The sequence below is a fragment of the Entelurus aequoreus genome, linkage group LG08, assembly GCF_033978785.1.
Source record: "Entelurus aequoreus isolate RoL-2023_Sb linkage group LG08, RoL_Eaeq_v1.1, whole genome shotgun sequence".
In the NCBI taxonomy this organism is placed as follows: domain Eukaryota; kingdom Metazoa; phylum Chordata; class Actinopteri; order Syngnathiformes; family Syngnathidae; genus Entelurus; species Entelurus aequoreus.
The window spans coordinates 9,167,657-9,235,156 of NC_084738.1; the positions used below are offsets into that span (position 1 = coordinate 9,167,657).

At 36.8% G+C, this 67,500-nt stretch overlaps 4 protein-coding genes across 8 annotated transcripts in view; 1 reads left to right on the plus strand and 3 right to left on the minus strand.

Moving 5' to 3' along the window:
- The window catches only part of scd (stearoyl-CoA desaturase (delta-9-desaturase)), a 40,022-nt gene extending 37,340 nt beyond the window's left edge, over positions 1 to 2,682 (plus strand). The window contains exon 6 of the mRNA XM_062054835.1: positions 2,161 to 2,682. Coding sequence (XP_061910819.1) covers positions 2,161 to 2,360 — 200 coding nt within the window. The 3' untranslated portion in view covers positions 2,361 to 2,682. The remainder of the gene's footprint in view (positions 1 to 2,160) is intronic.
- A 15,604-nt stretch (positions 2,683 to 18,286) lies between these two features.
- sec31b (SEC31 homolog B, COPII coat complex component) lies at positions 18,287 to 48,958 on the minus strand. 5 transcript variants are annotated; one of them, XM_062055476.1, is made up of 27 exons: positions 48,823 to 48,958; positions 45,582 to 45,691; positions 45,366 to 45,489; positions 42,272 to 42,467; positions 42,096 to 42,191; positions 41,890 to 42,030; positions 37,939 to 38,081; positions 37,768 to 37,867; positions 34,514 to 34,675; positions 34,282 to 34,434; positions 33,966 to 34,196; positions 33,811 to 33,885; positions 31,986 to 32,078; positions 31,794 to 31,905; positions 31,528 to 31,706; positions 31,343 to 31,469; positions 31,123 to 31,268; positions 27,642 to 27,815; positions 27,442 to 27,570; positions 26,746 to 26,941; positions 26,288 to 26,680; positions 26,146 to 26,184; positions 24,476 to 24,534; positions 24,276 to 24,401; positions 24,074 to 24,193; positions 23,931 to 24,002; positions 18,287 to 19,068 (listed from the first exon to the last, which is right to left on the minus strand). In XM_062055476.1, exons 2-27 carry the CDS (start codon positions 45,658 to 45,660, stop codon positions 18,889 to 18,891), a joined length of 3,645 nt encoding a protein of 1,214 aa, XP_061911460.1. In that variant the 5' UTR covers positions 45,661 to 45,691; positions 48,823 to 48,958; the 3' UTR covers positions 18,287 to 18,888. The 5 variants fall into 5 exon arrangements, with proteins under 5 accessions (XP_061911460.1, XP_061911458.1, XP_061911459.1 ...); XM_062055474.1 differs by having other exon boundaries at positions 24,276 to 24,404; XM_062055475.1 differs by having other exon boundaries at positions 24,276 to 24,404; positions 45,582 to 45,668; positions 48,823 to 48,957.
- A 2,598-nt stretch (positions 48,959 to 51,556) lies between these two features.
- On the minus strand, positions 51,557 to 60,931 carry ndufb8 (NADH:ubiquinone oxidoreductase subunit B8). The gene is given in 7 exon segments (XM_062054837.1): positions 51,557 to 51,710; positions 54,231 to 54,299; positions 54,301 to 54,330; positions 54,332 to 54,388; positions 59,050 to 59,149; positions 60,429 to 60,555; positions 60,789 to 60,931. Coding segments are annotated over 7 exon segments (600 nt in total). The 5' UTR covers positions 60,913 to 60,931; the 3' UTR covers positions 51,557 to 51,617.
- A 3,187-nt stretch (positions 60,932 to 64,118) lies between these two features.
- LOC133654964 (glutathione peroxidase 2-like) overlaps positions 64,119 to 67,500 on the minus strand; it is a 3,587-nt gene continuing 205 nt past the window's right edge. Inside the window, exons 2-5 of the mRNA XM_062054838.1 lie at positions 67,388 to 67,481; positions 64,664 to 64,794; positions 64,474 to 64,604; positions 64,119 to 64,410 (exon numbers count right to left, since the gene is read on the minus strand). Of these exons, the coding sequence (XP_061910822.1) occupies positions 64,353 to 64,410; positions 64,474 to 64,604; positions 64,664 to 64,794; positions 67,388 to 67,481 (414 nt within the window). The 3' untranslated portion in view covers positions 64,119 to 64,352. The remainder of the gene's footprint in view (positions 64,411 to 64,473; positions 64,605 to 64,663; positions 64,795 to 67,387; positions 67,482 to 67,500) is intronic.

A 67,500-nucleotide genomic window follows, 5' to 3' on the forward strand; every position in this document is an offset into this window, starting at 1 on the left:
GTAATTTTAATCATATTTCTTTGTCCTAATTTACATAAGTCTTTATAGCATTTTAAGTCTTATATTAGTTATAATGGCCTTCTTTATAACAATAAAATTAGTGCTTACATTTTTTGTTAAGTGGGTTTTATAATATATTTGCTTACTTTATTGTTTAAAAAAAAATGACAGCACTAAGTCTAACATTAAAAAATAGTGTAAAAAGTGTAAAATATTTATTATATATCAAGTAATTTTAATCATATTTCTTTGTCCTAATTTAAATAAATCTTTATAGCATTTTAAGTCTTATTTTAGCTATAGTTGCCTACTTTTTTGTTTGAAAAAATTGACAGCACTAATTTTAAATAAATAAAAAAAATCCTTATTTCAAGAAATCTTTATAGCATTTTAAGCCTTATATTAGTTATAATTGCCTTTTTTATAACAATGAAATTAGTGCTTACATTTTTTTTAAGTGGGCTTTAAAATATACTTGTCTACTTTTTTGTTTAAAAAAAAATGACAGCACTAAGTGTAAGATTAAAAAATAGTGTAAAAAGTGTAAAATATTTATTATGTATCAAGTCATTTTAATCATATTTCTGTTTGTACTAATTTAAATAAATCTTTATAGCATTTTAAGTCTTATGTTAGCTATAGTTGCCTACTTTTTTGTTTTAAAAAATCGACAGTACTCTTTTTTTTTTTCAATAATCCTAATTTAAAGAAATCTTTATAACATTTTAAATCTTATATTAGTTACAATTGCCTTTTTTATAACAATACAATTAGTGCTTAATTATTTTTAAGTAGGCTTTATAATAGATTTGCTTACTTTTTTGTTAAAAAAAAAAATTACAGCACTAAGTCTAAGATTAAAAAATAGTGTAAAATGTGTAAAATATTTAATATATATCAAGTCATTTTAATCCTATTTCTTTGTCCTAAATTAAATAAATCTTTATAGCATTTTAAGTCTTATGTTAGCTATAGTTGCCTACTTTTTTGTTTTAAAAAATCGACAGTACTCATTTTTTTGTTTTAAATAATCCTAATTTAAAGAAATCTTTATAACATTTTAAATCTTATATTAGTTATAATTGCCTTTTTTATAACAATACAATTAGTGCTTAATTTTTTTTAAGTAGGCTTTATAATAGATTTGCTTACTTTTTTGTTAAAAAATTTTTTTACAGCACTTAGTCTAAGATTAAAAAATTGTGTAAAATGTGTAAAATTTTTATTATATATCAAATCATTTTAATCATATTTCTTTGTCCTAAATTAAATAAATCTTTATAGCATTTTAAGTCTTATGTTAGCTATAGTTGCCTACTTTTTTGTTTTAAAAAATCGACAGTACTCATTTTTTTGTTTTAAATAATCCTAATTTAAAGAAATCTTTATAACATTTTAAATCTTATATTAATTATAATTGCCTTTTTTATAACAATACAATTAGTGCTTAATTTTTTTTAAGTAGGCTTTATAATAGATTTGCTTACTTTTTTGTTAAAAAAAAAAATTACAGCACTAAGTCTAAGATTAAAAAATAGTGTAAAATGTGTAAAATATTTATTATATATCAAGTCATTTAAATCATATTTCTTTGTCCTAAATTAAATAAATCTTTATAGCATTTTAAGTCTTATGTTAGCTATAGTTGCCTACTTTTTTGTGTGAAAAAATTGACAGTACTCATTTAAAAAAAGATTATCCTAATTTAAAGAAATCTTTTTGCATTTTAAGTCTTATATTAGTTATAATTGCCTACGTTATAACAATAAAATTAGTGCTTTTTTTAAGTCGTTTTATAATATATATATATATATATATATATATATATATATATATATATATATATATATACATACACACACACACACGTATATTCACTAGTCTAAATTGTTATTGTAGACATTATCAGAAACGCATTCTTTATCACAAATGGTTTGTCCATAATATATCGTTATATTGACTTGTTTACTGTCAGGAAAGTATAAATGCTACCTTAATAAGAATGTTATGACTGTGACAATTTTTAAAGTAGGATTATTCTGATTTCCGCAAACTGGAACATCTCCACATTTGATGATGAAACCAGTACAGTACTTGTGCAGCCCTTTGAGACACTCGTGATTAAGGGCTTTATGAATAAACTTTGATATCTTTCCGCAGGCGAAGGCTTTCACAACTACCACCACACGTTCCCCTACGACTACGCCACCAGCGAGTTCGGCTGCAAGCTGAACATCACCACCTGCTTCATCGACTTGATGTGCCTCCTGGGTCTGGCCAAGGACCGCAAGAGAGTGTCCCACGAGGTGGTGGAGGCCCGGATACAGCGCACGGGCGAAGGCAGCTACCGCAGTGGCTAGTCGATGTCGCTCAACCCCCTCAACCCCCGCGTCAGCCATTTGTGGGCGCATTCGGAAACCTCCACGAGTCCTTTTTTTGACGGCCGTTCCATCTGGAAGACTCCACGAGGCCCCTCGGCCACATTTTCTGCTTGTTTTTTTGTGGTTTTTGTAGCTTGTAAACTAAATTTGTGAAGCCGGTTCATTACGACAAAAAAAACCCCCCAACCGAGCACGTTAATACGGAGCTCCTAAAGGGACATGGGAGAAATTATTTTTGTAAATAATTTTTTAAAATTTTTTTAGACATGTACGAGAAACTTTTTATAAAGTTATAAAAAAAAAATTACAATTTTTTATTTTTTTAATTTTTTTTGAGACATGTATCTCGTGCGCACGAGAAACTATCTCGACATGTCTATAAAAAAAATATATATATATTTTTATTTATTTTTTTATAACTTTATAAAAAGTTTCTCGTGCACACGAGAAAGTTTCTCGTACGCACAAGAAACTTTTTATACAGTTATTATAAAAAAATAAAATAAAAAATAAAAATTGTTTTTTTTTATAGACATGTCGAGAGTTTCTCGTGCGCACGAGATACATGTCTCAAAAAAAAAAAAATCAATTTTTTTCAATTTTTTTTATAACTATAAAAAGTTTCTCGTGCGCACGAGAAACTTTTTATAAAGTTATTATAATTTATTTTTTTGTATAGGCATGTCGAGAGTTTCTCGTGCGCACGAGATACATGTCTCAAAAAAAAATTTTTTTTTTTTTATAACTTTATAAAAAGTTTCTCGTGCGCACGAGAAAGTTTCTCGTATGCACAAGAAACTTTTTGTAAAGTTAATATAAAAAAATATAAAAAATGTTTTTTTTTATAGACATGTCGAGAGTTTCTCGTGCGCACGAGATACATGTCTCAAAAATTATTATTATTTTTTTTATAACTTTATAAAAAGTTTCTCATGCGCACAAGAAAGTTTCTCGTATGCACAAAAAACTTTTTATAAAGTTATTATAAAAAAAATAAATAAATTAAAAAAATATTTTTTTATATACATGTCGCGAGTTTCTCGTGCGCACGAGATACATGTCTCAAAAAAAAATTTTTTTTTTTTTTTTTCAATTTTTTTAAATAACTTTACAAAAAGTTTCTCGTGCGCACGAGAAACTTTTTTAAAGTTATTATAAAAAATTTTTTTTTTTAAATGTGTTTTTTTTATAGGCATGTCGAGTTTCTCGTGCGCACGAGATACATGTCTCAAAAAATTTTTTTTTTTTTTTTTATAACTTTATAAAAAGTTTCTCGTGCGCACGAGAAAGTTTCTCGACATGTCTAAAAAAAATTTAAAAAAATACAATAATTATGAAAAAAAAAAATTCCCCCATGTCCCTTTAGGGGCTCCATGCGTTAATAAGCTCTAAGCCTTTCTAAAAAGTCAGGCTTGGGTCTTGCGAAAGTGTTTAGGGTTTAGAGTGAATTCATAAAAAAAAAAAAAAAAGTCATTCTTTGCGAAAGTCAGCCATGTTGTTTCGTATTCTTCGCCGGTTATTTATCCCGAACGACATAACTGCTAAGTCGGGAAGACCTGCTTTCACTTTCTCGTCTCTTGATTGGAATTTAACCAACCAAACCAAAAAAAAAATAAAAAAAATATGGAAACATTTGTGTTTATAATTTGTCGTGAAATAACTCATTCCGTTAATCTCGTGCCAACTTTTTTTTTAATTTTTTTGGTCACCTTGTCATTTTTACACGGCCGATAGTTACCGCTTTGTGGACGTTTTTTGGAATATTATCGTGGCATAAGTGGCTTCGCTTCCTCTCGAGAATTTTTATGCAACATCTCGCCGGTCGATGTAGCAGCCGGGGTCACGTGACCGAGCCATCCATGCATGATGATAGACGATGTACGGTGTTGTGGGTGAGCGGGGTGCGGCGGTAGCGACGTAACCATCTATACGAGCGTCGGGGTGTGCGCAACGCTTCTACGGTCTTATTTATATGTATTTATTATCGTTACTCTTAGCGGCTAAACGAGTGAGCGTCGCTGTGATCGGAACCGCTGGCCTTGGAAAAAGAAAAAAAAACCTTTTTCGTAATTTCTAGCTCAAATTTTTTTCCCCTCTCAACAAGAGTCAGGAATCTACCGAATGCCTTATGACTTGCAGCCATTCCCACACCCGACTATACAAAATATCTTTAAAAAAAAACCAAGCGTGTTTACAAGGTGAGGCATCGACATAGTTTGTATTTATTTCAATTGAAGTGGTCAAACCACAACAAAGAGGTTGGTTACATCCTCCTGAGACCAATCGTCCACTTCAGAGGACGCTCGTTCTCAGGTTATATAACTGATGAGTAAATACTGCCCGACCAACTCTCGGGGCCAACTTGTTAGCCGTGTAAGCAGCTTCCCCCCCCACCCCGAAATGTATTGTTCGAATAGCGACAAAAGATCTGAAAAGGTTGTAAATGGTTGAATTGTTTTGTCAACTGCTCAGTTCACAAAATAAAAGTTCACAATATTTTCAAAAACACTTGGTCAGTCTTTTTATTATATATATATATATATATATATATATATATATATATATATATATATATATATATATATATATATATATATATATATATATAAAAATTAGTGTAAGTACGTGTGTGTGTGTATATATGTATGTATGTGTATGTATATATATATACATATATATGTGTTTAAAAATTAGTGTAAGTACGTGTGTGTGTGTATATATGTATGTATGTGTATGTATATATATATATATATACATATATATGTGTTTAAAAATTAGTGTAAGTACGTGTGTATATGTATATGTATGTATATAAAAATTAGTGTAAGTACGTGTGTATATATATATATGTATGTATTTAAAAATTAGTGTAAGTATGTGTGTATATATATGTATGTATATAAAAATTAGTGTAAGTACGTGTGTATATATATGTATGTATGTATATAAAAATTAGTGTAAGTACGTGTGTATATATATATGTATGTATGTATATAAAAATTAGTGTAAGTACGTGTGTATATATATATGTATGTATATAAAAATTAGTATAAGTATGTGTGTATATATATGTATGTATTTAAAAATTAGTGTAAGTACGTGTGTATATATATATATATATATATATGTATATAAAAATTAGTGTAAGTATGTGTGTATATATATATGTATGTATTTAAAAATTAGTGTAAGTACGTGTGTATATATATATATATATATATATATATATATATATATATATATATATATATATATATATATATGTATGTATATAAAAATTTGTAAGTACGTGTGTGTATATATATATATGTAAGTATGTACATTTATATATTAGGGCTACAACAACTAATCGATTACATCGATTATAAAAATAGTTGGCGATTATTTTAGTCATCGATTCGTTGGATCTATGTTATGCGCATGCGCAGAGGCTACTTTTTATTTATTTAAACTTTTTTTTTTAATAAACCTTTATAAACTGCAACATTTACACACAGTTGAGAAACAATAATCAAAATAAGTATGGTGCCAGTATGCTGTTTTTTTCCCAATAAAATACTGGAAAGGATAGAAATGTAGTTTGTCTCTTTTATCTGATTATTAATCGAAGCAATCGACAGATTAATCGATTAGCAAATTAGTTGTTAGTTGCAGCCCTAGTATATATATATATGTATGTGTGTATATATACAGTATATATGTGTATACAAATGTATATATATATGTATATATATATATATGTGTATAAATATACAGTATAAGTATGTATATATGTATATAAATATGTATATATATGTGTATATAAGTATGTATATATACATATGTATATAAGTATGTATATATACACATATATATGTATATATACACATATGTATATATACACATATATATATATATATATATATATATATATAATATATATATATATATAATATATATATATATTAGGGCTGCAACAACTAATCGATTAAAATCGATTATAAAATAAGTTGCCGATTAATTTAGTCATCGATTCGTTGGATCTATGCTATGCGCATGCGCAGAGGCTTTTAAAAAAAAAAAAAAATTATTATTATTATTATTTTTTTTAAAATAAACCTTTATTTATAAACTGCAACATGTACAAACAGCTGAGAAACAATAATCAAAATAAGTATGGTGCCAGTATGCTGTTTTTTTCAATAAAATACTGGAAAGGATAGAAATGTAGTTTGTCTATTTTATCCGATTATTAATCGATTAATCGAATTAATAATCAACAGATTAATCGATTATAAAATTAATCGTTAGTTGCAGCCCTAATATATATATATATATATATATATATATATATATATATATATATATATATATATATATATATATATATATATATATATATATATATATATATATATATATATATATATATATATATATATATATATATATATATATATATATACGTACGTGTATGTATGTGTGTGTATATACACTATATTGCAGCTGTTACAGCTTCAGCTCTTCTGGGAAGGCTGTCCACAAGGTTGCGGAGTGTGTTTGTAGGAATTTTCCACCATTCTTCCAAAAGTGCATTGGTGAGGTCACACACTGATGTTGGTGGAGAAGGCCTGGCTCTCAGTCTCCGTTCTAGTTCATCCCAAAGGTGTTCTATCGGGTTCAGGTCAGGACTCTGTGCAAACCAGTCAAGTTCATCCACGCCAGACTCTGTCATCCATGTCTTTATGGACCTTGCTTTGTGCACTGGTGCACAGTCATGTTGGAAGAGGAAGGGGGGCCGCTCCAAACTGTTCCCACAAGGTTGGGAGCATGGAATTGTCCAAAATGTTTTGCTATCCTGGAGCATTCAAAGTTCCTTTCACTGGAACTAAGAGGCCAAGCCCAACTCCTGAAAGACCACCCCTCACCATAATTCCTCCTCCACCAAATTTCACACTCGGCACAATGCAGTCCGAAATGTAGCGTTCTCCTGGCAACCTCCAAACCCAGACTGGTCCAGTGGTGACGTGCTTTACACCACTGCATCACACGCTTTGCATTGGACTTGGTGATGTATGGCTTAGATGCAGCTGCTCGGCCATGGAAACCCATTCCATGAAGCTCTCTGCGTACTGTACGTGGGCTAATTGGAAGGGCACAAGAAGTTTGAAGCTCTGTAGCAACTGAGAGCGGCCCATTCTTTCACAAATGTTTGTAGAAACAGTCTCCATGCCTAAAGTGCTTGATTTTACACACCTGTGGCCGGGCCAAGTGATTAGGACACCTGATTCTCATCATTTGGATGGGTGGCTAAATACTTTTGGCAATATAGTGTATATATACATATATATATATATACATATATATGTGTGTGTGTGTGTTATTAAATATAAAGTCATTATTGAATGGCGGTGTGTTATTGGCGCCGCCCTGCCAGGCGAGGAAGAACTCTAAAAATGGCTTTGCCGGTTTACACAGGACCGAGAGGAATGTGAGGGGAGGCAGTCGTGCGTGCAGGAACACACACTTCTACTACACTCGCCTTACAAAGATGGAAAACATGTCTAAAATTGAACACAATGGCCTGCAATAATAACACACAATGGGAGCCCCTTTCTTACAAAATTGTATTCACAGCTAGTTAGTTATTAAATTACAGCTAGTTAGCTAGATAGTAAAAACTAGAGATGTCCGATATTATCGGCCGATATATGCGTTAAAATGTAATATCGGAAATTATCTGTATCGTTTTTTTTAATTATCGGTATCGTTTTTTAAATTTTTTTTATTAAATCAACATAAAAAACACAAGATACACTTATAATTAGTGCACCAACCCAAAAAACCTCCCTCCCCCCATTTCTTTCTGTTATTAATATTCTGGTTCCTACATTATATATCAATATATATCAATACAGTCTGCAAGGGATACAGTCCGTAAGCACACATGATTGTGCGTGCTGCTGGTCCACTAATAGTACTAACCTTTAACAGTTAATTTGACTCATTTTCATTCATTACTAGTTTCTATGTAACTGTTTTTATATTGTTGTACTTTCTTTTTTATTCAAGAAAATGTTTTTAATTTATTTATCTTATTTTACTAATTTTTTTAAAAAGTACCTTATCTTCACCATACCTGGTTGTCCAAATTAGGCATAATAATGTGTTAATTCCACGACTGCATATATCGGTTGATATCGGTATCGGTAATTAAAGAGTTGGACAATATCGGAATATCGGATATCGGCAAAAAGCCATTATCGGACATCCCTAGTAAAAACTGAACCACCACAAAACTTGCTAATTGTATCTTTTGATTCGCGTTTCAGAATTGGAAGTAGAATGAACAGAAGGTACACGGACCTTGGTGCCATGTTTGTTGTCTGCTTTTTTTATTATTATTTTTTTTGACAAAATGAAACAACTGAATGAACATGCGTTCGTATACCTTCCGTTCATTCTATTTCAAATTCTTAATTGCAAATCAAAAAAACAAATTTCGGACCATTTTTTTCTATTTTCATTTTTGAAACAAAAGTTGGACAACTATTTAATGACACTTTTTTAAAACGACAATAAGACGCCTGCTAAACAAAGGTGTTACCGTTATGCTGAAAATATGCTAAACGCAAAGAAACAGCTAAAATGTTGCTTCCGGTTCAATTTGTGTCTGTGTACCTTTCGTTGATTCTATTTCGAATTCTTAACTGCAAATCCAAAAAAGTAATTTCGGACCATTTTTTCTATTTTCATTTCTGGAACAAAAGTTGGACAACTATTTAATGACACTTTTTTAAAACGACAATAGGACGCCTGCTGAACAAAGGTGTTAGCGTTATGCTAAAAACATGCTAAACGCAAAGTGAAAGCTAAAATACTGCTTCCGGTTCAATTTGTCATCACACAGATAAACACAAATTTTTGCACTTTGGATGAATTTTTTTTCTCGATGTTTATGTTTTTCTGGAAATATTTTAATCCATAAAAGGAAAACAGCACAAAATCCAATTTTATGGCGATATTTGAATGAAAATCAACCCTTTTTTTGTTTGTTTTCAAATCTGCCATATATAATAAAAATCGAAAAAACAGCCCTAATTTTATTTTTTGATTTGCGTTTCAGAATTGGAAATATAATAAACGGAAGGTACACGGACCGACAATAAGACGCCTGCTAAATAAAGATGTTACTGTTATGCTAAAAACATGCTAAACGCAAAGGAAAGAAAATACTGCTTCCGGTTTAATTTGGGTCCGTGTAACTCTACCTCATTCTATTTCGAATTCTTAACTGCAAATCCAAAAAAGTAATTTCGGACCATTTTTTCAATTTTCATTTCTGGAACAAGAGTTGGACAACTATTTAATGACACTTTTTTAAAACGACACTATGAGGCATGCTGAACAAAGATGTTAGCGTTATGCTAAACGCAAAGTAAAAGCTAAAATACTGCTTGCGGTTCAATTTGTCATCACACAGATAAACACGCATTTTTGCATTTTGGATGAACATTTTTTTTTCTATGTTTGTGTTTTTCTGGAAATATTGTAATCCATAAAAGGAAAACAGCACAAAATCCAATTTAATGGCAATATTTTTATGAAAACCAACCCTTTCTTGTTTTCAAATCTGCCATATCTAATAAAAATCCAAAAAACGGCCCTAATTGTATTTTTTGATTTGTTGTCTGCTTTTTTTATTTTATTTTATTTTATTGACAAAATGAAACAACTGAATGAACATGGGTCCATGTACCTTCCGTTCATTCTATTTCAAATTCTTAAATGCAAATCAAAAAACCAAATTTCGGACCATTTTTTCTATTTTCATTTTTGAAACAAATGAACTATTTCATGACACTTTTTTTTAAAACGACAATAAGACGCCTGCTGAACAAAGATGTTAGCGTTATGCTAAAAACATGCAGTAATTTCCAGGAGTTATCTCACCTTCTGAGTAGCCTCTGATTTACTCATGTTTTCTAATGTTGTAAAAATGGGTAGAATAAATATCAAATTTCCACATTTCTGTCAACGAAGATTTGCTACAGCCTATGACACATAGTCATTTTGATAGTAGGCTATTATAACTAATATAGACACTTATGTCATGTGTTGCCTTCATTATAAGACTTTTCATTTTTTGTCGCTCCAGACAGATTAGTTTTTTGTATTTTTGGTCCGATATGATTCTTTCAACGTTTTGGGTTGCCAACCCAAAGTTGGACAACTATTTAATGTCACTTTTTTAAAACGACACTAGGACGCCTGCTGCTTCCGGTTACATTTTTCTATTTTTATTTCTGGAACAAAAGTTGGACGACTATTTAATGTCACTTTTTTAAAACGACACTAGGACGCCTGCTGCTTCCGGTTCAATTTTTCTATTTTTATTTCTGGAACAAAAGTTGGACAACTATTTAATGACACTTTTTTAAAACGACAATAGGACGCCTGCTGAACAAAGGTGTTAGCGTTATGCTAAAAACATGCTAAACGCAAAGTAAAAGCTAAAATACTGCCTCCGGTTCAATTTGTCATCACACAGATAAACACGCATTTTTGCATTTTGGATGAATTTTTTTTCCCGATGTTTGTGTTTTTCTGGAAAAATTTAAATCCATAAAAGGAAAACAGCACAAAATCCAATTTCATGGCAATATATGAATGAAAATCAACCATTTTTTGTTTGTTTTAAAATCTGCCATATATAATAAAAATGGAAAAAAACGTCCCTAATTTTATTTTTTGATTTGCGTTTCAGAATTGGAAATAGAATAAACGGAAGTTACATGGACCAACAATAAGACGCCTGCTGAACAAAGATGTTACCGTTATGCTAAAAACATGCTAAACGCAAAGGAAAAGCTCAAATACCGCTTCCGGTTCAATTTGGGTCCGTGTAACTTGTTCATTCTATTTTGAATTCTTAACTGCAAATCAAAAAACAAATTTCGGATCATTTTTTCTATTTCCATTTCTGGAACAAAAGTTGGACAACTATTTAATGACACTTTTTTAAAACGACAATAAGACGCCTGCTGAACAAACCAGCTCTTCCTCCCAGGGAATCTAAATTACTGGTCAATCCCAAATTCTTTCGATGACATACACTACCGTTCAAAAGTTTGGGGTCACATTGAAATGTCCTTATTTTTGAAGGAAAAGCACTGTACTTTTCAATGAAGATAACTTTAAACTAGTCTTAACTTTAAAGAAATACACTCTATACATTGCTAATGTGGTAAATGACTATTCTAGATGCAAATGTCTGGTTTTTGGTGCAATATCTACATAGGTGTATAGAGGCCCATTTCCAGCAACTATCACTCCAGTGTTCTAATGGTACAATGTGTTTGCTCATTGGCTCAGAAGGCTAATTGATGATTAGAAAACCCTTGTGCAATCATGTTCACACATCTGAAAACAGTTTAGCTCGTTACAGAAGCTACAAAACTGACCTTCCTTTGGGCAGATTGAGTTTCTGGAGCATCACATTGGTGGGGTCAATTAAACGCTCAAAATGGCCAGAAAAAGAGAACTTTCATCTGAAACTCGACAGTCTATTCTTGTTCTTAGAAATGAAGGCTATTCCACAAAATTGTTTGGGTGACCCCAAACTTTTGAACGGTATTGTATATGCTGAGTAAGAAGGACCATCAAGACAGAATTGGAATATTTTCAAGTTTATACCAAAGCTTTAGAGATCAGCTTAACTAATACATTCATATCGGCTGCTCGAGTTGATCTGGCATTACCGTTATGCTAAAAACATGCTAAACGCAAAGTAAAAGCTAAAATACTGCTTCCGGTTCGATTTGCCATCACACAGATAACCACGCATTTTTGCATTTTGGATGAACATTTTTTTGGAAACATTTAAATCCATAAAAGGAAAACAGAAACAACATCCAATTTTATGGCAATATTCTAATGAAAATCAACCCTTTCTTGTTTGTTTTCAAATCTGCCATATATAATAAAAATCGGTCCTAATTTAATTTTTTGATTTGTGTTTCACAATTTGGAAATAGAATGAACGGAAGGTACATGGACCTTGGTGCCATGTTTGTTGTCTGCTTTTCTTTCTTTTTTTTACAAAATTAAACAACTGAGTGAACATCCTCCAAGTTTGTGCATACACACACAAGAGTGCATATTGTCATTATGAATGCATTTTCCTCGCTAATTCACAAGAGCACCTTTTTGCACTCAACTTGTACTTTGCTGTGTTTTTTTCATTGGTTTGACCCCTTCACGGTTCAGTGCGGTGGAGCAGGCAAATCATGACTCAGTCTGCTGAGGTGTGTGGCGTGATCTTTGGGAACATTATTACCATCTCCCCCAGACGACTGCGTGACCGGAGGTTACAGCAGTTCACCCTCCCCCAAAACACACACACACACACACACACACACACATCATGTGACATCACACAGCGGCTGACAGCGAGCAACCAATCAGAGACAAAGTGCTGACTTGTGATCCCCCTGGCACCAATGGCAACAGGGAAGGGCGCGTTAACCACCTGTGTGCTAACACAGTGAATGGGACATGTTTGGGTGGTGCGTTTAAGGGCCGTCCGAGAAGTGGGGCATGGGGAGTATGAGCTGCTGCAATAAAAAGTGATGCAGCAAAAAAGGCACGTAGTCAAAAAATAAAAGGATATATATCACTTTTCATCGGACGAACACCAAAATGTACTACACACGGTGTCGGGACAACACGTTAATGTATCAAAAGAGACAAAAATTTAAAAAAAAGGTTGATAATGTGCTTACATTTTTAAAAATCAAAAATACAAACTACAAAGCTGCCCTTCTATGATTGTTTAAAACACATTTCCAGTATATTCTACCGATTTTTAATCATATTTATCATTTTAAGACATGTGGAGCCTTTTAATTGAATTTGTAAAACGTATCTTTACTTAAAATACATTGTAATTTTATTATACTTAATTATGATGATGTATAGCACAGGGGTGTCAAAGTTAAGGGCCGCGGGGATGAATTATCTATGGATGATATTTGATTAGTGTTAGAACCGGCCCGCAGGCCACAGCCACCTGCTGCTGTTTTGCACGCACCAATACTCCGTCAGTGTTGGTGCTAGGAATTTTCAAAATAGGGTCCCCAGTGACCCCCTTCAAGTCATAAAAATGGGGTCCCACAGTAAATGTTTGGGGTCCCACTTTTTTGTAAGCGTTTTCTTTCTTTCTTTCTTTTAGTTTATTTCGAACATGAACACATTTACATCATAATACATCACACAATTTCATATCATTTCATTTACATCATGCCCGAAAAGGAGTAGGAAGAAGCAAAGCTTATTTAATCCTACCCCTTTCCCACTTCAAAGCATTTACAATTATATAAAATCATTTACTGACCTTTTTATATAATAAAATAACATCTATGAATTAGTATATACAACAGTTTGTAATATGTAATTAATTAATTCAGTCATTATTAACATACTGAGATGAAGAATATTTTCAATAAGGTTGGAAGTTTTTCTCATAATTCTTCTTCTTTGTACTTTGTAAGCACTATTCATTTAAACAACCTCTTCAACTGGATCATGTCAGTACAATTTTTAACTTCTTTACTTAATCCATTCCATAATTTAATTCCACATACTGTTATGCTAAAAGTTTTAAGTGTTGTACGTGCATATAAATGTTTTAAATTATTTTTTCCTCTAAGGGTATATTTCTCCTCTTTAGTTGAGAAGAAATGTTGTACATTCTTTGCTAGCAGGTTATAGTTTGCTTTGTACATCATTTTAGCTGTTTGCAATTTTACCAAATCACCAAACTTTAATATTTTTGACTTAATAAATAAAGTGTTTGTATGTTCTCTATATCCAACATTATGTATTATTCTAACTGATCTTTTTTGTAACATGGTAAACGAATGTAGCGCACATTTGTAGTTATTTCCCCATATTTCTGCACAATAACTCAGATATGGTAACACTAGTGAGCAGTAGAGAATATGAAGTGATTTTTGGCCCAGGACGTGTTTTGTGTTATTCATTATTGAAATGTTTTTTGCTACCTTATGTTGTATGTTTTGTATATGAGATTTCCAGTTCATTTTATCATCTATTAATACTCACAAAAATCTGGTTTCTTTTACCCTTTCGATGTCTACTCCGTCTATTTGTATTTGCGTATGATGCTCTTTCCTACTATTACCAAATAGCATTATTTTAGTTTTACTGAGATTCAAAGATAGTCTGTTTTTGTCAAACCATCTTTTTAATTTGTTCATTTCTTCTGTTATTATTTGTATTATCTTCTGTGTGTTCTCTCCTGAACAGAAAGCAGTTGTATCATCTGCAAATAAAACTAACTTTAAGTCCTTTGTAACTTTACAAATGTCGTTTATATAAAGATTAAACAATTTTGGTCCCAGTATTGATCCCTGCGGCACACCACAGGATATATCTAGCCGTGTTGACATATTTTCACCCATCTTCACATATTGCTTCCTGTTGGTTAAATAGCTTCTTACCCAGTTCAATACCAAACCTCTGATGCCATATCGTTCTAATTTTTGTATTAAAATATCATGATTAATTGTATCAAATGCTTTTGTTAAGTCCATGAATACTGCTGCCGCACATTCTTTACCATCTTTTGCATTGGTAATGTTTTGAAAACAAATGATAAATATATGAATTATCCTGTTATATCTCACATTCTATATTGTGTTTTGGAAAAAGGTTGTCAAACGTTAATTCATTAAAAAAATAATACAAAAGAAAATTTTTTTAATGCATATATGTAAATGTATTCAGTTATAAACATTCATTCACTTTCTTCTTTCCTTCATGGATCTAAACTTTACCGCTGCCGAGTATTTTCTTCTATATTTTTATTGTAATATTTTCAGAATGTGTTTGTTCTATTTTTGGCTAAAGTAAGACAAGGAAAACAATCTGAAGTTGTCTTTATTTTTTAGTTTTAATGCCAGGATTTTAATAGTCCTCCATGCTAAAATTAGTTTGACATGGCACTATATATTTTATTATATACCTTATTACAGACTTTAATCAACTATAACTCTTCTCCAGTGATTATTTCATTTTCAACCTTATTTACACTCATTTTTGTAACCAAATATGGTTCCTACCTGATGCAAATAAATATGTTGCCGTTCAGAAGCACCGCAATGCAGCCATTTCATACAGAATCAAAAATAATCTATACTCTTTACTTACAATATAGTATTTATTAATGATAAAAAAAATATTTTTCATTGCAATTTTGTGGATTTTTTCGAATTCTAAATTTGTATTTAAAATGTACATGTTCTGCTACACATACAATACAGGCCAAAAGTTTGGACACACCTTCTCCTAATTCAATGTGGGTTGTTTTTTTCATGACTATTTACATTGTAGATTGTCCCTGAAGGCATCAAAACTATGAATGAACACATGTGGAGTTATGTACTTAACTTTTTCTTTTTTGCAAATAATCATTAACTTTAGAATTTGATGCCAGCAACACGTGACAAAGAAGTTGGGAAAGGTGGCAAAAAAGACTGATAAAGTTGAGGAATGCTCATCAAACACTTATTTGGAACATCCCACAGGTGAACAGGCAAATTGGGAACAGGTGGGTGCCATGATTGGGTATAAAAGTAGATTCCGTGAAATGCTCGGTCATTCACAAACAAGGATGGGGCGAGGGTCACCACTTTGTCAACAAATGCGTGAGCAAATTGTTGAACAGTTTAAGAAAAACCTTTCTCAACCAGCTATTGCAAGGAATTTAGGGATTTCACCATCTACGCTCCGTAATATCATCAAAGGGTTCAGAGAATCTGGAGAAATCACTGCACGTAAGCAGCTAAGCCCGTGACCTTCCATCCCTCAGGCTGTACTGCATCAACAGGCGACATCAGTGTGTAAAGGATATCACCACATGGGCTCAGGAACACTTCAGAAACCCACTGTCAGTAACTACAGTTAGTCGCTACATTTGTAAGTGCAAGTTAAAACTCTCCTATGCAAGGCGAAAACCGTTTATCAACAACACCCACAAACGTCGTCGGCTTCGCTGGGCCTGAGCTCATCTAAGATGGACTGATACAAAGTGAAAAAGTGTTCTGTGGTCTGACGAGTCCACATTTCAAATTGTTTTTGGAAACTGTGGACGTCGTGTCCTCCGGACCAAAGATGAAAAGAACCATCCGGATTGTTATAGGCGCAAAATTGAAAAGCCAGCATGTGTGATGGTATGGGGGTGTATTAGTGCCCAAGACATGGGTAACTTACACATCTGTGAAGGCGCCATTAATGCGGAAAGGTACATACAGGTTTTGGAGCAACATATGTTGCCATCCAAGCAAAGTTACCATGGACGCCCCTGCTTATTTCAGCAAGACAATGCCAAGCCACGTGTTACATCAACGTGGCTTCATAGTAAAAGAGTGCGGGTACTAGACTGGCCTGCCTGTAGTCCAGACCTGTCTCCCATTGAAAATGTGTGGCGCATTATGAAGCCTAAAATAGCACAAGGGAGACCCCCGGACTGTGGAACAACTTAAGCTGTACATCAAGCAAGAATGGGAAAGAATTCCACCTGAGAAGCTTCAAAAATGTGTCTCCTCAGTTCCCAAACGTTTACTGAGTGTTGTTAAAAGGAAAGGCCATGTAACACGGTGGTGAACATGCCCTTTCCCAACTACTTTGGCACGTGTTGCAGCCATGAAAACTTTAAGTTAATTATTATTTGCAAAAAAAAATAAAGTTTATGAGTTTGAACATCAAATATGTTGTCTTTGTAGTGCATTCAACTGAATATGGGTTGAAAAGGATTTGCAAATCATTGTATTCCGTTTATATTTACATCTAACACAATTTCCCAACTAATTTGGAAACGGGGTTTGTACATAACTCCACATGTGTCATACTTGCCAACCCTCCTGTTTTTACCGGGAGACTCCCGGTATTCAGCGCCTCTCCCGATAACCTCCCGGCAGAAATTTTCTCCCGACAAACTCCCGGTATTCAGCCGGAGCTGGAGGCCACGCCCCCTCCAGCTCAATGCGGACCTGAGTGAGGACAGCCTGTTCGCACGTCCGCTTTCCCCACAATATTAACAGCTTGCCTGCCCAATGACATCATAACTGTAGAATGATCGTGGGCGAGTTCTTGGTTTCTTATGTGGGTTTATTGTTAGGCAGTTTCATTAACGTCCTCCCAGCGCGGTAACAACACACAACAACAGCAGTCACGTTTAGTCTACCGTAAAGCAGTTCGTCTGCCGTAAACAGCAATGTTGTGACACTCTTAACAGGACAATACTGCCATCTACTGGATAGCCTCCAGAACACTGAAATTCAAGTATTTCTTTTATTTATATGTATAATATAATAAAATAAATATATATATATATATATATATATATATATATATATATATATATATATATGGCTAGAATTAACTGAAAGTCAAGTATTTCATACATATATATATATGTGAAATACTTGAGTTGGTGAATTCTAGCTTAAATATATTCCCCTCTTAACCACGCCCCCGCCCCACCCCGACCACGCCCCTCACCCCACGGTATCGGAGGTCTCAAGGTTGGCAAGTATGACATGTGTTCATTCATAGTTTTGATGCCTTCAGTGACAATCTACAATGTAAATAGTCATGAAAATAAAGAGAACGCATTGAATGAGGAGAAAGTGTGTCCAAACTTTTGGCTTGTACTGTATTTAAATGCATATTTCAGTTAAGATTGTTTATTTATTTATTTTTTAAATACACCTTTCGTTCACCAGCGATTAGTGGAACAAAATGGCCCCGTTTACACCGACTTGTTTTAAATAATGAAGCAAATAAATATTCAGCTGCACAAACCTGTTTCATGCAAAAATTGACAATAACAAGATCAAGACTTGAAGAAGGTACATTTTATTTGAAAAAAAAAAAAAAAAAAAAAAGTTAAATAAGCAACATGGATTGTATTATATAAACATTTGTGCAACCAAAAAAGAAAGAAGAGCACACACGGAGGCACTTTACTGCCTTGATATGCCAAACTCACCTGCAACAAAATATACAATTTGATGTTTTATGGAGGTGGGGGGCTACTGTAAGGATGGTTTAAAAAGATAAAGACGTCGAATGAATGTTTGCACCAAAAGAGTCGTCATGCAATCATTCGTACGAGCCACTAGTGGGAAATGGCGAGGGGGGGCGGGAGGAGACAAGCAGGACTCCATGATGGCACGGTTGACTGAACATGATCACAGCAGGTGAGCAGTCAGTCAGTATTTTTATCATGAAATGATTCACTGCATCTCTCGCGTCGGTTACAGGCCGTGACTCACCCGATTATAAAAGCGTCAACATCCAATGATGGGCACCACTAAAACGCGCACACACACATGTTTTGTACATCACATCGCAGCGACGTTCAAAGTACATTCATCTGACCGTCAACATGACTCCTCTCTTAGAAAAATGGATGAAGGGAAAGGAGATCAATACAAAAAAGTTATACGCCCAGCTTGTTGGCGATGGTCATGACCACTTTGAGGATGGGCATGAAGGCGGAGATCTCGCTGAAGTTGCTGCTGCTCACCACCTGGGTGTGCACCTCCAGGCCGCGCTGGTAGTTGTGGCTCGCCACGCAGCGGCCGATCTCGTGTAGGCCGTTCAGGATGTTGTGGGAGAGCTGGGGGGAGGCGGTGAGGGACACGTTCAAGAAGGTTCCGTTCGGGGATAGGTGGCGCGGGTTGACGGGGGAATAACGCGGAGCAAAGCCGATCCTTCCCGGTGAAGTGTGGGAAATTCTCCAGTCAACTCCAAGTAACCTTCAACTGCCTCACTATGACGACTAGGCTGGAGGCACTTTGACACTTACAGTTGACATGCCTTTCTCCAGTGGAACCGTTTAAGTCGACGTCCCTCGGGCTGGCTGACTCACATCGACCTAAGCTGTTGTCATCACTGAATATCAATCAATTTAGCTTATATAACAAATTATTGCCGCCTAATCCACACCGTTTTTTTATAAGATGAGTGCAGGTTCATAACTTGAGAGGCTTTGGATATTTCTTATTGCCGAGAGCTCAAACCACTCGTAAACGTTTTTGTGTGTCTGTATGCGGAGCAAAACTATGGAACAAACTGGACTTACAACACATGCAATGCCAAACTATTAATCGATTCAAACTATTATACAAACATGGGGTCTGGTTCAAATATAGAGATGAGGGTCTTTAATTTGACCTGCTGTTGTACTCTGTCTCAAAGTGTTAACATGTGCTCAATGTTTCCTTACCATTATTGCTATGTTGTCTATTAACATTGTTGGTATATTCATTATTCCTACATTGTTGATACAAATTATTGTTACAGTGTAATAATTATTGTTACCTGCGGTAATGCCATTATGATACGACATCTGTATTATAATCCTTGAACAAAGCAAGAGTGAAACTCATGTGAATAATCACTGAATGGAGAACTGGGGGTGGGATTAAATAACTTCTCTTCTTCCCACTCCCTTTCAGGCAAAACTGGACAATCATGCATTACCTTTTGCACTATATTAATTTATATTATTATGTGTTGTCAACTTTGTACTTTTTTATGTCATTGCCTGAAATAAATAAATAAATGAAAAAAAATTAATGAATGTTTATTTATATAGCCCTAAATCACGAGCGTCTCAAAGGGCTGCACAAGCCACAACAATGGACAACGAATATAGCAACTATAACCTTAAACTATAAGCAGCTACTTTTTCCTACGCTTTGCACCCTGCGGCTTATAAAACGGTGCGGTTCATTTACGGATTTTTCACAGATGACTGCCATAATGCAAATAGGTTAAACTGACACTGATGAGGTGTGTTATTGTTTGTGCAATGGGGTCATCTTTTGGACGAGTCAGCTAACTGCAGGTGCTGCAGTGCTCTTCTTTTTTAGAGCTTTCCACTGGAAGTGCCTACCGTCTGCTAGTCGTCCATAGCGTTTCTACTCGTATGGATTCTTCATTCATCACTCCAAACAATGTAAGTTTTACCATATAAATAAAACGGTTTGTACTTACTAAGCGTCTTATGTGTGATGTCTGTAAGAGTGTTGTAATCAATGTAATCAAGCGACCTATTACGCTACCATGTGTCTATGTTAGTATCATTAACTTACAGCGGCATTCTTTTTGTGTTGTTTCAGTTTTACAAATTCCTCAGTACACTCACCAAGACGTCACCGTAGAGTTATTGAGTCCATTTAGCTGATTAAAGAGCTAGCTTCCGCAGCTTGTGGGTCCATGACAATGACTTCTGTTTTGTTTGATCAGCCGTTTTACTGCAGTGTGACAGGCACCGTTGGAAACAACTAAGGTGTGTATATAAACAATTACAAAATAATTCTGTGTAAATAACTCATTTTGCATGGTATATACATGCGACTTCTAGTCCGGTGCAGATAATACATCGAAAAATATTATTTTCCCCTAAAATTTAGTGGGTGCATCTTATATATCGGTTGGAATGGTCCGGAAAATACAGTACCGTATTTTTCGGACTATAAATCGCAGTTTTTTTCATAGTTGGGCCGGGGGTGCGACTTATACTCAGGAGCGACTTATGTGTGAAATTATTAACACATTACCGTAAAATATCAAATAATATTATTTAGCTCATTCACGTAAGAGACTAGACGTATAAGATTTCATCGGATTTAGCGATTAGGAGTGACAGATTGTTTGGTAAACGTATAGCATGTTCTAAATGTTATAGTTATTTGAATGACTCTTACCATAATATGTTACGTTAACATACCAGGCACCTTCTCAGTTGGTTATTTATGCGTCGTATAACGTACACTTATTCAGCCTGTTGTTCGGTATTTTTATTTATTTTAAATTGCCTTTCAAATGTCTATTCTTGGTGTTGGTTTTTATCAAATAAATTTCCCCCAAAAGTGCGACTTATAATATAGTGCGACTTATATATGTTTTTTTCCTTCTTTATTATGCATTTTCAGCCGGTGCGACTTATACTCCGGAGCGACTTATACTCCGAAAAATACAGTACGTGCGACTTCTAGTCCGGTGCAGATAATAAATCGAAAAATATTATTTTTCCCTAAAATTTAGTGGGTGCATCTTATATATCGGTTGGAATGGTCCGGAAAATGCAGTACTTGTGACTTTGTGCAAAAACATAATAATAAAGTTTGAACTTTTGGCAGTTTTCTTCCAATTGTGCAAATGTTTGTGTTATGTTAGTTATGTAAAGGGGATGAAAGAGCAGCGCCTGTAAAGTCTCCAGCCAAAAGGAAAATAAACTTTGGTCCTAATGAGGAAACTTTGAAGATAAGAGGAAGTTCTTTTTCTGTTGCCCCTTGTAGCTTTATTTGTTGCTTTTTGTTTACTCTTTAGTTTTTGTTGATTTTGATAGAACATATCTGCTTTTGCACAAAATATGGTGGCAATACTAACGTTGAAATAAACAGAACGATCTTTAACTTCAACTTTATGCAGACAAACGTAGTCGACCAAATACAGGCAAAGCCAGCCTGGGAAGACATGTCCACACACGTGGAAGGCATAGTCGCGCTAACTTCCCCAGTCTGGGAGACGTCACTCCAACCGCATCTTTCACGGTGTTGTAATATATAATTAAACATTAGTCATGTTTAGCTATTTGTAGTGGTTTGTTCAACCCACACCAACTTTGTTATGACATATTCACTTTTACTTTTTATTTGTCTGGCTGCCAAGGAAAACAGTCCATCGCGCCCCCTGCTGGTTGCTATCTAGCAGTACAATCTAATACAGTAGGTCTCTGCATAGTCATCAATTTCTTTTCTCTGCTATATACTATAAATAAGTGTTTTATATAGAGGCACAATATTTTTTTTTCAAGCTGATACAGATAACTTCCTGCTTCTCAAGACCAATATCAAGTTATTTATAGCCAATAGTTTTTTAATTTAGATTTAACTGTAGTTTATGCACACCTTTCTTTGCGAAAAGCTTTTTTAACAGCGCAGGCATCTTCGTTGGATGCTAATACACGGTCCTAACGATGCTGGTGTTTCAGGTTTGATGTGTTGACCCTCGATGTTTGGTACATATAGCACGCAAAATGCCTTCCTGTGTAAAACAGTGAAAAAGTCCCACACGATTGACGACATTTTTGTTTCCAATGTGCTCATGGGAAATTTTACGACCGCTTACAGCACGCCTCAGGAAAGGAAAAGAAGCGCTTGATTCGGTCTCGCTTGCCCACCTACAGCAAAGTATGGCTAATCTCGCCTCTTCGGAGCGTTTTTTAAAATAAGGGCTTTTTTTTTTTTTTTTAAATGCTATAATTCCTCCCTTTTCTGTCTGATATTTATCGTGCATTCCTAGTTTTTTTATTGTTACTACTAGAGATGTCCGATAACATCGGGCTGCCGATATCATCGGCCGATAAATGCTTAAAAATGTAATATCGGAAATTTTTGATATCAGTTCGGAAATTATCGGTATCGGTTTCAAAAACTAAAATTTATGACTTTTTAAAACGCCGCTGTACGGAGAAGTACAGAGCGCCAATAAACCTTAAAGGCACTGCCCTTGCGTGCCGATCCAATCACGTAATATCTACGGCTTTTCACACACACACAAGTGAATGCTATGCGTACTTGGTCAACAGCCATACAGGTCACACTGAGGGTGATCGTATAAACAACTTTAACACTGTTACAAATATGCGCCACACTGTGAACCCACACCAAACAAGAATGACAAACACATTTCGGGAGAACATCCGCACCGTAACACAACAGAACAAATACCCAGAACCCCTTGCAGCACTAACTCTTCCGGGACGCTACTATATACACACCCCGCTACCTCTTATCCTCCCCTCCCAACCCCGCCCACCTCAACCTCCTCATGCTCTCTCAGGGAGAGCATGTCCCAAATTCCAAGCTGCTGTTTTAAGGCATGTTAAAATAAAAAAAAATGCACTTTGTGACTTCAATAATAAATACGGCAGTGCCATGTTGGCATTTTTTTCCATAACTTGAGTTGATTTATTTTGGAAAACCTTGTTACATTGTTTAATGCATCCAGCGGGGCATCACAACAAAATTAGGCATAATAATGTGTTAATTCCACGACTGTATATATCGGTATCGGTTGATATCGGAATCGGTAATCAAGACTTGGACAATATCGGAATATCGGCAAAAAAGCCATTATCGGACATCTGTAGTTAATACAATATAAAGTGGTTTGAGGCAGAGGACGCGCTCTAAAAAGCCAACTCACTCAACATTTTTCAGTCAAAAGATGCTTTGACAAGGCGCCATGTTTTTAAGACTCTGTACGTTCAATACCTGTCATTGTGGAGTGATAACTGTGAGAGGTATAATATTGGGTTTAGATTATCGAAAATTGACATTTTTTATGGGAGACTAAAAGGAAAGCTTGTATTTTTTTAATATAAATGATCAGTAATTTAGCGCAGTAGCTAACTCGCAACTATTCTAATGTGAAAACATTTTGCAACACCATTGGACATTTTCTTACCGAGTGCTCCCTCAGCTTGTCGTACAGGCATCCCAAACGCTTGGCAGCATCATCGAGCTTCCTTTTGGTTTGCTGCCAATAAAATGTGTTCAGAAACACCACATAAAATATATCTTCTACAATATAACAGTTCAAGACCTTACCGGGTCCCCTGCTGCGAGCTGGCACCGTTGCACCAGGCTGTCGAAAGTCGATTTGAGCACCATGTGTTCGGCGGGGATCTCCTTTTGCTCCACCCTCTCTGCTGGCAGCTGCTGAAGGAGCTGAGGAGGAGGCGTCGGCAGGTGAGGGGCACATACGTTTGGTGTAACCTGCTCGCATAATAGCGCCTCGTCAAACACCCACCTGCACGCTGGGTTCCTGAGGGGCTCCGGGGGGCACCTGGGCGTGGTTGTGTGGTTGAGGGGCCTCCACTGGGAATCCCATGACAGGGGCGGTGATGGGGGCGGGTGGGGTGTAATTGTCAGGAATCTGCTTTTGCACATTAAAAAGATAAAAATGAATTTGCTTTGAAATGAGACGAGTTTTATCAAATGTCAACTTACCTTCTTCTTCCTGGGTCCCCCTCGTACCGCTGGGGGGTCATTCCAGCCGTCTTGGGCTGCTAAACAAGAACACGGGAGGGCACAATGAGTATTGCATGCGGATTTATATTTTTTTTTTAGTCTAATTCACCACACCCAAGCAATCAGAGGTTCTATATGAGAGCATCTCTGTTAGTAACAAGCAATAAAAAAAAGTGCTTTAAAATATCTAAATTCAAGCCTAAATTACTTTGATTGTCATTCATATTTTTAGAATCAGCTAAAGCAAAAACAAATACAAGGTCTGCAAAATAAGAGATTTTCACCCAGTGCGACAAATCAAGAAATCAACAAATTGCAAGGATTGTGTTAACTTGCACGACAAGAACTGGTGTGTTGTATTATTCTATATCAGGGGTCACCAACCTTTTTGAAAGCAAGAGCTACTTCTTGGGTACTGATTAATGCGAAGGGCTACCAGTTTGATACACACTTAAATAAATTGCCAGAAATAGCCAATTTGCTCAATTTACCTTTAACTCTATGTTATTATTAATAATTAATGATATTTACATTTAATTGAACGGTTTAAAAGAGGAGAAAACACGAAAAAAATGACAATTCAATTTTGAAACATAGTTTATCTTCAATTTCGACTCTTTAAAATTCAACCGAAAAAAAAAAGAGAAAAACTTAAAAAAAGAATTTATGGAACATCGTTAGTAATTTTTCCTGATTAAGATTAATTTTAGAATTTTGATGACATGTTTTAAATAGGTTAAAATCCAATCTACACTTTGTTAGAATATATAACAAATTGGACCAAGCTATATTTCTAACAAAGACAAATCATTATTTCTTCTAGATTTTCCAGAACAAAAATTTAAAAAGAAATTCAAAAGACTTTGAAATAAGATTTAAATTTGATTCTACAAATTTTCTAGATTTGCCAGAATATTTTTTTTGAATTTTAATCATAATAAGTTTGAAGAAATATTTCACAAATATTCTTCGTCGAAAAAACAGAAGCTAAAATGAAGAATTAAATTAAAATGTATTTATTATTCTTTACAATAAAAAAAATACATTTACTTGAACATTGATTTAAATTGTCAGGAAAGAAGAGGAAGGAATTTAAAAGGTAAAAAGGTATATGTGTTTAAAAATCCTAAAATCATTTTTAAGGTTGTATTTTTTCTCTAAAATTGTCTTTCTGAAAGTTATAAGGAGCAAAGTAAAAACATTAATGAATTTATTTAAACAAGTGAAGACCAAGTCTTTAAAATATTTTCTTGGATTTTCAAATTCTATTTGAGTTTTGTCTCTCTTAGAATTAAAAATGTCGGGCAAAGAGAGACCAGCTTGCTAGTAAATAAATACAATTAAAATAATAGAGGCAGCTCACTGGTAAGTGCTGCTATTTGAGCTATTTTTAGAACAGGCCGGCGGGCTACTCATCTGGTCCTTACGGGCTACCTGGTGCCCGCGGGCACCGCGTTGGTGACCCCTGTTCTATATGCAATCCTAATTTTTGAAGCAGCTAAAGCAAAAACAAATGCAAGGTCAGCAAAATAAGAGATTTCCAGCCAGTGCGACAAATCAAGAAATCAACAAATTGCAAGGATTGTGTTAACTTGCACGACAAGAACTGGTGTGTTGTATTATTCTATATGCAATCCTAACACTGTCACCTTGGTCGTCAAACTGAGAATTCAGCCAAGGAAAGAAGCCTGCAAGTCACACGAGGAGGTAATGATGCGTACATAGGGAATGATGTCAGCTCGCTAGAGAGAAGAGTTGATCATTATATAAAGTGAGTAACATGACACCAACCCGCAGGAGGAGGAGCCACAGCAGAGCCCGCAAAAGGCTTTGCAGCAGGAGCTCCGGGCCCCCCTTGTGGGTAACATGATCCAAGAGGGGCGTAGGGACCGGTTGCCATGTGGGGCATCGGCCCCTGGTTTTGAAGAGCCCCGGTGTACATGGGGACCGGGGCTCCGGGTTGGGAGCTGGATGGCATGGGGCCTGGTGGCAAGGAGGTAGAAGGCATGAAGCTTGTTGGAGGAACCCCCGGGCTGGGCATAGGGGGCAGCCCCCCTGGAGCCGAGGACGAAGGCCGTAACGGAGGTCCTGATAAGTTGGCAGCTGGCATACAGGGGCCAGGAGGAGGGAAAATTGAGGGCCCGCCCATGGGTGGAGGCTGGAATTGTTGATGAGGAACATAACCTTGCAGAAGGACACAAATTCTGTAAATACACATATACTTGTGAAGGAGGAACTACTGGTCACACCTGGGACTTGAGACAGGTGTTGGGCGTATGGGGGGCTCATGGCTGGGCGGCTGGCACTTGGAGGCAGCACGTGGGAAAAGGGTGGCAGGCCCGGCCCGGAGCTGCTTGGAGGAACTTGAGGTTTGAACACCGCTGATGCCGGCACGGGAGGCTGCTGCTGCGGATGATGATGAGGAGGGAGGGGCTGATACTGATTCTGGAGTTTTGGGGCAAGAACAAAACCATAATGTCACTCACATAATGTCTCACCCCCAAATCCTCCACACGACACCTCCGCTAAGGACAGGCTAACCTCCTACAACCTCCGAGGACAAAGCTACGAACAATGGGAGATCGGGCTTTCTGCTCCGCCGCTCCCAGTCTGTGGAACGCTTTCCCTGACCACCTGAGGGCACCACAGACTGTGGATGCTTTTAAAAAAGGCTTAAAAACCCTTTTTTTTTTTTTTTTTTAAAAAGCCTTTTTTAAGATATATGCATACTAGTTTTAGCTATTTGGCTGTTCTAGATTTAATTTTTTTTAATTATCTTTTTATTTTTTTTAATACATTGTAGCACTTTGAGGTTGTTTACTCAATGTAAAGTGCTTTTTTTACAAATAAAATCTATTATTATTATTATGTTAGTTAGTTTATTACTTTGACCCATTCCATGAGAAATCAACTTTAATCCTGTAGGTGGCAGTAAGCAAGCTTACCATCATTTGTGCTTTCTGTGCAGGCGCATGAGAAGCAGCGTTGAGCTTGGCTGTGTTTGGAGGCTGCGGTTTGCCTGCAGCCTCTCCCTGAGCGTGGAACAGTCTGTTTCGCAGCATGGTGATCCCAGCCTGGGAAGATGAAGACACAAATGTTAGGACAAAAAGGTGTGGAAATGAGGACGGGTCACTTGAAACCTCACTTGATCAGAGTTCTCAGGCAGGTAGGCCATGGCCGTGGCCAGGCTGCCCTCTGCTGCCAAGATGCCGGCGTAGCAAGTCAGCTTCTCGGCCAGGAAGGGGCTCTGGACCCCCACCTCGCTGTTGCGAAGGCGCTCGATGGACTTACGCAACATCATGACTTTTTCCACTAGGTCCTGAACAAAAGAGAGGTCCCATCATAATGACAACAATAACTATTTTCTAAGTAATAACTGATTGGATTTACATAGCTTATTTCTCTTTACAGTGAAACATATCATTAATTCACGCCACAGTTTCTAAGCAATTCAAAATTGTAATTATTAGGTTTGGGCCAATAACACAAATTATTGTCAGCATTATTTTGAGACCAAATTAAGCACTAACATTTATAACATATTATTATTAAAGCAATTAACTTTTTTGGTTGCCATCCCTTTTCAACAAACTCAGGAAACTGGCTAGTTGATGGGATCATGTTGCTCACTCAGTTTGAAGCCGAAATATTCCCACATTGAGACATTTGGCTTTGCAATCATACTTTATCCTCCTGATTTTTGTGACTTTGCCGCGCTCCTCACTAGCGAGTCGCGACTAGCGAGGCTCTCTGACCATGCATCTTGTGTGCGTAAGATAGCGGTCCCACCTCCGCCAATCGGGAAAGTTAGTATCATTAACTTACAGCGGCATTCTTTTTGTTTTGTTTCAGTTTCACAAAATCCTCACTAAATTCACCAAGACATCACTATGGAGTTATTGAGTCTGTTTAGCTGATTAAAGAGCTAGCTTCCGCAGCTAGTGGGTCCATGACAGTGACTTCTGTTTTGTTTGATCAACCGTTTTACTGCCGTGTGACAAAGAATCAGAATCAGAATCAGAATCAGAATCAGAATAGTTTTATTGCCATTGTTTGAGAACGTGTTCACAAACTAGGAATTTTTCTTGGTGCAATCGTGCAACATAAAACACATAACACAGAATAGGTAATAAAATGGGCTGTAACTGTAACTGTAACAGGCACCATTTGAAATGCCAAACTAAGGTGTGTATATAAACATTTACAAAATCTTTCGGTGTAAATAACTATTTTGCATGGTGACTTCTAGTCCGGTGCAGATAATACATAGAAACATATTATTTCCCCCTAAAATTTAGTGGGTGCAGCTTATATATTGCATTTTATGGTCCGGAAAATACAGTACTTGAGACATTGTGCAAAAACATAATCATAAAGGATGTTTGAACTTTTGGCAGTTTTCCTCCATTTGTGCAAATGTTTGTGTTATGTTAGTTACGCAAAGGGGATGAAAGAGCAGTAGCTGTAAAGTCTCCAGCCAAAAAGAAAGAAACTTTGTTCCTGATGAGGAAGCTTTGAAGATAAGAGGAAGTTCTTTTTCGGTTGCCCCTTGTAGCTTTATTTAGTTTTTAAAGATTTTGATAGAACATATCTGCTTTTGCACAAAATAAGGTAACAATACTAATGTTCAACTAAACTGAACAATCTTTAATCAAAATGGTCTCCAACATTATGCAGACAAACGTGGTCGACCAAATACAGGCAACGCGAGCCTGGGAAAACATGTCCACACACCTATGGAAGGCATAGTCACGCTAACTTCACCAGTCTGGGAGACGTCACTCCAACCACATCTTTCACGGTATTGCAATATAATTAAATATTAGTCATGTACAGTTATTTGTAGTAGTTTGTTCAAAACACACCCACTCTGTTATGGCATATTCACTTTTACTTTTTATTCGTCACTCCCACCTCCGCCAATCGAGAAAGATTGTAGATGAGTGTGTTAATTTAATTGTGATATTGAATAAACACGCTCAGGTGCTGAGAGCAATGCACAGAGTGAAAGCATCAGACAAAGAAAACAAACACACACAGACACATATATGGTAATTTAACGATGACGGCAAACTAGGGATGTAAGGATAAACAGTAATCAGTGTTTCCCATAAACTGCCAAGATACCTGTGGCGGTGGGGGCGTGGCTATGGGCGTGGTCACCATGCCATCATCGAGTAATTTGCATAATTTACTACAATGATATGATTTTTTCTAGAAAGGCTCAAAAAATGTATACTTACTAATTAATAATAACAGTTTTGTTTTAAACGTCCATCCATCCATCCATATTACAATATAATTACAACACTTTATGTACATATTTATATACAGATTTGAACAATAAGTTATTCACTGAAATATATTTATTAATTGTGGTTCTTACAAAAAATATATCTTATAAAATATAAAAGCTAAAATGTCTCTTAAAGCTCTGCCCCTTTAATTAGTGCATACTAAATAATTTAACTTTAGCCTACTACTACAACCATATTATTTACCAGCAACATAAAGTGAAACAGAGGCAGAGGTGTCCTGCCACAGTCAGTAACAAACAGAAAACAGTAGTGGTCAAATACAAATAAGGCAACAAGAGAAGCATCCTACACTTCTCTTTTGTAAAGTAAATCTGAACAGCCTATATGGGCATCTACATCAACTATATGATTTTCCTGAGAAGCTGGACAGGACCACAAAAAAAAAAAAAAATTAAATTAAATTAAAAAAACAAAAAAAAATTTTTTTTAATTTGTGGCGGACGTAATTCTTTCATGGCGGGCCGCCACAAATAAATGAATGTGTGGGAAACACTGGTAATAATGATAACCACGGTAAAACTCCCGACGGTTAATATTACCTTTTTAAAATAAAATTATCGAAAAATCGGGATTGATAGCCCCACTTTAATAAACTCATGGACTGACTGGCGCCAGCTTGCTAGCTTAAATGCTGACATGAAAACAAGAGACATTATTGTCTTTCCCAATTGACATACCCCAATCTAAACTTATACCACACATTGCTATCAGAGCAACTAAACTGAGAGAGAGAGAGAGAGAGAGTGAGAGAGAGAGAGACAGAGACAGAGAGAGAGTGTGTGTGTGTGTTTGTGTGATTATTCTATACTCAGAGGAATACAAGACTGAAGTGTTTTTACGGTGTTTTCAAGGACCCCACAAGAAATAATAATAGATTTTATTTGTTACGCACTTGTAATTTCAATAAATGTTATAGTGCTACAGTACAAAGTAATGTTTAAAACAATAAAATCTTAGCCATTAATACTGATAAAATACTAAGACTAAAACAGTATCAGTGAAGCATAAGAAATACAAAACATGCTAAATAGTGGCTTGCCTAACAGTGTATCTATTTGTTTTTGTTATTTAAAAGAAAATAGGTTCATCAAAAAATGTCAGTGTGTGTAAATGTACACCTTCAACAATACCATGATGATAATGACAACCAAGATAATTTTGGTCATAATAATTGTGATATGAAATGTGCATATTGTTACATCCCTACGGCAGATTATTAAATTAATTTTCCTCTATCGTTAGATTAATTGATAGATCGACCCAGGCCGAGTAATTATAATTAAACTTGTTGTAAAGTTGTGTATTTACCTCTAAACCGAGAGGAGAGGAGCAGTCCCTGTGCAAGGCCCAGCACTCCACCAGCCTTTCAAGGTTTCCAGAGCAGATGTAGCACAGACAGGCCTGCAGGCAGTGTTTCTCTGTCCCCTCTCGCTCCAAACGGCCTCCCAGAGTATCTATCAAGACATACAAGGTGCTATAAAGTCACAGACGTGCTGCCGTTCTCTTCGTAAAAGGTGCGGCAACTAACCGCACAGATGTGCAAATTCTTCCGGGTGAGCGTAGGTGAGGAGCGCGGCGAGAGCCTCCTTCCAGTTGTCCAGCTCGCAGCTTTGCACAATGTCTTTCCAGTTCTGGGTCACCACTGACGATATCAGCTGCAAAACAAAGTAATTAATACCATTCTGCGGGGAAACAAGCACATTCTATTCTCACCATGGAGACACTGTTTTTTTGCTTGCTCAGGTATTTCTGCTGCGTCTTCTTGAGCAGCTCCTCTCCGCCGCTGATGGACAAAAGGATGGCTTCGGCGTAGCGGCCGTCGCTCAGACACAAATCCACGGCTCCCTCAAAGTTGCCGACAAGCAGCGCTTGGCTTATCAAACCGTTGGTGTCTATTGTAAAAGCACATCCTTCGTTAAGACACGCTGGTCATTTTCTGCCATCACAATGCGTTTTTAAAAGGCGATTGACTTATTTACCACAGGAAATTGGGATTTGGAAATTTGCTTTGGGGTTCTGGCTGAAAAAGTCTGCGGGTGAAGCACAGCCTGACGTCCTGTCATCAGCTACTGCATCTGCTTCTTCAGATCTCTGGAAACATAAGGACTACAACTTAGAGGGCGTAACTAATAGCAAGTACTAAACGACCAGTACGAGTATTAGCTGCAGACCTCAGAGGACAGCTGCAACATCTTTTTAGCCAAGTCCTCCGCATCCACGGCGTGTCCATTGGGTTGAAAATTCTTCCCCAAGCATTTGGAAATCTGGATTCAGAGATACATATTGGTATCATTCCCAGAAAAATGGGACTAAAACATTTATATTAGGGGTGCACGATAATTATCGGGCAGTTATGAGAAATTATGACATAACATCGATAAATCTGATTACATTAAAAAACAGCTCAGATCCCAAAAATACTTCTCCGTACTGTGCTGAAGGTGGGTTATGGTGAGCAAATCAAATGCTCCTGCTGTTAACAGCCTGTCGTAAATTTCCCCTGAGCTCATTGAAAATGGTGTGGGACTTCTTCACTGTTTCAAAGAAAGACATTTCGCCTGCTACACTGCAAAAACTGAAATCAAAGTAAGATTAAATATCTCAAATAAGGGTGATATTTGCTTATTTTCTGTCTGATAAGATAATTCTTCTCACTAAGCAGATTTTATGTTAGAGTGTTTTACTTGTTTTAAGGGTTTTGGTCCTAAATTAACTCAGTAAGATATTACAGCTTGTAGCTGAGATTTTATGACCTATATTGAGTAAAACATGCTTGAAACTAGAATATCAACTGTTGCAAAGCTGTGTCATCAACACTCAGGAATATGAAACTACTTTTTTTAAAGTAATAATTTCTTATTTCAAGCATGAACAAAAAAAATCATGACTTAGACACAATTTTGTGTCATAATTAAAACAGATGACAGCCAAATGGACTTTGCTGTTTTATTTTCAATGGAACAATAGAAAATACGTACTCATATAGTAGTACAGTTGGCACAGTACAGTAAATGGACAGTTAATATTTAAACATTTAACATGTGACATTTCAAACTATTTTGAAAAGAAATAGTTCATGCACATTCAGATGAATTCTTCAAAATTACAATAAAAAACTGTTTGGCCGGGGGCCGGGCTGTATATATGCGCGCTAATTGACTGAAAGAGCACGCACTTGGTGCGATGATGTCATGTTATCGATGGGAAAATGCATTTTTAGACCATATGATTTGCCTGAGCGGCTAGTAGACCCTGAGAGTAACAAGCGGTTGCCTTGTTGCCTTTCCATTAAGAACAATAAATTAGTTTTTAGTATAAGTTTGCTGGTTTCACTGGCATTTACTTAATTTAAGAATATTTTTCAACACATTGAGCAAAAAGGTCTCTTTTTTTTTTTTGCTACCAAGAAAAGTGCACTTGTTATTAGTGAGAATATTTTAAAGGTATTTTTTGGGTTCATTGAAGTTAGCTAATTTTACTTGTTTTGGAAAGTCTTGACAAGCCAAATTTTCTTGTTCTTTTGGCAGATAATTTTGCTTAGTTCAAATAAAACACCCCTAATTTTTGTATTTTTTTTTCTTGTTTTTGAACACTGACTTTTTGCAGTTTATGTGTGGCAAAATATTTGCAAGGAAAAGAAAAAAAACATTGAGCTTCAACACATCAAACCTTATCAGCCACCTGAAACACCCAGCATCACTACGATGGTGTTTTGAAAGACTATGAAGATGCCTGTTTCTAAAGCAACTGCATCAGAAGGCAAACAAAGAAAAGGTGTGCACAAACTAAGGTTAACTATAATTAAAACAAAAATGGAAAGAGTTATTGGTTGTTTGACTTGAAGAAAGAAGTTATCTGTATCGGCTTGGGGAAAAAAATTGTGCATCCCTTATTTATAATTGTGTAGTTTAATGTTATTAGGAAAGTGCATTTGTACAATTACTCCTAATAGACGCCTGGTACTTAGTGTAGTTGTGTAAATACACCCCAGAATACCTTTTTTTCCAGTTCCTCCTTACTGAAACCCAAAAGTCTGAGGAATTTAACGCGAGCTTCATCTTCGAAATTCACCTGTAAAAGAACCCAAAAAGGAAGTCAATTATCTGATGTTTCGAGTTGTGTGTCCACATTTTGGGGACACGCGTGCCTACCAGGAGGAACTTCCATATGTCCTGCTCGGCCTCCGACTTCGCACTGTGGATCTTGGCCTGGCAGTAGTTGTTGAAGGAGCCTGACTGCAGAGCCACCTGGAGCTCCCTGGAGCGCTGCAGGAACTCTGTTTCCGTGGTAACCTGGCTGACAAACACCTGTCTGGGGACGGGCTGGGGGCTTTGCACCGCGGGTGCCTTGGGATTCTCAAACGTTATCAGCTTACCGCCAAACTGAAGCACAAACAAATACCGTATCAGTTGTGCCTTAGCATGGAATAAACAACACTTTTTTTCCCCCCCACTGCCTTCCGCTTACAGCAAAGGTGGCCCCCACCGGCCTGCGCACCCACTTGGGGGGCTTCTTTAGAGGGGGGACGATGGTGTCCTGCACCGTAGGCTGAGGAACCTGCAGGGGAGGAAGCACCTGGCCTGTTCCAAAGGGATCCATCGTATCAAAGGATGAAGAGATCTGTCAAAAACATGTTAAAATGCGATTACTAATCAACAGCACCCCCTAGTGGATAAAACAAATTAACTGTGCTTGCTACCTTATCTGCGGCGTTTTGCTGCTGCGCCTTCAAGCTCCCTCCCATTACAGAGTAGACGGTGATTTTGCCGTCAAACGAGGCTGCCGAGAGCAGAGCGGGATTCCTGGGACACCATTGGACATCGAAACACCACTGGTTGGTTGTGGGAAGCTCGTAGATAACCTGCAGGAAAAACATGGTGTCTTAATACAGTGGAACTAGGGCTTTAACGATATCAAAATCTCACAGTACGATATTATCAAGGCATTGAGGCCACAGTATGATATTATTGTGGAATTGTCCGAAAAAAAAGACTTGGTAAAAATGCCCTAGTGAATTTTTAAGATAAACACACTTAATGTGATTGAACACAAACATAATGCTCAAATGTTCTAATCATATTTATTACTACAAACATGCATTTTTTAAGTGCAAATAATTGTGCGGAAACATTCACTGTTTCAAGAAAATATAAAACAAACTTACAGCTGAGTGTCTCTAAAGTGACAATGTAAACATCCAGTGTAACAAGTGTAAAACAATAATGTTCAACTTTTACTTTCTAAGTAGCCGTGTCCTCTGCGGTGAAAATGTTTTTCTATATTGGAAAATGCTGTTCCTCTGAAAAGTTAACTGACAATTTAACTTTTAATAATGCAAAGACCTCAAAAATTGATGTTGAGCTTCAAATATCTTTTCCGGATGATGGTTTATCAAGTAGCTTCTCATATTTCCCGCGTTGTGCAGCGTCCGCGCTCTCCCTGTGTGCTTTCCCTCCGCGACGGTGCACCTGTGTCGCCTTGGAAACACTCGAGACAGAGGTAGCGCTTTAGTACGCAGACCCCTGCCAAAGAGGTTATGTTTTCACCAGTGTTTGTCTGTTTGCTAGCAACATAACTCAAAAAGTTAAGGATGGATTTTGTTGAAATATTCAGGAAATGTCTATAAAAAACAATTCCTTGTATCTACTACGGACACACTTCTCCCGCATGCTACCTCCTTTTCTCCCTTTTACGGCGTTTGACGCCCCCACCTTACTCGTCTCGCACAGCATACAGCAGGGGTGTCAAACTCATTTTAGCTCAGGGTCCGCATGGAGGAAAATCTGTGCACACGCGGGCCGGACTATTAAAATCATGGCATTAAAATTAACACATAAAGACAACTTCAGATTGTTTTCTTTGTCTTACTTTGGTCAAAAATAGAACAAACACATTCTGAAAATATTACAATAAAAATATAGAAAAAAGTACCGAATGAAGAAAGTGAATGAATGTTTATAACTGAATAAATGTACATAGGCATAAAAAATGTTTTTTCTTTTGTATTATTTTTTTAATGAATTAAGTAACGTTTATGACAACCTCTTTCCAAAACACAATATAGAATGTGAGATATAACAGGATAATGCATACATTTATCATTTGTTTTCAAAACAGTTACAAAATAGTGGGACCCCATTTTTATAGATAGATAGATAGTACTTTATTGATTCCTTCAGGAGAGTTCCCTCAGGAAAATTAAAATTCCTTGATGGGGGGGTCCCTGGGACCTCATTATGAAAATTCCTAGCGCCAACACTGATGGAGTATTTGTGCGTGCAAAACAGCAGCAGGCGGCTGTGGCCTGCAGGCCGTTTCTAATACTAATCAAATATCATATTCTCAGATAATTCATTCCGGCCTGCGGACCTTGACACATAGGGCGTAGAGGATGGTGGGAAATGTAGTGCATTATCAGACTGGCCAATGCAAAAAAAGCCCCAAAAAACTCCACTCACCACGTTTTTGTTTGACAATGTCACTCATCACGACATTATTGTGAGGACTTTGAAATCGCAATAACGTGGTATCTATAATACTGTTACATCGCTAAGTGGAGCCCTTCACAGGACGTCATTGTGCGCATTTAATGCTGTCTAGACACAATGTACAGTATGTTGTTGTCAGCGATTGACAATATTACCTCAAATGTCGACGTAACATGCTAGTCAGGTTACTTTTAGACCTCCACCACAGATCCCACCTCACTCCTACCCACTTCTCTAAAGTGGGCTGGCTCAAGGTGGAGGACAGAGTAAAACAACTTGCACTGAGCCTAGTCCATAAAATCCGCTACACCTCCCTGATACCGAAGTACATGTCAAACTACTTCCTTAACGTAAATGACCGCCATAACCATAACAACAGAGGGAGCTCCACTAACCACGTTAAACCCAGATTCCGATCCAACAAAGATCTTAACTCATTCTCTTTCTATGCCACATCAATGTGGAATGCGCTCCCAACAGGTGTAAAAGAAAGGGCATCTCTATCCTCCTTCAAAACCGCACTAAAACAACACCTCCAGGCAACTTCAACCCTAAACTAACTTTCTCTGATGATGCAATTGTTGATGACTGAAGTGTTGATACCAACCAATCATAACCCCCCCCCCCCCCCCTCCATATCCCACACCCCGGATTGTAAATAATGTAAATAATTCATTGTATATACACTACCGTTCAAAAGTTTGGGGTCACCCAAACAATTTTGTGGAATAGCCTTCATTTCTAAGAACAAGAATAGACTGTCGAGTTTCAGATGAAAGTTCTCTTTTTCTGGCCATTTTGAGCGTTTAATTGACCCCACAAATGTGATGCTCCAGAAACTCAATCTGCTCAAAGGAAGGTCAGTTTTGTAGCTTCTGTAACGAGCTAAACTGTTTTCAGATGTGTAAACATGATTGCACAAGGGTTTTCTAATCATCAATTAGCCTTCTGAGCCAATGAGCAAACACATTGTACCATTAGAACACTGGAGTGATAGTTGCTGGAAATGGGCCTCTATACACCTATGTAGATATTGCACCAAAAAGTCATTTACCACATTAGCAATGTATAGAGTGTATTTCTTTAAAGTTAAGACTAGTTTAAAGTTATCTTCATTGAAAAGTACAGTGCTTTTCCTTCAAAAATAAGGACATTTCAATGTGACCTCAAACTTTTGAACGGTAGTGTACTCTGATGATTATCTTGTGTGATGACTGTATTATGAAAATAGAATATATCTGTATCATGAATCAATTTAAGTGGACCCCGACTTAAACAAGTTGAAAAACTCATTCGGGTGTTACCATTTAGTGGTCAATTGTACGGAATATGTACTTCACTGTGCAATCTACTAATAAAAGTTTCAATCAATCAAAAAAAAAAACTGGACACATTTTTTATAAAAATGACCTTATTGCATCATTGACTTGATGACTTGGACGGAGTTTCACTGTAATGACGTTACCTCTGCAGTGTTTGGATTCCAGCAGAGGATGCGATTGTCCTTAGCACTACTGAGCAGGAGCTCGGAGTCAGCCTGGCTCCAGGAGATGGACAGAATTCCCCTTGAGAACAACAAGAGACAACAGTCAGTCTTTTTTTTTACCCTAGATCGGCGCAAAACAAAAATCCTCACCGCGTGTGATTCTCAAACACTTTGAGAGGCGACGTGGCAAAACGCAGGTCCCACATCTGGATGACGGGGAGGCGGTCGTCCTCCGAGGCCAGCACCAACTGAGTGGCCACGTCGGGGTGCCACATCATCCCAGAACAGTGCATCTGGAAACACAATGCAGATTCAATGTAACATTACTCTTGTTTTATTATATTTTCTAAGGTGGGAATGATAAATATCAGACCAACAATTATACATGATTAGGAAAGTACAATAGACACGTAATATATAGCAATAAAGAATGCGTTCAATAAAACTTTCAATCTTTTTTTTTTCTTCTTTGTTGGAAGAAACCGGAAGATGCAAAGCAAGGTTGGTTGCATGATAAAGGCATTCACTCTCAAGCGATCACTGATCAGTGGAGCGACATGCTAAAAGGCAATCCAGTAACAGCATCAGCTATAACTTTTGGTTGCGCCATCTTGCAGTCTTGTGGTTTAATCTTAAATGAAAAGCATAACTAAAAATAAGTGCTGCAGAGAGCGAATAAATTCTCAATAAAACAGGAAAAGTCACCTCAACAGTATGGCAGTTTTGGGAATTTTTAAAAATGGACCTTAGTCAGACCAATGTGGTCTGGAAATGATGCAAGGCAAGGCGCTAGTCCCTACCAACACCAAGAATACCACACCACCTTAGCTCACCCTTTAGAGCACAGCTGCAACTTATGGCACTAAACATGCAGAAAATATTTCTTCTCAGGTTTCTCCATATTTACATTTTCACACTTTGCACTATTTTGTCACACTTAATTAAGCAGTTCTTACGTATTTCTTATTTTTGCACCTTCATTTTAGGAAGTTTTTGTTAAGTATTCAATGTGATTTTAGAACTTTGTTTACATTGTTGGAGTGTTTTCCATGATTGTGTTGACGTTTCCTTTACTTTCTGCCTTGATAGCTGAGGGGATTATGATCAAGGGACGGTTACATTTTAAATAAAAATGTTTACATTTAATACATTTTCTCCTGATCTTTATTTTCCATAGGTTCTAAAAAAAAATTAAAAAATTAAATAATTATCTATATCTACCACGATATAAGACACTTATATTGTGATACAGTTTTCAGCCATATCACCCAGCACTGTATATGAGGAATTATGACGTGACACCGATAAATCTGATAATATTTTTTTTTTAAAAGCTCTGATAACCAAAAGAAAACCTAAATAAAAAAAACTCCAATGGAGGCGAGATTACTCATATTGTGCTGTAGGTGGTTTGAGTGAACAAATCAAGCGCTCTTATCTCATTAGGGGTTGTAAACTTCCCTTGAACTCAGTATAAATAAACACATCGTCGATTGTGTGGGACTCCTTGACTGTTACAGAGGAATACATTTGTTATTCTATTTGCACCAAATGTTCTGCAAACATTCTGTGTGAAGGGCAATACATTTTATTAATTATTAGGGATGGGAATCTTTGGGCACCACACGATTCGATTCAAAATCGATTCTCGATTCAAAATCCATACTTTTTAATAACATTGGGTGCCAGTTCTATGACTAATTACTTTCTTCCATAAAATAGACAAACAGCTCTGATAAATGTTTATATTACTTAAAAGAAAACTGGTTTTGTTTAATAAAATTGTACTCAAACATTTAATATAGTCAAACACAAATAAGGCAGAAATATCCAATATTACTCTCTTCTAAGGTAAATCTAAACAGCAGATATGGGCATCTACATCAACATTATGATTTGCCTGAGTGGCTGGACAGAACTGATTTAAAAAAATTAAAACAATTTTAAAAACATTTTTTTAATCGATTATGAATCGTCACAAATAAAAATCGCTATTCATTCATTTTTAGTTTGTCATTACGTTTTACTTCTGTTACTAAGTAAAAACTTGCCCTGCAACCATATAATTTATAGTAGGATAAATAAGTCTATCTATTTCGACTACAAAGACATAAAAGACACCACTCAAAGATTTGTTGCAGCTGTAGCTAACTACAAATATAACAGATTCTACAAAATTAAGTAATACATAACTTTTATTGACTATCACAAATAAGTTATTACATATTCATATTCCGCCGAACACCTTTCCTTTTTTCAAACAGGAAGCGAACTTAAGGTACGAATGTAAAAGTTATGGTTTGAATGAATGAATGATCAGTAAAAAAAATGGAGAAATATAAGCTTTGCTTCTTCCTGCTCCTTTTAAAGATGTGTCGAAATGAGCAAATGTAACCACATTGATGTTTCTTAATGTAACTTGTTAAAAACATGTTTGAAACTAATATTCATAACCATAACCATAGTAGTGATGTCATATTTGGTTTGGACACATTTACATGTACAGTTTGTCAAATCCACATTCGTTTGAGTCTTTCTTACATCCAGGTGTGAACAAACTATAGCTAAATTTAAAAAATGATAGACATAAAAATAAGTTATCTGTGTCCAGGCCTCGAATTTTAAACTGTTTTTTAAAATGTATTATTAATATCAACTTGTCAGCTTTTTGTCATTACATGATGCCTTTATCTCTATTTTTACATTATGATAGGAGGGAGGTATTTAAAAAAAAAAAGTTATGTACATTTATATGTACATGTAGATGACGTATCGGGACAGATCCATTACGAGTTTGAGCAGAAATATGTCAAATAGGAATTAACTATACACAATAACACATTAACAAAATGCTGTGTCACATGAATGTTTTTTGAAGTAATACTTTTGTGACATGAAAAAAACAAGTACCGGTAATGTAAAAAAAACCTTGTGTTTACTTTTTGATATTAAAATAAAACACAAAGCAGTTTGGCTAATGAAGATTAAGTCTAATAAACAAGCTTTGTTCTACTCTTGGTTCAGTACAACAGTTTGGCCTACAAAAATAAAGAGGAGTGACACCTCTCACATCGAATACACAATCTTCACAGCCTGCGTTCAGTTTGATGAGATGACAAAACATTTTAGCTAGTATTGATGTTATTTGAACAGTGATACAGTTTGCAGTTAAATAAAGGACGAGTGAACATTCCAGTCAAAGTAAAGAATTTATAAACAAGTTGTGACAACGTACACGACACATCGCCTGCAGCAAAACATCAAATAGTTTTCCCCTTTGCTGAATACTTTTAGTGTGGGGACAAGTGCGTCTGTCTCCAATATTGTCCACACCTGTCTCCATCTAAACACAGCAGTGCGCTCTTAAACGCACTGTGGGAAGTGAGGGAAAATTACGTTAAATCAAGCGCTTGGTTACTTTTACTCCGAGGGGAAATCTCCCGGCAAAGTCTGTGTCTTTAGATGATCATCAAGCCAAACGACGCTAGTGCGCATGCGCCTGACTTCGTGTTGACTAAAATGCATTAATAAATGACGGTTTTTCAGTAATTAAAAAATTAGATGGTATTACTAACCGTCTGGAATTTTATCCCGAATTATCATTATACCGTTTACTGTTACATCCCTCGTCCATTAACAAGTAAAAAGTCAAGGGCGGTCACGGCATTTTCGTGCCGCAGATGTTGGTCAATTTTTTAGGGCTTACGGCAAATGACCAGGGCGGTCACGGCTTTTGCCGCAGTTGCGGTGGTTAAATTCGAGCCCTGAGTATCAGCCTTAAGAAGCAGGAAGTATTCAGTATCTGTAAAATATTGTGCATCCCTAATTATTTGCCATCCTTCTCTGATAAGATAGAGAGCTCTAAAGGGATTTCCACAAAACACCGTAGAGGAATTTTGGGTTTTCTTCCCCAAATTGGGACAAAGTGTGGCAGTGACCCACTTAATCTAGCAAAAGGAGCTGTGGTGAATAAGCTTTCTGCGTGTGTACCCCACACTCACCTGTCCCTACCTGCAGTGTTCTTATATCGTTTATGTAGACACAATAAAGGTTAAGATAATGTTCTGCTAAGTGCATTACATTTTTTTTAAAAGCACAAACCTTGTTGCTGTGGTCGCTGATCTTGATGATGGGCTCGTTTTTCCTCAAGTCCCACACCACGGCTTTCCCGCTGGGGTTGGCCGAGGCCAGGATGTGCTGCACCTGCCGGTTCCAGGACACCACGCTGACATCCTCTGCGGGCTGAAGAAGTGAGGAAGGAGGAGGTCACTTGAGCGTCTTAAAACCACCTAAAATAACATTCTCACCTGTGCTTTTGCTCCTGGCGTCATTGGACTGCTGAAGTTGTTCAGATCCCAAATATAAATCTCTGAATCATTCGCTCCGGATGCAAGGAGATTACTCTGAGAGGGCATAAATAAGCGGAGGATTATTCGTGTGAAGTCACGTAAAAACAAACACCTTATTTGGGGTAAACATAGACCTGGAAAGGGTTGAAATCGAGCGCTCGCACGGGTCCTGAGTGTTTGTTGCACTCTCCCACGATGGCCTCCGCCCCAGAGTTTACGATGGCCTCGGGGTTATAAATTGTTAAGGTGCCGTTTTCACTGCCGCCCACGAGCCTGCCTCCTGTGCCTTCTGCTCCCATTCCGAAGTTGACCCACACAAGACTGTGCATCCTAATGGAGAAAGAGAGCAAGAGAAGATACATTAATTGTTTGAACTGGAGTTGCACTATTTTTGGAATTTTGCCTATCATTCACAATCCCTATGTACGACAAAAACACGTATGTTTTTGTTTTTTTAATGAATTCTACTCGTAAATACGGCACGTATGAGCTAATAGGAGTACTCTATTGGCACATGAAGCCTTTTAAAAACATTCAAAAATTGCCAACAATACTCCATTTACATCTTGTAACCTGAAATTAGGGATATTGTTATTATAAGCCCTAACGCAGACAGACTATTTTGAGTGGCGCCATGATCACAGAGAGCTAAGTAGCTTATGTTCCTATGTTGACATATTGAGCTGGTGAGCTGCTGCATCACTTTTGAGCTGGTGAAAGTGACTTCTAGCTAATAAGTCATGCCTCTCACCTGGGTAGTAGAAGGTTGTGGCCACAAACTGAGAGGTTGGTCAACTTTGACATTCAACTTAGACTCTGAGATGGCAAAAAACGCCTGTCTGCGGACACTTTTTTTCTCTCCTTCAGGTGGATTAAAATTAATTATTCATCTAAACTTGAAGATATTAACATCCCATCAGTCCTAGTATGAGCATACAGTGTACAGTAAGTGATTGTTTCATTATGTTCATAGTTTGTGTTTCTTGTTTAACACAAAAACATGACCGACGTATAATTCTTGATATCACTCGACAAATATTTTTTTGATAAAGTACAGGGCTCTGTTCCATTGCATAGTTAGATTTTTTGCAGGAAGATTTAAGCTTCTTTTGTGCTCAGATAGTTTGCACGCTGCTTGCTGTACAATAGCCGCCTTGGCTTGGTTGACCACCACTGGTTTCCACTTCCGGGAAGAAGTCACGTGACAGAATACAAATGTAGAGCAACTCCCATTGGCTCCATTGTTCGCTGACTTTTGCTTTTGTTTATTTACGAATTACAAAACCCAAAACCAGTGAAGTTGGCACGTTGTGTAAATGGTAAATAAAAACAGAATACAATGATTTGCAAATCCTCTTCAACCTTTATTTAATTGAATAGACTTTAAAGACAAGATACTTAAAGTTAGAACTGAGAAACGTTGTGATTTTGTGCAAATATTAGCTCATTTGGAATTTGATGCCTGCAAAATGTTTCAAAAAAGCTGGCACAAGTGGCAAAAAAGACTGAGAAAGTTGAGGAATGCTCATCAAACACTTATTTGGAACATCCCACAGGTGAACAGGCTGACTGGGAACAGGTGGGTGCCATGATTGGGTATAAAAGCAGCTTCCATGAAAAGTTCAGTCATTCACAAACAAGGATGGGGCGAGGGTCACCACTTTGTAAACAAATGCGTAACCAAATTGTCGAACAGTTTAAGAACAACATTTCTCAACGAGCTATTGCAAGGAATTTAGGGATTTCACCATCTACGGTCCGTAATATCATCAAAAGGTTAAGAGAATCTGGAGAAATCGCTGCACGTAAGCGGCTAGGCCCGTGACCTTCAATCCCTCAGGCGGTATTGCATCAAAAAGCGACATCCGTGTGTAAAGGATATCACCACATGGGCTCAGGAACACTTCAGAAAACCACTGTCAGTAACTACAGTTTGTCGCAACATCTGTAAGTCCAAGTTAAAACTCTACCATGCAAAGCAAAAGCCATTTATCAACAACACCCAAAAAACGCTGCCGGCTTTGCTAGGCCTGAGTTCATCTAATATGGACTGATGCAAAGTGGAAAAGTGTTCTGTGGTCTGACGAGTCCACATTTGAAATTGTTTTGGGAAACTGTGGCTGTTGTGTCCTCCGGACCAAAGAGGAAAATAACCATCAGGACTGGTTATAGCCCCAAAGTTCAAAAGCCAGCAGCTGTGATGGAACGGGGGTGTATTAGTGCCCAAGGCATGGGTAACTTACACCTCTGTGAAAGCACCATTAATGCTGAAAGGTACATACAGGTTTTGGAGCAACATATGTTGCCATCCAAGCAACATTATTATGGACGCCCCTGCTTATTTCAGGAAGACAATGCCAAGCCACGTGTTACATCAACGTGGCTTCGTAGTAAAATAGTGTGGGTACTAGACTGGCCTGCCTGTAGTCCAGACCTGTCTCCCATTGAAAATGTGTGGCGCAATATGAAGCGTAAAATACGACAACGGAGACCCCCGGACTTTTAAACAACTTAAGCTGTACATCAAGCAAGAATGGGAAATAATTCCACCTCAAAAATGGTCTCCTCAGTTCCCAAACGAGTGTTGTTAAAATGAAAGGCCATGTAACACTGTGGTAAAAATGCCCCTGTGCCAACTTTATTGCAATGTGTTGCTGCCATTAAATTCTAAGTTAATGATTATTTGCAAAACAAAAATAAGTTTCTCATTTTGGGACGGTATAGCTCGTTTGGTAGAACGGCCGTGCCAGCAACTTGAGGGTTGCAGGTTCGATCCCCGCTTCCGCCATCCTAGTCACTGCCGTTGTGTCCTTGGGCAAGACACTTTACCCACCTGCTCCCAGTGCCACCCACACTGGTTTAAATGTAATATTGGGGTTCACTATGTAAAGCGCTTTGAGTCACTTGAGAAAAAGTGCTATATAAATGTAGTCACTTCACTTCACTTCATTTTGAACATTAAATATTTTGTCTTTACAGTCTATTCAATTGAAAATAAGTTGAAAAGGATTTGCAAATCACTGTATTCTGTTTATATTTACGATTTACACAATGTGCCAACTTCACTGGCTTTGGGTTTTGTAGAATGCATTAAAAAAAGAAAAACATATGTGCTTGTCACACATAAGGATTGTAAATAATGGGCAAAAATCCCAGAAAAAGTGCAGTTCTCCTTTAAAGAGCGAAGCAATGAAGAGGAGACATTTCGTGTTGTCGCATGCGGTTTACCTGTTGGAGGTGCACAGTGAGCCCTTTAGCTTCATGTCCAGGGAGGGGTCTGCAAAATCCATCTCAAATATCTCCAAGGCCGCAGTGGTGTTGAAGGAGGCGTCAAGCTGCTGTGCTGATGTGCCTGTTTGGAAAGAATCACAGCAGCAAACAAGTGATTTAGCACAGCAAACAACCACAGGGGGAGAATCCTGCAGAATGCAGTTGTTTTTCTACCTAGCGCCAGGCAGATGGGATGGTGTCCGGCTGGACTCCACGCCTGCTGGGCAGTCCTCTGGATCTCCTTCAGCCTCATCTTTTCCGCTACAGGAGTGCAACTTTAAACGCTAGGAAGATAAATTGGCACAGTGCGGTGTTTTGAAGACTTACTATTATGGTGTGAATGCTCCAAAGCATTTTCTACACCAAAATTAATCTATTTATTATTATTATTCAACTTATTATTATTTTTCTCCAGGTTTTGGCGCGTTCTACCTTCCACATTTTTCACCCGATTCAAACCATTCCAACTTCAAACTGTTCAGCCTATACGGAAATCGCTGGCTTTCCCTTGACAAATTCCAAAAATTCCCAGATTTCCCAGAATTCTAGGTTTTCCGGGACATTTTTCCCATTCAAAATGAATTGGTCATTTTTCAAACTTCCACCATTTCGCAATTTTTCCACCTATTCAAACCATTCCACCTTCAACACATTCCACCATTCTGGAAATTCAAACTTCCGTTTTCCCAAGTTAAAAAAAATTCCAGGATTTTCCAGGATTCCTGCTTTTTCAAAGCCCTATTTCCACACTTTTTTCTGGCGACTACTCCTTCCATAATTTGACGCATTACAACTGTTCCACCGTCAAAACATTCCTCTTAATCAGCAAAAAAAAAAAAGAAGTTTTTTGAACTGGAAAAATTCCCAGTTTTCCCCAAATTCCAGGAATTCCGTAATACCATTTCTCAATTCAACATGTTACTACTTCAACATTTCTTGACCGATTTGAAAAACGTCAACACCAACCATTTCAACTCATTCAAGTTATTTTTTAACATTTTCCAAAAAATTCCCGCTTTTCCCGAAATTCCAAATTTTTTCTGAAATTCCTTTTATAATCAATGGGACATTCTTCAAAGTTCCATAATTCCCACATTTCTCATCAGATTAAAACCGTTCCAACTTCAAAATATTCAGCCTGTTCAGGAATTGTGTGCTCTACTTGAACAATTCTATAAAAAAAAATTCCCGGATTTCCCTTTTTTTCCCCATTCAAAATGAACTGACCATTTTTCAAACTTCCACAATACCCACATTCTTCAACTGATTCAAACCATTCCACTTACAACACATCCAACTCATCTTGGACATTCAAACTACCATTTTTCCACATTCAACAAAATTCCAGGAATTCCCATTTTTTGGTAATCTATTGCACCCTTCTTAAGTTCGACTACTCCTTTCACATTTTTTGACCCATTTCAACCGTTCCAAAGTCAAAACACTCATATTCAGGACAAAAACCAAGTTGGTTAAGGAACTGGAAAAATTCCCAGTTTTCCCGAAATTCCAGGAATTTCTCAATTAAAAACTGTTACTACTTCAACATTTCTTGACCGATTTAAACAATTCCAACACCAACCAATTCAGCTCAATTAGGACATTCATGCTCCTAAAAAAATCCCGCGTTTCCCAAAATTCCCATTTTATGGGGGAAATTCCCATTGAAATCAATGGGACATTCTTCAAAGTTCCACAACTCCAACATTTTTCATCGGATTCAAACCCTTCCAACTTCAAAATATTCAGCCTGTTTGGGAATTGTGTGCTCTACTTCAACAGTTCTAATTTTTTTTCCTCCAGGATTTACTCTAGCCTTTAAATAGACCCCCCTTTTAGACCAGTTGATCTGCCGTTTCTTTTCTGCTCTGCCCCCCTCTCCTTCGTGGAGGGGGGTGGGGGGGGCACAGGTTCGGTGGCCACAAATGAAGCGCTGGCTGTCCAAAGTCGGCACCCGGGGTGGACCGCTCGTCTGTGCATCGGTTGGGGACGTCTCTGCGCCGCTGACCTGTCTCCGCTCGGGATGGTCTCCTGCTGGCCCCACTATAGACTGGACTCTCACTATTACCGTATTTTTCTGACTATAAGTCGCAGTTTTTTTCATAGTTAGGCCAGGGGTGCGACCTATATTTAGGAGCGACTTATGTGTGAAATTATTAACACATCACCGTAAAATATCAAATAATATTATTTAGCTCATTCACGTAAGAGACTAGACGTACAAGATTTCATGGGATTTAGCGATTAGGAGTGACAGATTGTTTGGTAAACGTATAGCATGTTCTATATGTTATAGTTATTTGAATGACTCTTACCGTAATATGTTACGTTAACATACCAGGCACGACCTCAGTTGGTTATTTATGCGTCATATAACGTACACTTATTCAGCCTGTTGTTCACTATTCTTTATTTATTTTAAATTGCCTTTCAAATGTCTATTCTTGGTGTTGGGTTTTATCAAATACATTTCCCCAAAAAATGCGACTTGTACTCCAGTGCGACTTATACATGTTTTTTTCCTTCTTTATTATGCATTTTCGGCCGGTGCGACTTATACTCCGAAAAATACGGTATGTTATATGGACTGGACTCTCACAATATTATGCTAGATCCACTCGACGTCCATTGCACCGGTGTCCCATTGGGTTGAGTTTTTCCTTGCCCTGATGTGGTATCTGAGCCGAGGATGTCGTGGTGGCTTGTGCAGCCCTTTGAGACACAATTCCTTCAGGAATTGCCTCATCTAGTTGTTATTAGGGTTATTAAGGATAACAAGTGTTGGCCCTGTGATGAGATGGCGACTTGTCCAGGGTGTACCCCACCTTCCGCCCGACTGCAGCTGAGATAGGCTCCATCACCCCCCCCCCGCAACCCCGAAAGGGACAAGCAGTAGGAAATGGATGGATGGAAGTGCATTTATATGCCACCAAAATCTATTATGTTGCGTCAATGTGACTACCAAATGAGTCCACACCCACTTTTGACACACAAAGGCTAAATCGCTAAAAAGATGACAAACCGACGAGTATTAATAGCCACAAAATATTCCATGTGCCAAGAGTATTAGTGACGTCATGAAAGTCGGGAAAATGTCTCACATTAGCTTGGTTAACGCTAAAGTAATAAACACGGAAGCTAGCGTTAGCTTCTCATCCACTCGTCGTTCAGCGTTGCCAATAACGTCCATTTTGCCGGTGTTCTTTAAAGCGGAATGTTAATGTAGGAACAATTAGAGGTGACGTGTTGATATTATGCGTTAGCAACATTCCAAGATAATGCTAAGCCGACTTTGCGGCTAATGACAAGCCGACTAGCTAGCTAGCAAGCAACAAACCGGTTATTCCTATTTCGAAATAATAATAATCCCAAAATATTTACTCAAAAATGCATTATTAATGCGTCTGCCACTTACAACAAGCAGTATTCTGCCCGGACAGCCCACACAACCGCTGCGCTGACGTTAGCCCGAGTCGAGCTTTTTAGCAGCAAAGAATCCAAATGTTGTCGTCTTCACTCGGCTACGGTGGCCGACGTGCATCAAACTTAGTTAACCTGCTTAACCACTACGGTAAATCCATCCATTTTTTTACCGCTCGTCCCTTCTGGGATCGCGGTGTTTAGAATAATATTATCAAGTTTCCAGTTTCTTATTGCAACATGTCCGAGAAGGAGTAGGAAATAGCAGCTTCTTTTTGTTTCATAGCACTTTCTAACATTTGTTTGTACTTCAATCTGTAACACAGCCAGTAAATAAATGAGCAAGTAAATTAAATACACAAATAAGCAGAAATCATAATTAAAGGTAACATTATTTTTTTATTTACTAAAAGTATTAATATTTTCTCCATGTCATATTATGCTCCTTTCAACCCTGTTAATTTTAGGTTATAGAGTTGTTATCCAATCAGAATTCAGCTAGTTTATGTTGCCATGCTGTACCAAATCTGCCGAAGCCTTCAAAATGAACAATGTGGGCGTCTATGCACTGTAAGTGAACGGGGACAGACAGTTGACAGACAGTTGCGATAGCCAATCAGATCACCAGTTGTCAGTAAGGCCTTCCAGCTGGCCTAAGGCAGATATATATTGTGATGTTATGAGCTAGGTAACACAAGAACTCCATTACCCAGAATGCCACGGTAGTGAAGAGCATGCGCAGCGGGATTGATTGAAACTATTAGTAGATTGCACAGTACAGTACATATTGCGTACAATTGACCACTAAATGGTAACACCCAATCAATTCATGGGATGTTTTTGATGAGCACCTTGTGGAGTAAACTTTAAGTAGTCTACCAACACGCCTCGTCTGCATCTTTTATGATTAGACAAGACAACACATTTGCAAGGCCATTTTCAAAAAGGATATTTAAAGAGAAACTACATCACCGGAAGCTCGAATGGGTTCGACAGGTTGTGAGTTCAGATATTTTATTTCTTTATTTTTGCACGTTTAATATGTTTTTTGCTATTTTAATTTTGACAGTACCACAAGATATGTTTTAATTGCTGATGCGGGTTTATTGATTTTTAAATGCGCCAGAAAATAACCCGTTATATACACTGTTGGTGGTGATTCAATGCCCAGTAGTGTGTTAATGTTACCTTGACAAATTCTAAAAATTCCCAGATTTCCCAGAATTCCAGGTTTTCCAGGACATTGTTCCCATTCAAAATGAATTGGCCATTTTTCAAACTTCCACCATTTCCCCATTTTCCACCTATTCAAACCATTCCACTTTCAACATATTGCACCATTCTGGAAATTCAAACTTCTGTTTTCCGAAGTTCAAAAAAAGTCTAGGATTTTCCAGGATTCCTGCTTTTCCAAAGCCCTATTTCCACCCTTTTTTCTGGCGACTACTCCTTCCACAATTTGACGCATTTCAACCGTTCCACCGTCAAAACACTCTTAATCAGCAAAAAAAAAAAAACGAAGTTGTTTTTCGAACTGGAAAAATTCCCAGTTTTCCCGAAATTCCAGGAATTCCGTAATACCATTTCTCAATTCAACATGTTACTACTTCAACATTTCTCGACCGATTTGAAAAACGTCAACATCAACCATTTCGACTCATTCAAGTTTTTAAACATTTTCCAAAAAATTCCCGCTTTTCCCGAAATTCCAATTTTTTTTTCCGAAATTCCTTTTATAATCAATGGGACATTCCCACACTTTTCATCAGATTCAAACCTTCCCAACTTCAAAATATTCAGCTTGTTCAGGAATTGTGTGCTCTACTTTGACAATTCTACAAAAAAATCCTGGATTTCCCTTTTTTTTTTTGCATTTTTCCCATTAAAAATTAATTGGCCATTTTTCAAACTCCCACAATTCACACATTCTTCAACCGATTCAAACCATTCCACCTTCAACACATTCAACTAATCTTGGGCATTCAAAGTACCATTTTTCCACATTCAACAAAATTCCAGGAATTCCCATTTTTTGGTAACCTATTGCACCCTTCTTCAGTTCGACTACTCCTTTCGCATTTTTCAACCCATTTCAACCGTTCCACCGTCAAAACACTCCTCATATTCAGGACATAAACCAAGTTGGTTAAGGAACTGGAAAAATTCCCCGTTTTCCCAAAATTCCAGGAATTTCTCAATTAAAAACTGTTACTACTTCAACATTTCTTGACCGATTTAAACAATTCCAACACCAACCAATTCAGCTCAATTAGGACATTCATGCTCCTAAAAAAATCCAGCTTTTCCCCAAATTCCCATTTTTTTTGGAAATTCCCATTGAAATCAATGGGACATTATTTAAAGTTCCACAACTCCCACATTTTCATCTGATTCAAACTGTTCCAACTTCAAAATATTCAGCCTGTTTGGGAATTGTGTGCTCTACTTCAACAATTCTAAAAAAAAATTCCACAATTTCAGTTCAACTTTAGCATTGGAGCATTCACACGCAATTCCTTCAGGAATGGCCTCATCTAGTTGTCTCTGTATAGTACTTCTCCAGTAATGGTCACGTGGTGACATAAATGATGGTATTTTGAGAGGTAATCATTGAAGTCGGACATCACCGAAGGCCTAGGTGGGAAACGCACGGCCCGCCACTGTTAAATACATTAGTAGGCTCACTGTGAACTATAAAAACATGATCAACATACAAATAAGACAACACATCACTGTTAGCATTTTATTCTTGACAGTAATATATGTACACATAGAATAGGATTGTAGCATTTATATTTCATAATGCTTGACTTCCTCTGGCTGTTTTTCAGGATCTCCACCTTTCTCCAAGTACAGGTTGTTGTACGGGTATTGTTTTGGTGCCTGGAACGTTGGAGATAAAGCATAGAAGTAAGATGTTGGTGAGGTTATGTATTGAATATAATTTGGGGATGAAGAAGACAAAATTCATGTAAAATGTATTGAATAGGAAGAATATTACTGAATAAAAAGCACAAATAAAAGAAAAAAAAGACTGTAATGAGGATTCATTTACAAACCCCGTTTCCATATGAGTTGGGAAATGGTGTTAGATGTAAATATAAACGGAATACAATTATTTGCAAATCCTTTTCAACCCATATTCAGTTGAATGCACTACAAAGACAAGATATTTGATGTTCAAACTCAAACTTTATTTTTTTTTTTTTGCAAATAATAACTTAGAATTTCATGGCTGCAACACGTGCCAAAGTAGTTGGGAAAGGCATGTTCACCACTGTGTTACATGGCCTTTCCTTTTAACAACACTCAGTAAACGTTTGGGAACTGAGGAGACACATTTTTGAAGCTTCTCAGGTGGAATTCTTTCCCATTCTTGCTTGATGTACAGCTTAAGTTGTTCAACAGTCTGGGGGTCTCAGTTGTGGTATTTTAGGCTTTATAATGCGCCACACATTAGTAACCCGCACTCTTACTATGAAGCCACATTGATGTAACACGTGGCTTGGCCTTGTCTTGCTGAAATAAGCAGGGGCGTCCATGGTAACGTTGCTTGGATGGCAACATATGTTGCTCAAAAACCTGTATGTACCTTTCAGCATTAATGACACCTTCACAGATGTGTAAGTTACCCATGTCTTGGGCACTAATACACCCCCATTACCATCACAGATGCTGGCTTTTACACTTTGCGCCTATAACAATCCGGATGGTTCTTTTCCTCTTTGGTCCGGAGGACCCGACGGTCCACAGTTTCCAAAAAACAATTTGAAATGTGGGACTCGTCAGACCACAGAATACTTTTCCACTTTGTATCAGTCCATCTTAGATGAGTTCAGGCCCAGCGAAGCCGACAGTGATGTTTCAAACTCAAACTTTTTTTTTTTTTTGCAAATAATAATTAACTTAGAATTTCATGGCTGCAACACGTGCCAAAGTAGTTGGGAAAGGGCATGTTCACCACTGTGTTTACATGGCCTTTCCTTTTAACAACACTCAGTAAAGGTTTGGGAACTGAGGAGACACATTTTTGAAGCTTCTCAGGTGGAATTCTTTCCCATTCTTGCTTGATGTACAGCTTAAGTTGTTCAACAGGTCCGGGGGTCTCCCTTGTGCTATTTTAGGCCTTCACACATTTTCAATGGGAGACAGGTCTGGACTACAGGCAGGCCAGTCTAGTACCCGCACTCTTTTACTATGAAGCCACGTTGATTGTAACACGTGGCTTGGCATTGTCTTGCTGAAATAAGCAGGGGCGTCCATGATAAAGACGGCACTTAGATGGCAGCATATGTTGTTCCAAAACCTGTATGTACCTTTCAGCATTAATGGTGCCTTCACAGATGTGTAAGGTTAACCCATGCCTTGGGCACTAATACACCCTCATACCATCACAGATGCTGGCTTTTGAACTTTGCGTCGATAACAGTCTGGATGGGTTTGCTTCCCCTTTGGTCCGGATGACACGATGTCGAATATTTCCAAAAACAATTTGAAATCTGGACTCGTCAGACCACAGAACACTTTTCCACTTTGTATCAGTCCATCTTAGATGAGCTCAGGCCCAGCGAAGCCGACGGCGTTTCTGGGTGTTGTTGATAAACGGTTTTTCGCCTTGCATAGGAGAGTTTTTAACTTGCACTTACAGATGTAGCGACCAAACTGTAGTTACTGACAGTTGGTTTTCTGAAGTGTTCATGAGCCCATGTGGTGATATCCTTTACACACTGATGTCGCTTGTTGATGCAGTACAGCCTGAGGGATCGAAGGTCACAGGCTTAGCTGCTTACGTGCAGTGATTTCTCCAGATTCTCTGAAACCCTTTGATGATATTACGGACCGTAGATAGTGAAAATCCCTAAATTCCTTGCAATAGCTGGTTTGACAAAGGTTTTTCTTAAACTGTTCAAACAATTTGCTCACGCATTTGTTGACAAAGTGGTGACCCTCGCCCCATCCTTGTTTTGTGGAATGACTGAGCATTTCATGGAATCTACTTTTATACCCAATCATGGCACCCACCTGTTCCCCAATTTGCCTGTTCACCTGTGGGGATGTTCCAAATAAGTGTTTTGATGAGCATTCCTCAACTTTATCAGTATTTATTGCCACCTTTCCCAGCTTCTTTGTCACGTGTTGCTGGCATCAAATTCTAAAGTTAATGATTATTTGCACAATTTTTTTTTTTATCAGTTTGAACATCAAATATGTTGTCTTTGTAGCATATTCAACTGAATATGGTTGAAAATGATTTGCAAATCATTGTATTCCGTTTATATTTACATCTAACACAATTTCCCATCTCATATGGAAACGGGGTTTGTATTATATAAGATTGTCTTTAGTGTCATCCGACACGTAATCATTATAATAAACGTTTTAGGTGCTATGGTCTTTACTTACAATAGGTTGGTAACATGGGAATTTCTCCCCAAGGTAGAACATGAACAACATGAAGCCGATGAAACCGAACCAGCTGCTTGCACATGGAGGACCAGGACAAAAACGGTGGGCGATGTGTCCACACGGTTACGGATGTAAGCGTCAAAGTCCCAGTGTATCTAAATGAAAAAGAAGAAAGAAAAAACCCAAATGAGTCAGAACACAATGTGGCTGTAGGGTTGTCAATATTTTGGTACCGGTACCAAAATGTATCTCGATACTTTTCAAAATATAGGGGACAACAAAAAATTTCATTATTGGCTTGATTTTAACAGAAAATCTAATGATACATTAAACATACACCACCGTTCAAAAGTTTGGGGTCACATTGGAAATGTCCTTATTTTTTGAAAGGAAAAGCACTGTACTTTTCAATGAAGATAACTTTAAACTAGTCTTAACTTTTAAAAAATACACTCTATACATTGCTAATGTGGTAAATGACTATTCTAGCTGCAAATGTCTGGTTTTTGGTGCAATATCTACATAGGTGTATAGAGGCCCATTTCCAGCAACTATCACTCCAGTGTTCTAATGGTACAATGTGTTTGCTCATTGGCTCAGAAGGCTAATTGATGATTAGAAAACCCTTGTGCAATCATGTTCACACATCTGAAAACACTTTAGCTCGTTACAGAAGCTACAAAACTGACCTTCCTTTGAGCAGATTGAGTTTCTGGAGCATCACATTTGTGGCGTCAATTAAACGCTCAAAATGGCCAGAAAAAGAGAACTTTCATCTGAAACTCGACAGTCTATTCTTGTTCTTAGAAATGAAGGCTATTCCACAAAATTGTTTGGGTGACCCCAAACTTTTGAACGGTAGTGTATTTTTCTTATTACAGTCAAAAAACAATTTTGGCATTAAATAACAGTGAACATACTAGACAACTTATTTCAGTAGTAAATAAGCAAACAGGTTACAAAGGCTCCTTATTTTGTTACCTATGTAGTAACATATTGTGTCATTTCCCATTCTATTATTTTGTCAAAAATATGGGTCAAGCGGTCAAAAATGAATGAATGGATTATTAATCCGCCTATTCATTTAATGTTAATATTTGCTAACTTTCTTTTTTAACATGTTCTATCTACACTTCTGTTAAAATGTAATAAGCATTTATTCTATTGTTTGTATACTTTACATAAGTTTTGGGTGATAATACAGACTTAGGTATCTATATAAGACACCAAGTTGTTACAGGATCATAATTCCTGGTAATGTTCTCCGGTGTCTAGGGAAGTATTTCCAGAGTTTATAAACAATAAAAAAATGACAAAAGATTTTGTGACAATAAAAAATATCAATGTGCTCTTTGGAGTATCGACTAGATACGACTCTTGTACTTGGTATCGTTTCAGTCAATATTTGTATAGATCCACCCATTTGTTTACAATCAGGAGCGCTCGCTTGTTGTTGGCGGTTAACTATTGTAACCTCTTATGGTGTGTAGTGAAGCATGTTTATGTATTATGTAGTTATAATATTTCTAAAAACGGTAGTTTGTTGCCATGCAGGCAAAGATTAGTAATTGAGAAGTAGCTAGCCGCTAGCTTGCATGGCAACGCTTTACCTTTATCGTTAGTTTTAAAGCTAAAACACATCCATTCTCCCTCTCCAGTCTTCATGCTGTTTTTGCTTGTAAATGCTGTGTGTGTGTTGACTAACATGTTACGAGCAATGTTTTCAAAGGCAGTATGTTTAATGTAAAATCACTTCATATTCTCTACTGCTCGCTAGTGTTACCATATCGGAGTTATTGTGTAGAAATATGGGGAAACAACTACAAATGTGCGCTTCATTCAATAACTGTGTTACAAAAAAAATCTATTAGAATAATACATAACGTTGGATATAGAGAACATAGAAAGTCTTTATTTATTAAATCACAATTATTGACACAATTATTAAAATTCAACGATTTGGTGCTTTTGCAAACAGCTAAAATTATGTATAAAGCAAATTATAACCTGCTACCTAAGAATGTACAACAATTTTTCTCAACAAAAGACGAAAAATATAACCTTAGAGGAAAATCTAATTTAAAACATTTGTATGCTCGTACAACACTTAAAAGTATATCAGTATGTGGAATTAAATCATGGAACGGATTAACCAAAGAAATCAAACAAAGCACCAATATGATTCAGTTTACGAGACTGTAAGTACACAGAACAAAAATTATGATAACATCTTGAACCTTTTTTTTTTTAAATTGTGACAAAGATTATTTATGTATTTAATATTTCTTTGCTTACTATGGTATATTATTTATTTGTTCACTGTTCTGTTAGAGAACAAGGAAAGAACAAGAAAACCGCACGCACAAGAATCACTTTATTTACCACTGTAATTACCAGACTACAATACTGTTCATTCAATGACTGTAAATAAATGTAAAAACAAGAATATAAATAAGTCATACTGTTCCATTACCTTTGTTCATACTACTGTCACTACTCAACTGCCAAAGAACTGTAGACACCTTAATATTTGTTGCTTCCTATACTGTATATACTATTTGATCTTGCACTGGTACTGTATTTGACTACTGTACTTCTACTTGTACTGATACCTCTACCATAACTACTGTAACTTATTGTCTTGTAATTAATGTACATCAGAGGTATTCAAATGTTTGTATTTTTTTGTATTTAGTGTATTAGCGACCCCAAAAAGGACGATTGATTGATTGATTGATTGATTGATTGAGACTTTTATTAGTAGGTTGCACAGTGAAGTACATATTCCGTACAATTGACCACTAAATGGTAACACCCGAATAAGTTTTTCAACTTGTTTAAGTCGGGGTCCACTTAAATTGATTCATGATACAGATATATACTATCATATATACCAGTGGTTCTCAACCTTTTTTCAGTGATGTACCCCCTGTGAATTTTTTTTTAATTCAAGTACCCCCTAATCAGAGGAAAGCATTTTTGGTTGAAAAAAAGAGATAAAGAAGTAAAATACAGCACTATGTCATCAGTTTCTGATGTATTAAATTGTATAACAGTGCAAAATATTGCTCATTTGTTGTGGTCTTTCTTGAACTATTTGGAAAAAAAGATATAAAAATAACTAAAAACTTGTTGAAAAATAAACAAGTGATTCAATTATAAATAAAGATTTCTACACATAGAAGTAATCATCAACTTAAAGTGCCCTCTTTGGGGATTGTAAGAGGAGATCCATCTGGATTCATGAACTTAATTCTGAACATTTCTTCACAAAAAAAGAAATCTTTAACATCAATATTTATGGAACATGTCCACAGAAAATCTAGCTGTCAACATTGAATATTGCATTTCTTTTCACAGTTCTTTTTGACAGACATTTTAGTGAGGGTCAAACCATCATGGCATGGGGGAAACTCTGGCTTTATGGTAATGAATGGAATAGCCTACTTGATTTGATGTTCAGTTTATGAACTTACATTCATATTTTGTTGAAGTATTATTCAATAAATATATTTATAAAGGATTTTTGAATTGTTGCTATTTTTAGAATATTTAAAAATAAATCTCACGTACCCCTTGGCATACCTTTAAGTACCCCCAGGGGTACAAGTACCCCCATTTGAGAACCACTGATATATACTATCATCATAATACAGTCATCACATAAGATAATCACATTGAATTATTTACATCAAGTAGTGGACACACAGAGAGAGAGAGAGAGAGAGAGAGAGAGAGAGAGAGAGAGAGAGAGAGAGAGAGAGAGAGAGAGAGAGAGAGATGAATTGAGAGAGAGAGAGAGAGAGAGAGAGAGAGAGAGAGAGAGAGAGAGAGAGAGAGAGAGAGAGAGAGAGAGAGAGAGAGAGAGAGAGAGAGAGAGAGAGAGAGAGAGAGATCAGAAGGCATAAGAAAAAGTATCTGCATTTGATTGTTTACATTTGATTATTAGCAATCCGGGGAAGGTGTTAGTTTAGGTTGAGAGAGAGATCAGAAGGCATAAGAAAAAGTATCTGCATTTGATTGTTTACATTTGATTATTAGCAATCCGGGGAAGGTGTTAGTTTAGGTTTGTAGCTGCCTGGAGGTGAACTTTTATTGCGGTTTTGAAGGAGGATAGAGATCCCCCTGGTGTTGTGGTTATGGCGGTCATTTACGTTAAGGAAGTAGTTTGACATGTACTTCGGTATCAGGGAGGTGTAGTGGATTTTATAGACTTGGCTCAGTGCAAGTTGTTTAACTCTGTCCTCCACCTTGAGCCAGCCCACTTTAGAGAAGTGGGTAGGAGTGACAAGCGGTAGAAAATGGATGGAGGGATTTTGTAACTAGTGTTTGGATCCCACTGTACGCAATATCTGAAGAGCATGGAAAAAAGCATTTCACTGTGGTGTACTCTGCATGTGACGAATAAAACGTGAAACTTGTTGAAACTTGAAATGGGATAAAATTGCTATGGTATGAAAAGGGGTAGGTTTAAATAAGCTCTGCTTCTTCCGACTCCTTTTCGGACATGCTGTAATGAAACAATTGGGTGATGCATTACATTGTGTCGTATGCATGTTCCAAATAAACTGAAACTGAACTGGACTGGACTGAGTATAGTACATTTTTAATTCATTCGTACCGCGGTACTTTAGAATAGAATAGAAAGTATTTTATTGATCCCTGGGGGAAATTCAGCACCACAGTTCGCTCACAATAGACAAGAATAATAATAAATAACATAATATATATAACATATTATATATACAGTATAATGTATATTATTACTACCGGTATACCATACAGCCCAGGTAGGTTAACAAAACTGCTATTTTACCGGCTCTCCCCAGTTCCTCCTCAGGTCAGGGTGGTCCCAATCATACCATGGGTCTCTCTCGTGCTGGGATCGATCTGGAAGTTTTGGATAATCGCCATATCTGCAAAAACACCAACATGGGTTGTTATTTGTAGGTTATTATTTCTTAAAAAATAGGTTTTGATTGATTGATTGAGACTTTTATTAGTAGATTGCACAGTACAGTACATATTCCGTACAATTGACCACTAAATGGTATCAGTCAAATCCGAATTGCAAGAAGCTGCAGTTATTTTTTAAAGTTTGTGATATAATTAGCAATTAATGAAATATGAAATAGGCTAATGTTTTCGAAATGTAAGAAATCATGTTACAGATTAAAACCAAAATCACATTCAATCATATATTCAAGATTTTCTTGGAAAAAAATAAAACTGTAATGCAAAGATGAAGAATCTCCAACTTGTATCTCTTTCTTATCTTGTTTTAAATACTCAAGCAATTTTCAACTAACAGTAAACTCCCCTGTGTGGAAATTATTTGAATTCAGGATAATCATTTAAACAAAAATATTCAGTAAACATTACTAAAAAAAAACAAAAACAATGCCTGTTTTAAGTCAACAATTGGACAACACTGGATATGCCTGCCTGCATCGCTGTCGGCTGGCTGTGTGTGTGTTGCACGTTGACGACGCTCATTCGCTGTCTCCTGTCACGTGACTGGGCCAGCTCTATACTCTGCCAGGTACAGGGGTGTCCCAGCACATAGGAAGTTAAGTAAGTCATCAAAAACATCTGAAAGTGATGCTTGCACCCCCCACACGCCGTTTTTTTGGTTTATATCGATACTTTTTTCAGAAAAGTGATGCCAAATGAGTAGCGTGTGAGTATCGATATATCGATACCACAGGATCGATACGCACATCCCTAGTATGAACAATATTGTTTTAATGTAGACACATAGAATCATCCTACTGGTGTGATTATATGCATCAAGTGTTTTGGGTGCGGCGGGGGGTTAGGTTTGGTTGATATCAGCACTTCAGTCATCAACAATAATATAATCTGAGAAATGGACATTGAAACAGTGTAGGTCTGACTTGGTAGGATATGTACAGCGAGCAGTGAACATAGTGAGCTCAGAAAGCATAAGAACAAGTATATACATTTGATTATTTACATTTGATTAATTTCAATCCGGGGAGGTGGGATGTGGTGGGGGGAGGGTGTTAGTCTAGGGTTGTAGTTTCCTGGAGGTGTTCTTTTAGTGCGGTTTTGAAGGAGGGTAGGGTGTAAATCATCAATATTACAGTACATCACTGCCAAAATGTATCTATGTAAAATTAAGTGCACTTACAGCGACTGTGCAATATATTATTAGTCAACAATAAACTTTACCCTAATCCTTGGTCAGGAAAAGGCTGATAGTCTGCAGCTGTCAGGTTGTACTTCTTGGCTGCAGCAGCCCTCTCCTCTGGAGTTTTCGGGTACGGACCTGGCAAGTTACCCTTTGCAGCACCAGAGGCTGAAGTAATACAAATAAACACATATGCAAAATATTCAAGTTGTACTCTGACAATAACAGCAATGCTACTTTAGCTGTCTTCGTCCCCATTCATGACAAGAGGCCGCGGAGCTAGCCCAAGCTAAAGTTAGCATGTCAAGGTTACGTCCATTTAGCTCTTCAAACCTACCAAATAACACATTTTTTAGTACTTTAATCATGAAAAACCAAATGAATGCGACATATCAACTGACCTGCCCTGGACCCGGAAAGAAGAGCAGAAATGCCGGACCCTTGCCCCTTTGAAAGGGCTTGGGCCCATCGTCGGAATCCAACGATAGCCATACTGACGGCTGTTAGTGGAGGAGAGGTGCGCATGCGCGAAAAAGGTAAACTACGGGTCGTCATGAGGGTAAAACATAAATAGTTTAACAAAACAGCTATTCAATTTGAAAAGGAATTTTACCTTTGCAACCTCATTATACTATTGGCTAAGTTTTATATTCATAAATGTAAGTTTCTCAATACCCGACCTGTCTTTTGTGCCTTTAAAAAAGAGTTAGAACTGTACATTAAGACACTCTCTACCTCTAGCAACCAGAAAGCTGTGAAGACGATTATGCTGTGTTCCAAATTTCAGTTGTTTACTGAAATTGAGTGAGCCTATGGCTTTGCACTTTGTTTATATTATATATATGTTTTTTTTGCATTCTATTTTAGTTACTTTGAATTTATAACCCCCTGGCGCTGCTTTGTATTCTTTTTGTACTGTTTTGTACTACTTTTGTACTTATTTGATTGTTGAAATGTTGAAATGTATAAATAAAATTTAAAAAAAATAAAATAAAATAAAAAATGAATAAAAAAGTTTCGTCATTGTACCCCCTGGCGCTGTTTTGTACTGTTTTTGTCTGAATGTATTCTATTTTTTTCCCAATATTGCGACAGCTGTTGCGGAGTGGAAAAAGTTCTTATCAAAATAAAAAATGTTTGGTTTGTGTGTGAACTTTCTCATAAAAAAAAAAAAACAACAACAAAAAAAACAACAAAAAAACAAAAACAAAAAAAAACAAAAAAAAAACAGCTATTCCACCCATAGACATCTTATAAGTAGACGCAGCATCGACCGCTACTGCCTACTGGCGCTGACAAGACGCGGGCCCGCCATCTTGGAGTGGTGATCCGCTCCACTCAGTGCAATTCGTTTGGGCAGGAGCAATGAACTGTCAGCGCATTTAATTCATTTTACCTCACTGAATACCACTGATTTTCACGCGTTTTTTTGTCATACGTGTAGCTACGATAAAGGACACATGTTTTGGCGTGTTTTGTTATTCATAGTTTACTTAACAGTAATAGAATATTTTTATATGCTATAAATGACCAGATGTCCGAGATCAAAACTGGGAATATAATCCCAGAGAAAAGGGAAAAAAACTGTCAGCTATTTTTAAATTCAAGAAACAATGTGATTAGGTTATATATACATGCGTATATCCTACATAAACAATGTATGAATACATTAGATATTAGGGGTGTGGGAAAAAATCGATTCAAATTTGAATCGCGATTCTCACGTTGTGCGATTCAGAATCGATTCTCATTTTTAAAAAATCTCTTTTTTTGTAAATTTTTTTTTATTTTTAAATTAATCAGTCCAACAAAACAATACACAGTAATACCATAACAATGCAATCCAATTCTAAAACCAAACCTGACCCAGCAACACTCAGAACGGCAATAAACAGAGCAATTGAGAGGAGACACAAACACGACACAGAACAAACCAAAAGTAGTGAAACAGAAATGAATATGATCAACAACAGTATCAGTATTAGTTACAATTTCAACATAGCAGTGATTAAAAATTATCATTAGACATTTATAAAAAATTAAAAAAAGAACAATATTGTCACAGTGGCTTACACTTGCATCGCATCTCATAAGCTTGACAACACACTGTGTCCAATATTTTCACAAAGATAAAATAAGTAATATTTTTATTTCATTTAATAGTTAAAAAATAAATTTATATTATTGCAATCAGTTGATAAAACATTGTCCTTTACAATTACAAAAGCTTTTTTACAAAAATCTACTACTCTGCTTGCATGTCAGCAGACTGGGGTAGATCCTGCTGAAATCCTATGTATTGAATGAATAGAGAATCGTTTTGAATCGGGAAAAAATGAAAAAAAAAAATCGATTTTGAATCGAATCATGACCCCAAGAATCGATATTGAATCAAATCGTGGGACACCCAAAGATTCACAGCCCTATTAGATATCTATATATCTTAGGGACCTATAGACTGTATCTCTGTTGCTGCAGCAGCAGATACTTTATTCTGTCTTCACACTTTGTATTGATATCTTATATTACATTCTTCCCTTAAATGATAATGTTTACAGTGATTATTTTGTATGTATTTTTTATGTATGTCGCTTTGGATAAAAGCGTCTGCCAAATACTTAAACATAAACATACAAACACCTGAAAGTCTTTATATCAGCTAACACCATCAATCTGTTTCACTGGATTCAGAATAAAACCAAATTCTGTTTTACCCAACAATGTTAGTATTTGTTACTTGAATACCTATTCCTGGTACAATTATACTGTTAACAAAGTATTGTCTTATACTTTGCCTGAAATGAGAATGCCTCATAATCAGTGGCGGCTACGATTTCAGTACTATTGAAGATCTTTCCTCCTTCTCAACTGTGGTAATATTCTTTTCACAATACAACCATTAGTACGTTAATGTTAAATCTTACTTGTGAAAAGTAATCCCCCGATTCCTATTTTCAACAGTCCGCTCATTTGAGCAGGAAAATGCTGAACACAAGCCTGGCATCTTTGTTTTCTACCTATCAACTGTCAGTTTAGGCTGCTCGCCGGCTCCTCGTCACCACTTCAAGATGGCGGCCGAATTTCTCGCGTCACAGAAGCCAATGCTGCGTCTACTGATAAGATGTCTATGATTCCACCCATCCATTTTCTACCGCTTGTCCTAAGCTGCATTGTACATTTAATCTTTTTGTTTGTTAAAACTTCATTAAAGTTTTAAACTATTCTTTTATTATTTATATTGCATTTTATTCGTATATTCGTGTGATACAATATCTATTACCTGACCGCTTCTACGTTAGCTACCTCTCTTTGTCTATAATGTATATTTTGGATCTACTCTCTATTTTATGCTGCCTTTTTTTTTTTTTTTTGCTGCAGCATATACTGTTCATATACATATACATATACTGTAATATTGTACAAGGTAATCGGGATTTGTTATTTTTTGTATATATTATATATAAATATAATATAATAATATATCAGTAAATACTATATACTGTATATATAATATGTAAATATTACATATATGTTATATTTTACGTTGCTACTGTGATGCATTTTTAGTCTACTTAATACCTGCATTATCCTTTCCATCCTTACCCTTTCAACCCTTTGAAACTGAGCTACTCTGTGGAACAATTTCCCTTGTGGATCAATAAAGTTTGTCTAAGTCTAAGTGTAAGTATAATATAGTCGTGAATATTTATTTCACACAGTCAATCCATCAATCAATCAAAGTTTATTTATATCGCCCGTAATCACAAGTGTCTCAAAGGGCTGCACAAGCCACAACGACACCCATATATCACGCGGTGGCTGAAGGAAACATGGTCTTTGGAGTGAATGCACTAAAGTTCCAAGTCCTGTTCCTCTTCCCATCAGATCCAGCTCAGGTGCACACGTGCGTTGACCGAGGGACCGTCACTCCGCCACCGCAGATAAACCCGGAAAGACAGTCCAATCTAGAGGAGCTGGGCAATATCCTTCTCCACCTTGTCGACGGGACAGTGAAGTTCATACCTGCCGCAAAGTGAGAGCATCGGCGTGACAAAGGATTCCTTCCGAAAAGGTGCTTCGCTTCACCTGCGGAAGGGCTCGCCGCCTGCGGTGATCAGGAACTTCTCGAAGTTCCATCGGATGTCATCGACTGCGATGGGTGACCAGTAGAATTTCTTCATTTCTCCTATGACCGGGTTCACAAAGGGCAAAGACTCCTGTGGAGATAAATGGAATGGTAAAAAAACGTTCGCAGCAGAAAATATGCGTACTGTACCTTCAGGTAGGTGAAGAGTGGATCTTCGTTTGATCCGTTAACCTCCACTTTACCGAAGATGGGAAACTTTGGCACAAATCCTCCTCCAGGTCTTACGTACTTAAGGATGTTTAAGGTTTCATGACTGCCCTCTGGAAAAAAGACATATCAGTCAGGTAAAAATACTTCGTACTGTAAATTATCACCAGAAAAATTCAGTAGATTTTACCATTTAAAAAACCATTGGAGCTCAGTTGCCAGAATTTTATCGTAAAAACAAAATGTATTCACGCAGTAATTCACGGTAGATTTTACGATAAAATGGCAGCTCAGTCTCAAGGGTTTTACTGTAAAAAAGGGCGGTGTTTTTAAAGTCGAAAAAACCCGTAGCTTAGTCGCCAGAATTTTATCGTAAAAATAAAATGTATTCACGCGGTAATTCACTGTAAAAATAACGACGTAGACTTTACAGTAAAAAAAAAAAGGCAGCTCAGTTGCTAAAATTTTGCTGTAGGAAAAAGTAGTAGCCTACCTTATTTCCATTTACAGTATGGCACTGTAAAAACGATACATTTTACAGTTAAAAAAAACAAACAAACCGGCAATTCAGTGGCCAAAATTTTACCGTAAAACTAACAGTGGTATTTTTTTTGCATTCACTGTAAAAAAAAAGAGAAAAAAAGACGGTAGATTTTACGATAAAATGGCAGCTCAGTCTCAAGGGTTTTACTGTAAAAAGGGCGGTGTTTTTAAAGTCGAAAAAACTCATAGCTTAGTAGCCAGAATTTTACCGTAAAAATAAAATGTATTAACGCGGTAATTCACTGTAAAAATAACCACGGTAGACTTTATAGTAAAAAAAAAAATGGCAGCTCAGTTGCTAAAATTTTGCTGTAGGAATAAGTAGTAGCCTACCTTATCTCCATTTACAGTATGGCACTGTAAAAACGATCAATTTTACGGTTAAAAAAACCAAACAAACTGGCAGCTCAGTGGCCAAAATGTTACCGTAAAAATTTCATTGGTACCTTTTTTGTATTTACAGTAATTCACTGTAAAAATAAAAAAAAAAGACGGTAGATTTTACGATAAAATGGCAGCTCAGTCTCAAGGGTTTTACTGTAAAAAGGGCTGTGTTTTTAAAGTCGAAAAAACTCATAGCTTAGTAGCCAGAATTTTATCGTAAAAATAAACTGTAGTCACGCGGTAATTCACTGTAAAAAATAACGACGGTAGACTTTACAGTAAAAAAAAAAGGCAGCTCAGTTGCTAAAATTTTGTTGTAGGAATAAGTAGTAGCCTACCTTATTTCCATTTACAGTACGGCACTGTAAAAACGATACATTTTACAGTTAAAAAAAACAAACAAACTGGCAATTCAGTGGCCAAAATTTTACCGTAAAACTAACAGTGGTATTTTTTTTACATTCACTGTAAAAAATAAAAAAAAAAGACGGTAGATTTTACGATAAAATGGCAGCTCAGTCTCAAGGGTTTTACTGTAAAAAGGGCGGTGTTTTTAAAGTCGAAAAAACTCATAGCTTAGTAGCCAGAATTTTATCGTAAAAATAAAATGTAGTCACGCGGTAATTCACTGTAAAAATAACCACGGTAGACTTTATAGTAAAAAAGAAAATGGCAGCTCAGTTGCTAAAATTTTGCTGTAGGAATAAGTAGTAGCCTACCTTATTTCCATTTACTGTATGGCACTGTAAAAACGATCAATTTTACGGTTAAAAAAACCAAACAAACTGGCAGCTCAGTGGCCAAAATGTTACCGTAAAAATTACATTGGTACCTTTTTTGCATTTACAGTAATTCACTGTAAAAATTAAAAAAAAAGACGGTAGATTTTACGATAAAATGGCAGCTCAGTCTCAAGGGTTTTACTGTAAAAAGGGCTGTGTTTTTTAAGTCGAAAAAACTCATAGCTTAGTAGCCAGAATTTTATCGTAAAAATAAAATGTAGTCACGCGGTAATTCACTGTAAAAATAACGACGGTAGACTTTACAGTAAAAAAAAAAAAATGGCAGCTCAGTTGCTAAAATGTTGTTGTAGGAATAAGTAGAGCCTACCTTATTTCCATTTACTGTAATGCACTGTAAAAACTAATCATTTCACGGTTAAAAAAAAACTCCTAATAAACTGGCAGCTCAGTGGCCAAAATGTTACCGTAAAAATAACAGTGGTACCATTTTTGCATTTACAGTAATTTTTCTGTAAAAATAAAGACGCTAGATTTTACGGTAAAACTAAATGGCAGCTCAGTTACCAACATTTTACTGTGAAAAATAGAGGTGCTGCTTTTCCATTTACAGTAATGCACTGTGAAACAACAACAGTGGCCAAAATGTTACCGTAAAAATAACACTTGTACCGTTTTTCCAGTTACAGTAACGCACTGTAAAAATAATGATTTTACGGTAAAAAAAAAATGTAGCTCAGTTGCCAACATTTTACTGCAAAAAAATTAACGTACTGCTTTTCTATTTACAGTAATGCACTGTAAAAACAACAACAGTAGATTTTAGGGTAAAAAACAACAACCTTACAGCTCAGTTACTGTAATTTTACGGTGGAAGTAACAGTTGTACAATTTTTCATTTAGTGTAAAAACTACAGGTTTTATGCTAAAGTCCAGAAAAGAAAAAAAAGCCATTTTATTTCAAGTAAATTCTATCAATTTTTTGTATTGCAGTGTGATTGTAAACAAACACATTTTAATAGAATGAGAGTATAGCTACCAGGGGACTGGAGGCCGAACTGGTTGCAACAGAATCCCAGAACGGTGAAGTTGAGGTCACCAAACATTTCCATGAGTGCATTCAGTCGATGGTACTGTAAAAAAAAAATACAA

Bases quoted from the DNA above. Each gene is read 5' to 3' on its own strand.
- sec31b (XM_062055474.1), bottom strand. From the start codon at position 45,660: ATGAGGCTGAAGGAGATCCAGAGGACTGCCCAGCAGGCGTGGAGTCCA. The intron at 45,490-45,581 runs GTAGAAAAACAA...CTTTCCAAACAG, and splicing joins TCCCATCTGCCTGGCGCTAG to GCACATCAGCACAGCAGCTT. The intron at 34,676-37,767 runs GTAACGTCATTA...TTTTTCCTGCAG, and splicing joins GGAATCCAAACACTGCAGAG to GTTATCTACGAGCTTCCCAC.